This window comes from Miscanthus floridulus, chromosome 5, assembly GCF_019320115.1.
Source record: "Miscanthus floridulus cultivar M001 chromosome 5, ASM1932011v1, whole genome shotgun sequence".
Taxonomy (NCBI): Eukaryota; Viridiplantae; Streptophyta; class Magnoliopsida; order Poales; family Poaceae; genus Miscanthus; species Miscanthus floridulus.
Window position 1 is genome coordinate 82,232,802 of NC_089584.1, and position 72,089 is coordinate 82,304,890.

General features: G+C 44.2%; 2 protein-coding genes, 1 long non-coding RNA gene and 2 pseudogenes across 4 annotated transcripts; 3 read left to right on the forward strand and 2 right to left on the reverse strand.

The window, feature by feature from the left end:
- The first annotated feature begins 7,636 nt into the window (after positions 1-7,636).
- Positions 7,637-14,343, forward strand: LOC136452470 (uncharacterized). Of its 2 annotated transcripts, XM_066453086.1 has the most exons (9): positions 7,637-7,706; positions 11,804-11,998; positions 12,402-12,591; positions 12,690-13,062; positions 13,154-13,267; positions 13,350-13,622; positions 13,691-13,753; positions 13,905-13,973; positions 14,093-14,343. In XM_066453086.1, the coding sequence occupies exons 6-9, from the start codon at positions 13,368-13,370 to the stop codon at positions 14,270-14,272; spliced, it is 567 nt and encodes a 188-aa protein (XP_066309183.1). In that variant the 5' UTR covers positions 7,637-7,706; positions 11,804-11,998; positions 12,402-12,591; positions 12,690-13,062; positions 13,154-13,267; positions 13,350-13,367; the 3' UTR covers positions 14,273-14,343. The 2 variants fall into 2 exon arrangements, 1 of the variants encoding a protein (XP_066309183.1); XR_010758837.1 differs by lacking the exons at positions 13,691-13,753; positions 13,905-13,973; positions 14,093-14,343 and having other exon boundaries at positions 13,350-13,372.
- On the forward strand, positions 8,077-11,590 carry LOC136452469 (uncharacterized; annotated as a pseudogene).
- Positions 14,344-44,470: 30,127 nt separating the features above from the next.
- LOC136452471 (uncharacterized) lies at positions 44,471-47,056 on the reverse strand. The gene is made up of 2 exons (XR_010758838.1): positions 46,653-47,056; positions 44,471-44,653 (listed from the first exon to the last, which is right to left on the reverse strand). It is a non-coding gene; the product is annotated as an uncharacterized lncRNA (long non-coding RNA).
- Positions 47,057-51,470: 4,414 nt separating this feature from the next.
- Positions 51,471-53,580, forward strand: LOC136454831 (cysteine-rich receptor-like protein kinase 10). The gene is made up of 4 exons (XM_066455096.1): positions 51,471-51,556; positions 51,711-51,876; positions 51,992-52,086; positions 53,475-53,580. Exons 1-4 carry the CDS (start codon positions 51,471-51,473, stop codon positions 53,578-53,580), a joined length of 453 nt encoding a protein of 150 aa, XP_066311193.1.
- Positions 53,581-56,167: 2,587 nt separating this feature from the next.
- On the reverse strand, positions 56,168-67,800 carry LOC136452472 (wall-associated receptor kinase 3-like; annotated as a pseudogene).
- Positions 67,801-72,089: the final 4,289 nt, after the last annotated feature.

Consider the following 72,089-nt stretch of genomic DNA (forward strand, 5'->3'; position numbering starts at 1 on the left):
CCGAACCACTATGTTGTCTGTGTCTGTGGTGGGTTCCTTGAGCTCACTCGCTACCCCAAGTTCTCTAGTGTTGTTGTAGCTCACCGAAACATCATTGTTTTCAGTGCAAGAGCCCCGCCGCCATGGCTCGGCTTTACTGTGGCGTCCCGGCCCGCGCTTCCTTCGCCCAGTGTCCCGTGTTCGCACCTTGGAAGGTATCGGCTCCATAGATAGGGCAGGGAGGGCCTGGTGTGGCCGGCGTAACCGCTTAGAGCTAGCGCCGCCGCGTCGGTGCACGCGCGGGAGGCCCGAGGGTATGACCATGGTAAAGGAGAAAAGGGGGAGGGGTGGAATTGTATGTTAGCTGACTCATAGAATAATGCGCTTAGTGCTCACGCTATTATCGGGTCATCGCCTAGCTAGGCCGCGCCCCCGCGTGGGCCGTGCCATGCATCGAGTGTGCACGCGCGTTGCACCGAGCTAGGCCAGGCCGCTCGCGTTTTGGGCCGCGCGGTAGAATTAGGTTTTCCATTTTCCAGTAAGGTAATAAATGCTTAATCAATTTGGTTTTGAGCTGAACTATGATAAATTGTAGTAAATCTTATAGATGTCCAAAAATAGTGAAATAAAATTTGTTAGTTTCACAAAAATGCTATCTATCTGTTGGTGTAGTTAGTTTATAGTTAGCTATGATCATGATAGGTTCATAAATTCAATTTAGAGAGCTTAGTATTATTTAGCTTAATATTTATAGGAATTTTTGTGGCAAATGGATGATAGATTTAGTCATGAAATTTTTACAGTGGGTTCATTAGATTATTATGTACTCACTGTAGATTTTGTAGCACTATAGTAGGTTGATAAATAGAGTAGCTAGCACTCCTCGTTTTATCATATATAGAGTAAATCGGTATTAAGAGTAAGAATACCTTTAATTGCTAAGATAATATATGTCATGCTTCATACTGGTTAGTGGTAACAGTAGGTAACTTAGCACCTTAGTCTGTAGGACTAGCTTAGTAGTTTGATGGATGTATTTTGATTTTAAGAGTTGTTGTTGCCATATTACTAAGTGTTGCATCATCATTTCATGCATGTAGATCATGAGTTGGTAGAGTTCGGGTCTACGGATGAACAGGACTATGAGGAGGTCATTGAGGAGTATGAGGAGGAGATTCTCGTACAGGAGGGAGTCCTAGAGCCATTCGGTGCTGACTTTGTTGACCCACCGCCTACCCAAGGCAAGCCCTGGTGCATAACCCTTATTTTAAATGATCACTGGATATATATATGATGTGCATTTACGTTACAGGCATTTTATAGAAACTACATGCATAAATATATCTACATATGAGTCCTACTAGTATAGGTCGAGTAGCTGCTATGCTCAGGATTTTGGTAGCGTGAGTAACCTACCGTTACTCATAATAGGTGCTAATTATGATCACCCATGATAAAATAGTGGAAAGGAAAAATGGTGACCGGGCAGGGATATGGTTTGGGTATTGGTGGGTGTAAGAGGTTGTGTCCTGTGGCCAATAGGACATAGCTTGGTTACACTTTTTCCCTGTCTATGTCGGTTAAGGACCGGCCGTTGTATTAGATGCTAGGCAAGTCACAGACTTATTATCCCAAGCACATACTTGGGTATGGGCGCAGGGAAGACTTGTTGCTCTCTTGTCAGGGTTCTGGCTCTAGACCGACTGATTGGAGGCAGGGATGGTGGAGGTCCTTGCACCACACTGAGTCCGAGACTCAGGAGCTGGGGCTTGGAGTCCAAGTTTGGACAGGGACCTGGACCCTAGGACAGGAGGATGATGGGTTGGTCCTGCTTGTGCCTGGGGTATAAGCGGGGCGTGTGTTTTCGAGGTATCTAGGTGGGGGCATTGATTCACGAATTGCCAGGCAACCCGGTATGGCTTGTCTAAACCCTAGCACCATTGTAATAACTGCAAGATGGAAGGTGATGAAATGGAACTGATTGCTCAACTCTTACTTGAAAGTAGAATATGTGCTTACATAGAATGGCTAGATAATAAATTAATCAAGGCTACTAATAATAACATAAATAAGGACTCACTATTAGTATTGCTTTCTATAAAAAGGAAACTAGCAAACCATAAAGCTTATCATATTCCTTGGAGTCAGGAAATTATTCCCACTAGTCGGATAAGTCATGCGAGTACATTGTGTACTCAGGGTTTATTTACCCCTATTGCAGGTAATGCTTGAGTAGTACCATTGTGTGAAGGATTCTTCTGGTGGGTATAGACAGATCCTTGTTCTTTATCAATAGATGTTTATTATCATTCCGCTGTTTAATCTTCCGCACTCTAAATTTGGCAATGTAATAATGAATTTCTAAGAACTCTGGATGTATGAAATGGATTAAGTATTGTAACTTATTCTCATTATTGGATCCTTGGGGAAAAATATGGATCTTTCGGGCTCACCCTTGGGGTGTGCCCGACAGAACCGCTCGCTATAGCTCGCTTTTGGGGTGCTTAGTGTCTGGTGGAAGATGAGCGCCTCCATAAGTGTGTTATTTCGAGCGGTTCTGCCATAACCACACAAGCTTCATGTGGGCTTCGATGGAGACAACCACCAAGCCATCTAGGAGGTGGCAACCTCCAAGAGTAACAAGCACCACCGGCTTGCAACTCAATCACCTAGTGCCACTCGATGCAACCTCACGATGCAATCACATTAGAATCGCTCACTCACTTGGTCGGATGAACACTATCAAGCTCAAGTGAGTTAGAGGGCTCCCAAGCACTACCACATAAGCCACCAAGGCTCTAGTGTGCTTATCTCTACTAAGCTTACAGCCAAAGGCCAACCAACACTTCTATTTATAGCCCCATGGGCTAAAATAGCCGTTACCCCTTCACTGGGAGTTTTTCGGGATGACCAAACGTGCAGGTCATGTGCACCGGACACGTCCGGTGTGGTGACTAGATGTGTCCGGTCGCTGTGTCCGATCACTGCCTGACCACCATGTGTCCCTTTCAAATTGTTTAGCCATTCGCGTCCAACGGCTATCACTGTGCACAATAGTACCATGTGATCGGACGCGTCGTTAGAAAACAACCGAACATGGGAGACGCAGCATCTGGTTGAGTCCAGAGAGCTCCCAGAGCCACTCTAGGCCAACCAAACACATCCAGTCACACTGGACCAGACGCTCGTAGCATCCGATCAATTATTGCGCTGAAAACCCGACACTTGCTGGTTCACACCGGACGCATCCGGTCGAGTCCAGAGAGCTCCCAGAGCCGCTCAACTACGACCGGACATGTCCTCTCTAGATCAACACCCGTGCCCCACGTCACCTTGACCAGACGCTAAACAGTGATTTCTCAGCGTTCGGTCACTACTACGACCCAGAGTCTGGTCGCCTCATCAACTCTGTCGCGCCTGGCCAGAATACCAGACATGTCCGTTATGGATATCGGATGCGTCCGATCATGTTGGGAAGATACCGGACGCGTTCGGTCCTCACGTCGGACACGTCCGGTCACCCCATGACCAACGCATTCAACTCCTTTTCTTCACCAAGTTCTTCTCCTTTGCAAATTTGCCAACACCACCAAGTGTACACCACCTTGTGTATGTGTGTTAGCTTTTCACAAACATTTTCCAAAGGATTAGCAACTCAACTTGCCACGCCACTCGATCCTAGCGATGATGCAAAGTTAGATCACTCGAGTGGTACTAGATGACTGATATGTAGACAAGTTTGCCCCTCTTGATAGTATGGCAATCTATCCTAAACCCGGTCATCAACTTCTCTACACACCTATGACCAGTGAAATGAAATACCCTAGGTTGTACCTTTGTCTTGCGCATTCCATTCCATCTCCTCCAATGTTGTTACAACACATGCACCAACACGATCAACAATGATATGATCCACTTCATATCATCACATGATCATATTGGTTTATCGATCTTGACTTCACTTGCTTTTCACAGTTGCCTTCGTCTATTGGTGCCAAGTCTTGCTCAAGCTTCACCGCCATGAGGTCCATCACTCCAAAGCCTCCGACTTGCCCTTCACGCTTGCAACTGGTCCATCAAGCCAAGTCATGTCTTGATCTTCTCCACCTTGATCACATGACTCACACTACTAGAGACACAACCTATGCCGACAGGGAAGTATAATAGCCGACAGGCAGTTGGGGAAACCGTGAATGGCCGATAGTTAACCTGTTATCGACGGTTACAAGCTTTCCTGTCGGTCTTTGTATTGAATAGCCGACGGTACAAACTATTCCCGAGCGTTAGATGTCGACCAGTCGGGCACTGCACTAGAAGGCCGAGAGGACAAATTAATTGCCAACGATTTTAGTAACACCGTTGGTCTTTGTATTGAATAGCCGACGGTACAAACTATCCCCGAGCGTTAGATGTCGACTAGTCGGACACTGCACTAGAAGGCCGAGAGGGAAAATTAAGTGCCAACGGTCTTAGTGAAACCGTCAGTCTTTGTATTGAATAGCCAACGGTACAAACTATTTCCGAGTGTTAGATGTCAACCAGTCGGGCACTGAACTAGAAAAGGACGAGAGGGCAAATTAATTGCCAACGGTCTTAGTGAAACCGTCGGTCTTTGTATTGAATAGCCAACAGTACAAACTATTCCCGAGCGTTAGATGTTGACCAGTCAGGCACTGTACTAGTAGACCGAGAGGGCAAATTAATTGCCATCTGTCTTAGTGAAACCGGCGGCAAATTGTTGTAATCCCCAACAGTCAGGTAAGGACGCTTGGCTATTGGGTGAACTATTACCGTTTTTTGACTGCTGGCCTATGTATAGAATGACTAATAATTTAATTATTTCCCAGTATAAGCACACGGTAATTACTTGGAGGGGCTAATGTAACGCTCAAGTATTATAGGAACCGATTTGGATTTTTGTAACATGCTTTTTTTAATCTACTATTTCCTAAAAAAATCATCCACAGTGGCATAACCAATCTTCTCCGGTAAAAAAAATCATACACCGCACGCGCAACTGTACAATTGGACTGGACTCCACCGCAAAAACAGGAAAGTACCCGACCGAAGAAAACTCCGGCTAAAAAACTGCATCTCGAGGAATCCAAGCCGGACTATCCAAGGCCAAAACAAATCCTGGTAAAAAAAAGGAAAAAAAACAGCAGAGATAAAATAAATTAATCAAAATCAATATTACAATACATGAAGTATATCTCTACTTAATATTAAGAGGGAAGGGTTTCCTCCAATCCGCTTTTTTTATTCCAAAACTTTCCCACGTCCTCCAATGTTCCGTATGTGACTTAGAATCATAACCCCGTGTTATATATATATATAAAAGTTAGAATAACTTGTGGCCCTGTTCGCTATATATATATATATATATATATATATATATATATATATATATATAAAAGTTAGAATAACTTGTGGCCATGTTCGCTTGAACTACTTCAGCGGTACTTTTCAGCGAATGAATAGCGATTTATTATCACAACAAATTAGCATAAGCCAAATTTCAGCGAAACGAATAGGGCCTTGTTGCCGCGAAAAATTGATTAGGTATACAGTCCAGTTCTAAGACGCTAGTAATTTGTAAATATCAATGGCTACGACAATCCTAATAATTGTTGTAAAACATACGGACTCTATTCGAAAAGGGAGGAAAGGAAAAGGGGGAATCTTAATCCTAATCCATTTGTATGTGGGCTCTTACTAAACTCTTAGACCTTGGCAGGACTATATATATGTGAGAGCTCTATGTTGTAATCACCGAATACTCAGAGAAATAAAGAATAATCTTCCTATCATGTGTCTATTTGTTCTTCTACTTTCATATACTATATTGATCATGAGAGATGGAGAGGAAAAGGTCCTAACCGCTGGCAACATGTTTTATAACACGTTATCAGCACAACAAGCTCTACGTCGACATCGTCGTTGAAGCCACTGCCGATCTTCGACGCTAACGCTCGTACCGATGTCTCGTCGCGACTACTTCGACGACGTCGACATCCGATGTTATTAGCGGAACAGATCTGCAACCTCTACCTGCATCTAATTTTCACTGCATCAACATGCATCATCGTTGTCATCAAACATGTGGCTCTACGACCATGCTAAACGCCCAATACAGTGATAACTGCCCTACGCGGCAAGCAGAGTAGATCACACAACTACCAGATTGCGTTTGTCACTGGCATCGGACTAGACAATTGATTTTACCGTACACGTAGTACGCAAAGAGTTGTACATGGAAAAGATATACATGAAGTATATACGTGCACGAACATTATAGTAGCATCTACAACAGTTGCATCTACGAGAGTTAAATCTAGAGTCTATTTTTTTTTAAAACAAATGACGGGTACAGCCTTGTTCCTATATGCCAACGTGTCGTGCCGAAGCGGCCGACTTCAATCCCTTCGAGAAAAGTTGCTGCCTAGCTCAGCGGACCCGAGGCCCCAGGCCAACAAAGCCCAAAGCCCACACACACACTACAGCCGCCTTCCGTTTCTGCCCTCCCCTCTCGAAGCCGAGGCTCACGCGCTATCGCTCGCAGCGGCGGCGGCGGCGGCGCTCACTCTGCAATCTGGTGGAGGCTGAAGCCATGGGGAAGAAGCGCGCTAGTATGTTTGACATGGTAAGAATATATTTATTTATTTCGAATCAAATGGAATATTATCCAGAGCCCGAAATCAGGACGACGAAAAGGGGGCAGACTAGCGATATAGTTTTAGCGCGAAACGAAGCCTAATCTCCCGCGTCCGCACCTAAAAACGCCGCATATCCCGTAAATCTCTCCTCCACGTTCCCAAACGAACCGTCTCAGGTTTTATCGCCGCCCACTCCGATTGAATCGAAGGGTGATCATAGGGTGTGCAGCTAGTTGCTGAGACCCTCCTGCAGGAGGGGCGAAGCACATCTCGTTCCGCCCGCCGACACCGAGCACCCGCGGATTAAATCAATCAGCATCTGTGCCGCCACACATCTGATCTTCTTCTTAAGGTACAAAGCGAACCCCTTTGCTGTCCTCTTTTGTGCCTTATGCTCCATAGTCAAGAATCCTACCGTTGTTCTTTGGATATCAATGATAGCTCTTTTTATTAGGTTTTGTATTCAATCTGTAATCTGCATTCATCTTTGTTTGACTATTGCTGCCTTGTTATTGGGGTTCAGTTAATTAATTGTGTTCTGAGATGGGCTGGACGGTTGGTGCTACACTAATAAGATGGAAAGTGGATTACTTGTGTAGACTGAACTGAATAGGAAGGGTAGAATCCAAGTGGAAGGAGTTGTTCTAATTATGCTATCTTGTTTGTGTATATTTCATAGTTGACAAGAGCAATGTTTAGACTGCTATCTTGTTAACATTCTGCTGTGTTTAATATTTAGTGTTCTGTGTGAAGCATGTCCTAATTTTTCTGAATATTAGTATGAACTGTGGATTCTGAGTATGTGGTACTTTAGATGTACAATCTGATCATTAGCAATTAGGGAAATCTTAGGAGTTAGGTGATCATCCTTATATTGTAGTGTTTGTCTTGCATCATTGATAATTGATTTTCTATACTAGTTATTTCTCACTACATATTTTCTCTCTCGAATTAATTTTTTTGCTGCTCCAATCATCTTCTCTTTTACTGTGCTGGTGTGCTAAGGTGTGGGTGACTGGAGATTGGGTGGGTGACCAGTGTTGGCGTGAACGCAAACTCAGAGAACTTAAGGTCTCGTTCTACTATTCATCTCTCTCCCTCCATCCCTCTCTGTGCGCAGCGGATTATTTTTCTTGTGGCACTATAATTATTTATGTGTGGGTGGAAAGCTGACTGCTTTGACACTATCTGAACCATACATATATGAAAGTAACTTTATTTTTTTCCTAAAGTGTGAATTCTAATATTTAGGTAGGTACGTTCCATGGGTGAGGATCGTAGTTGTATGTACAATGAGCGGAAAGGTAGCTTGTTTAGTCCAGTTTGGAAAGCTGGTTTGGACACCTTTCTGGACCATGCCTTTTCATTACCTGAAGCTGCTAAAGATGGGAGATCTAAGTGTCCATGTACTAAGTGTGATTGTCGCCACAAGAGGAAAAGGGATGAAATGGAGATGCATTTATGCCGCAATGGTTTCCAGTTGGGGTATGAGAGATGGACTAGGCATGGGGAGTCTGATGTAAATGATCAAGCAGACAATGAATATGTAGGTAGCTCAGATAGGATGAGTGAAATGCTATTTGATGCTATTGGAGCCGAAGGTGTCCGTCAAAGTGAGGAGCCAACTCAAGCAGCAAAGGAGTTATATGAGCTGCTAGAGGAAGTAGATAAACCACTACATGACAAGACGTCTCACTCCCGCCTATCCATTGTAGCACGACTTATGACCATAAAAACACAATATAATCTTTCTGAAGCCGGTTACAATGAAATAATGAATCTTTTACATGAAGTTATTGGAGATGAGGCTGCCAAGGATGTCCCTAAAAACTTTTATAGGTCTAAGAAGTTTGTGCATAGCCTAGGAATGCCTTATGTGAAGATTGATGCATGCCCCAATGGATGCATGATATATTACAAAACTAACAAAGATAAAGAAAGTTGCTCTATCTGTGGTGAATCTCGGTATGAGGAGCCAACTAGAGGAAAGAAATCTAGGAAAGTACCAAAAAAAGTTTTGCGTTACCTTCCAATTACTCAAAGGCTACAACGCCTGTACATGTCACAGAACACGGCAAAGCACATGGGATATCATGCACAACCCCGCAACAATGATAATGTTATGGCTCACCCTTCGGATGGAGAAGCTTGGATGGAATTTAACAAGTTGTATCCAAATTTTGCCAAAGAGGTTAGGAATGTGCGTCTTGGTTTGGTAACTGATGGTTTTACACCTTTTAGTGCTCACGCTGCCCCATACTCTTGTTGGCCTGTCTTTGTTGTTCCGTATAACCTCCCTCCTGAAATGTGCACTAGAAAGAGCAACATCATCCTTGCACTCGTTATTCCTGGTCGTGAACACCCGGGGAAGAACTTCAATGTATACATGGAACCACTAGTTGATGAGCTCTTGGATTTATGGGAAAAAGGTTCTCTTACTTACGATTGTTATAGAAAGGAAAACTTCACCATGAAGGCAATTGTGTTGTGGACCATTCATGATTTTCCTGGATATGGCTTAGTAGCGTGCTGGAGCACACATGGAAAGCTAGCTTGTCCAATTTGTGGGTCTGACATTAAGACATTTAATTTGAAGCATGGGCACAAACCTTGCTGGTTTGATTGCCATAGGAGATTTCTTCCAGCTAGCCATGCATTCCGCAAAAGTGTGAAGTGTTTTCAAAAGAAAACTAGAATTACAGATCCTCCACCAAAGCACCTAACTGGTGCTGAGATATTGGAACAGTTAAATAATCTAACTCTTGATAGCAAAGGTAACAATAAATATAAAGGGTTTGGGAAGTCGCACAATTGGACAGATATTAGTTGTTTGTGGCGATTGCCATACTGGAAAAAGTTGCTTCTCCGACATAACATTGATCTCATGCACAATGAGAAAAATGTTGCAGAGGCACTATTAGGCACAACTCTAGATATCTCAGATAAAACTAAGGACAATATTAAAGCACGTCTTGACATGGCTATGCTTTGTGATCGCCCAACTTTTGATTTGATTAAGAAGCCCAATGGCACATGGACAAAACCGAGGGGAAAATATTGTGTTAGTAAGGATGATAGATTGGTTATCTTCAAGTGGTTCAAGCAACTGAAGTTCCCAGATCGCTTTGCTGCTAATTTAAGTAAATCTGTAAAGTTGGATAAGCAGAAATTTATTGGTATAAAAAGCCATGACTTACACATAATCATCGAGAGCGCCTACTGCCAGTTGCACTTAGGGGTTTCATCCCTGAGAAGGAATGGAAGGATATATCAGAACTGTGTTTTTTTTATCGACAAATATGTGCCAAAGAAATTGATCGAGAGAGAATGCGTGAACTTGAGAAGGAGATTCCAGTTCTTCTATGCAAGCTAGAGAAAATGTTCCCACCAGGGTTCTTTAATGTAATGCAACATCTAATTGTGCATCTTCCATATGAGGCAAGGGTTGGCGGACCTGTGGCATTTCGCTGGATGTACCAACATGAGAGGTAATTATTAATTTTTCTAAATAAGTTAGTTCAACTCGATTCAAATTTTTTTGTTATTATATCACTAAACATTGTAGTAATATTTTGCTAGGTACATGCATGACCTGGGGCTGAAAGTGCAGAACAAAGCTAGAGTTGAGGGTTCTATTGTAGAGGTTGAGATTGTGAAAGAGATAACTGACTTTTTTTCTGGATATTTTGCTGACCATGTTCATACTAGATGGAAAAAGGTTGATAGATACAACAGTAGGGGAACACACGTGAAGAATGATGGCTGCACTTTAGATGTTTTCCAATATCAAGGCACCCTTCATGGTAGGGGCGTGCCTCGTGACCTCTCAGAACAAGAATTGAATGCAGCGAGGCTGTATATTTTGACCAATTGCTCTACTGTTGATCGTTATCAAGAGTAAGTGATGCAAATAACAATTTTTAACTGTTCTAGCAGAGGTTCTATAACTTGTATATATTTATAGGGCATTTATGGAACAGAAGCGTGCTAATAACCCCAGGTTGTCAGTGGAGGTCCTTGACAAAATGATGATAGATGAATTTGTGGATTGGTTTAAGAAAACTGTAAGGACATATTACCTTAGCCGTATTTCATGAACACATGTATATATATTCTAACAGACTTATTTATTTTTATAGTGTAGAAAGGATACCGATGCAGATGAAGACTTGTGGAATTTAGCCAATGGATGCAAATCTAGAGTACTATCATATAGCTCGTATGATGTTAATGGCTATAGGTTTAGGTCAGAGCGATATGAAAACTCCCGTGCAAAGCTGACCACAGTGAACACAGGGGTTTGTTTGACATCATTCACCTCAGATGATCAACAACTTGACTATTATGGTGTAGTCGAGGACATTATCTAACTTTCTTTTAATGCTGGTAGAAAAATTGAAATGGTTCTCTTACAGTGCCGCTGGTTTGATCCAATTTCTTGTCTTAGATCTGAACCAAAATTAGGTTTGGTGGAAGTCAAGCCATCTTCAAGGCTGGTGAATTTTGAACCCTTTGCCATGGCTCACCAAGCCACACAAGTATACTACTTGCAGTACCCATCTCTAAGGCGTGATTTGTGTGATTGGTCTGTTGTTTACAAGATCCAACCAAGGACCTTAACCAACCTTGACACAGTAGATGCACATGAGCCACCTATTACAGATGTATTTTTCCAAGAAGATGAGCTGCAGGGAAGCTTCTCCATTGATGTTGATGGCTTGTTTGATGATGTAACTGTGTCTTCAGAGGCCTTGGATGATGTCCTTGATCCCCAAGATATTGAAACTATAGAAAAGCAAAACAGCACTGAGGATCCATTGGATGACATTTCTTATCATGGGAGTAGTAGTGACGAAGAGCAACAAATAGTTGAAGAAAATAGCGACTTGGAAGACATTGACGAGGATGAGGAAACCACGGATGATTCCTTAGAATTTGATTATGATGATTATTGAATCCTTATTTTTAATATGTACATTAGTATCTTATTATTTAGCTTTCATATTGAACTAGAAATATGTCTTCCCAATCTGAAATATGGTGCATCCTTGTTTGACTGATGATTTACTTCACTTATTTTACTTGTGTATCCCCTAATTTTATTGGTGCCTACTCGTTCTGTTTAAGAAACATTTTATGCAACATACTTATTGTCATGTATGAAGCAGGATGAGTGGCTGCTTGAAGCACAAACCTGTGTCATCATCAAGGTCAGTGCGTTCCACATCAGCTGCTGCAAGAGAAAATAATGGATTGGCTTCAGCAAGTCAGCAAGCTATTGAGAAAAAAAATACTCGATCAAGGACTGATAGCGGTGAAAGACTTCCAGAAAGAGAAAGACCCACGATCAAGGCTGTTGGAGAGTAAGTAACATTGTAGCTGCTTTAATTTGTATAATTATGTGTCCATATTATATCTATCGCTTGTGTATTAACATAGACTATTGTCTCAGTATTTTGTGTTCAAGTGTTCATTGTTCAGATTAATTTTTAGCAAGTACAGTTTGTCCATGATAGAGAACAATGTCATGTCATTAGTGCACTAGCTTGCTTGTAGATAGTTGGATGCACCAGCATATTTATTTAAAGAGCTTGCAAAGACTAAATAAAGAATGTTGTATTTTTAACTTTCCACATTTCTGTAAGGTAGGAGTTTTTAGTACTGACTGGTTCCATGATGTTTTGCTTACTTTAACATTTCACTTATGTATTTTATATCTTTTATCCCTATATGATGATGTCGTTTGATTTAATATAAAATTATCAGGCACTGGGAAGTGCATCCTTATCAAAGTTCTCGCAAACCCCCAACAGTAATTGGTGCTCTAGTTCGCGAGATGTATCCTGATTTTGTTGATACAATAAATGGGATGAAGCCAGTGCTAACATGGGAAGATTTCAAGAAGACTACCATAGCTGGGGTATCAACTGATAAGAGAGTATTGGAAGAGTTCTGGGTATGTGCCACATGTGCATAATAACTACAGCTTACTAACTAGCTTTGCTATTGTTTAAAAGTTATCTCAACTGCAACTTACTATAAATAATATGGCAGTGGCGTTTCAAGTGTCTTCCAGAAGATAGAGCTGAGGCAGATGCTGTCTTGGAGTTAAAATTTAAAAACATGGTGCCTAAGATGTTGAGTGAAGAGAAGCGGGCTATCACAAAGAAACTATATAAGGATGGTAATGTGCCCCCAGAAGATGTAGATGAATATGGAAATCATTGGCCAACAAAAGAAGCACTTATATCTGTTAAACCAAGAGACTTTACAACCAATGAAGGTTGGGCTTTGCTATGTGAGCACTGGAGTACATCAAAATTTAGAAAGTCATCCTTAAAGGCAAAGCAAAATCGCCTAGCTGGAGATAATAACGTATACCATCGCAGTGGCTCAAGAAGCTTACCAGCAACACTCCAATGGGCTGGTAAGAACCCAAACCAAAAAGTTGTGACTTCATAAACTACCGATGTACAATGTTCAATCCATGTCAAAGCATACTTACACTTTAATTGCAGGCACTAAAAACTGGCGTTGACCCTGGAATTGGTGGCGCTTGGCTGCATAATCATGAATTGAATCCAGGGACAAATGATGGCAGGTTGTGCAACCAGAATGCTGCTGATAAATGGGTAAGTGTTGGATTATTTAGCTGATAGCTCTTGTAGTTGTCTTGTTACTGATCCTCAGCTTTTCTATATTTTTTTGGAAAAGGCACAATATGAGGAAGGAATGGGAAAAAAGTATGGCACGAATTGGAAAATTGAGCATCCCGAATTAGATGCAAGTGTCATTTATGAGTGTGCAGGTAGAATGCCACATGGTAAGCTAGGAATTGGTGATGGAGCAATTAGTATTGCTGAGAAGGAAGCAATCAAGACAAGGAAAAGAAGTGCACAACCATATGTTTCTGCTAAAGAGAAGCGACTTGAAAGGGAAAATCTGTTGTTGCGAAAAGAATATAGCAACCTTGAACATGTTGTGCGGGTAATTATTGTTAGAATAAATATATGCGTACAAATAAATACCTATGGCTAACCATGAAGTTTTAACAGGCACTTGTTGCTAAACAAGGAATGGACTTTGATGCATTAGCTCAGGAAACTACAACTAACTTGGTAAGTTTACCAGCTACCTCACAGAGCACAAATTATTACAATGAACTCAAGCATCACTCTAGTTGATTCAGATTTGAATTTTATTTTTCCCACCTCAATTCATTGCAATACTAACCTTCAAAGTATAAACTAATATATGCATGACATGCAGCCTACTTCTGAATCTGAGGTTGCATTCGCTAGAGAGCATGAGAAAATTGTTCCTAATGCATCTGATCATGTAAGTATTAAGTGTGTTCCAAATGTATCCGTGTCATACCTAAAATTATTGCAAAATCTATCTTATATATATTCAAGCTGGTTCATATGCTTATAAAAATAATTTTATAACTTCTGTAGGATAACATTGGTGGAGCAGACTATAGTGGTGAGGAAAATATTGGTGGAGCAGACTATAGTGGTGAGGAAAATGAAGATGACATCTATGATTATGATGATGAAGGATACCATTCCCAAGATGATGGCCAAAATTACGAGAACAATGGTGAAGACTTTTTCGATGATGATGCTTCCTGGTGATGAGAAGAGATTATATGCAACATATGCAGTCTGGCACTTTTAAGTAGTTTTTCTTATGCCTTGTAAACAGCAGAGTAGTATCTTAGTCAAGTATTTTAATTTGAACATTAATTTATGTAATGTTGAAGAATGTTCTTAGAAACTTTCAGAATGTCTAGACCGTACCTTTCAATATTAAAGAGCTGGTTATGAAATGTCATGAATTGTGAATGTTCAACATTTGTAATTGATCTTCCTGGTTACATATATTAATTATTTACGGCTATAAAAAATATCCCAAGAAATATCGGATGATGGATTATAATAAAACAGCTTCATCTCTATATTGCCGATGGTTTAATAGTTTTAGCCGGTGGGAAAACCAAAACCTTCACATATATATTCTACCGAGAGTATTTAATTCCAGACGGTTAATAAACACCGTTGCCAATATGTTTCCCCGATGGGTTAAAAAACTGTCATGCAACAAATCCCTGACCGGATATGTTTCCCGATGGGTTTAAAAAAACTATCAAGCAACAAATCCCCGACTGGATATGTTTTCCGATGGGTTTAAAAAAACTGTCAAGCAATAAATCCCCGATCGGGAAACCCTCGGCAATTCATGTCGGACCAAAGGCCGAATGATGTGTTTACCAACTAATTGCCGAGTGTCAACCATCGGAAACATACAGTCAGCCATACAATAACTAACTACCGGTCGGTAAAAGTGGGAATGCCCGACCATTGATGCCCGACGGGAGCTTCCCGACGGCATACGCTCAGCAATTGTACTTCCTGATGGTACAAATTAATGGCCAACGGTTTAATAACCGTCGGCCATTCTTGCGCCTCTAGTAGTATCAATGTCATGTCTCATGTGCAATGATCTCCTTCATCATCACATGTGTGAGCTTTGCAACATCTCTGAGCCATTTCCACCTTCATGGCATATGTTGCTCACACACATCTACCTATGGACTAATCACCTGTGTATCTCACATAAACACAATTAGTCCACCTAGGTTATCACTCAATTACCAATACCAAACAAGGACCTTTTAGAGAGTCAGACTCAGGGGTGACTGAGTAGCAGACACAGTCAGTAGAGCATACATAGGACACCCAATAGGGAGAGTAGGTTGAGGAGATAGAGCAGGCAACATAGCCACAGCTTTGATGCTCTAGTCGCACATGCACTCAGGTGTCACCGAGGCTTGAGACATAGAGTCAGGGCTCTCGTCCACCTCCTAGACCACAGGGTCCACCTCCGGTGGTTCACCTTGACCTGAGGGCAGCCACAGCCAGACAGCTGCAGCAACTACGGTTCATTCAGTTTGAGGATTGGTGTCCACCAAAGTGGGATGAGCGTGCGTCAGAGCATTTCTACACCATACTGTAGGAGGATTTCTATAATGCATATCTCAACAGTGGTTTTTCCTTCAAATCTCAGCAGGTCTGCTCCATAGAGTCTTTAGTTGCAGCTATAGGTGAGCAGATCCATCCTCATCTCTCTTATCTGCTAGGGTTCATAGATCTTCTTGGATGGACAGGTCGCTATGTTCCATCATGGGTTCGTGAGTTCTACTCCTCTCTGTGGATTGACCCAAGACAAAGGTTTATTCATTTTGCTTTCAGAGGCCATGACTACAGGCTATAGAGCTCGAGGGTCAGAGAGATACTGAGGATTCTAGAGTCACCTATTTGCCTTCACGAGGTATGCTATGGATAGATAGAGCCTCTGAGATGCCCTCATGGTGGTGGACTTGTGCCACCTACAGATCTCATTAGACCATGCCTCACAGAGCCATTTGGTGAGGGGTTGAGTAGGACACCACATGACCTTTCACCTACAACTCAGTTTCTTGATGCTATTATGAGGAGGACTCTGCTTCTGAGGATGGGCTACCACGAGGGCCTAACTCGTATTCACCTATGGCTAGTGTATTGTAACGTCTCGCCTCTATGAGGCCGGGTCCGCTTACATCTGGCAGCTTTTCTAGGACATAGACTGCCCTCACAGACCCACACAAGTCTTTTCTGCGCACTTTGTCCTCACTCGTGTGCACCCGGGAAAGATTTCCCGATCGGTCACCCATCTTGAAATTGCTCTAGGCCAAGCACGCTTAACCTCAGAGTTCTTTAGAGATGGGCTTCCAGAAAAGAAGTTGCAACTTATTGGTATGAGTATCCTATTAATCCTGAGACAACAACTCAGCAGGATGATATCATTAGGGGCATTGCAACGATAGAGGAGGAGCAGCTTGATGCATAGCAGGAGGATGTGGTCGAGAGCGACCCAAGTGATAGCTCAGATGATGACTATCAGCCGATTCCGTAGATGGCTCCTCGACCACACGACAGAGAGGCCAGTGGCACCAGCTCAGCTCCACCACAGCCGTCGCAAACTGACCCAGCACTTCTAGCAATACTTGAGTGGATGAGATAGGACCAGGCACGCTAGGCATAGGAGACCGCAGCTGCACTTGCTCAGGTTCAAGCACGACAGGAGGAGTTTCAGCGGCAGCAGACGACCATGTGCTACTTTTTTTCATTTTTTCTTTCTTTTACGACAATTTATTTTTTTCTTTTTTCTTTTTTTAGTTTTTTGAGGTTTGAGTTTCATTTTTTCTGTTTTTCATTGTTTCTTTAAGTTTTAGTTATTTGAGTTTTTTTTCAATGTTTTTTATATTTAGTTTAAGTATTTTTAGTGTTTTTCTAATTTTCAGTCAAGTTATTTTTATGTTTATTAGTTTTAGTTTTTAGTCACCCTTTTAGGGAATGCAATCCGAAATCCTGCATATTAGCTACCTCACCTACAATGTATAAGTTGTCACAAAAGAGTACTCTTTGTACACATAAGTTGCCACAAAAGAAAAGCACATACACATACATGGCAAATTGGGATGGGATTAGGGATCGCAATAAGTATTAGGATTAAGGGTCATAGATTGGGTTGTATAATAACTTGGCCCTTGGTTGGCAGCTTATTTTATACTTATTTTAATAATTTTCTCCTTAGGTTGTACAACTATAGTATTACAAAGTAGCAACTTTAGTATTACATGGTAGTAAGTGTAACGACCCAAGTTCTGTTACACCGTAAACTCTCACCTTTTTGTCAACCAGGGTCAACCGAACGACCAACAAAGAAAGATATCACGCAAAGGGCCCAACTTCGGATGTGGTGACCGTCAAGAATAACTAAGGTGGTTATAGGCTTCAACATGCCCTAAGATTGAAGAGATCAGATTTATGGACTTAGAGCCAGTAGGACAGAGACCTACCGGACAGTCTACCGTGACTACCGGATCATCCGATAAGACTACAACGACTTCAATAAGAGTAGGAAATGAGCTGTCACCCATGAAAGCGTCTAGGCCCCTAGTTGGGTTTTGGTGATTAATGACGACACAAGATTATTATGACTAACATGTGTTTTGCAGAGGCAATTTAAGTTAGGTCATGGTAATGGAAATTGATTGGGCAATCATGGTTGTCATGCCCCTGTCAATGGAAATCATTTCAGTTTTCAAAGGATAGATGACAAGGTTAAGGATGGACTAGTTCTAAGTGTCGTTTGGTGTTGGAGAGACACTTAGAGTAGTTTAGGACTCTGTTTTTCCTTTGGCCATACTATTCAGGGGGGTATGGACTAGTAGCTTGACCTAGGTGAGTCTAGTGGGTTAGGTGTGGTGCACACTTGTCAAACCTAGCACTAGGTAGCTCAGGAATAGCCCTAAGATCAATTGAAGTCAACTTCACTCACATATGATTTCGAGTTGGAAGTGAATAGAGGGTCAAATGACTGACCGGACGCTGGATTGGCTGTGACTGGACGCTGGAGGGTGAGTCTGGTCAGTTCATTTGATCAACTACAGTCATTTGGTACTGACCGGATGCTGAGTGGAGGAGCACCGGACGCTGGGGTGCCTGCGTCTGGTCCACTCCAGAGAGGTTCTAGAGAGGCTTTTTCTTGACCAGACGCATTCGGTGTGTGATGACCGGACGCTGGTCAGAGTCCAGTCAATCAACTTTAGTCGTCTAGTACTGGACAGACGCTGAGTGGAGGAGTACTGGATGCTAGGGTGCCTGCATCGGGTCTACTCCAGAGAGGTTCCAGAGAGGTTTTTTTCTTGACCGGACGTGTCCAATGGGTGCTGATCGGACGCCGATCAGAGTTCGGTCAGAGCTTAATGGCTCTCTCTGGCACAATGGCGAGCACAACTGATCGGAGCATCAGGTCACTCTGACTGGAGCATTCGGTCAGCCCACTGAGTGATGACTCAGCCTGCAAACATTATGTTTTGAATGAGGGGGTATAAATACTTACTCCACTCGTCCATTGGTCTCTTGCCCATTTGTTTAGCTAAGAAACGCCCTTTGGAGTGCAAGGGAGAGCAAGAGCCTAGTGGGGTGATTGAGACTTGATAATCCAAGATTAAGGACCTCATTAGTGCATAGGGAGTAGCAAGTGTGCATCCACCTTACTCATTAGGCTTGTCTTGGTCAAGTGAGAGTTTGTGCTTGTTACTCTTGGTGATCGCCATCACCTAGACGGCTCGGTGGTGATTGGGAGCTTGGTGATCATCCAGCGGAGCTTGTGGATGACCCAAGTCAACTTGTGAGCAGTTGTGGGTGATTCACTGTGATGGAGTGTCAAAGAATCAGCCCGTAGAGAGCATTTGATCCTTACATGGATCAAGGGGGAGCTACACCCTTGCGTGGGTGTTCCAACGAGAACTAGTGGGGAGTGGCGACTCTCCAATACCTCGGGAAAACATCACCGTGTTCCTTTCCCTCTATTTAGTTTGAGCATTTACATTTGAGCAATTCATTTCATATCTTTACATTCCTAGAATTGCCATGCTAGAGTAGGATTGGAATCTAGGGTGCAAAACTTTTGTGCGGAAGAACAATAGAAACACATTCTAGGCACAAGGGGTGAATCCCTAAGCAACCCAATAACACGAGATATGTCTAGCACATGTAGGCAAGCCAACACCAAAGATCTAGACATGAATCCCTAAGCCTTTACCTGAGAACCCAAGACAATAGGTTCTGTAGCCTGATTGATGGAGTGTCCGTCAGTAGAACGGAGTGTCTATCAAACCTGAGATTTAGCCACCAACAGCCTAAATACCTTTCAGGGGACACAGTGGAGTATCCAAAGATCGATTGGAGTATCCGCTAAATTATAAAGACTCACAGCAAGAGAACCCAAGAGCACTTAGATCCCACCAGATTGTCCATCACACACATCGGAGTATCCGATGAATAATATGCACCTAGCAACCCAATAACATGAGAGTACCCAAAACCCATTGGAGCATCTATGAACTCTGCGAAGCATCCGCTAGAGCTAAATAGAGTCAACCCGAGACAACCCACCCTGGTATCCAGCACAGCGGAGCATCCACCAATAGGATGGAGTGTCCGACAACCACAGTGAATGTTAGAGTTGGTCAGCTAGTGCCCTCAATAGAGTCACAATAGATGTCTCTTCCTAAATCCCAAGTAGGAATCCTAGTTTCCTTATCTCTCTCGTGATCGTCTCCAATCATCGGTCTTCTTCTTTTAGGCTTGGTTGTCCCATATAGTGAGGATCGTGTGCGAGTCACCGCTAGCTTGGAGTCGTCAGGATCGGCAGCACTACCAGAAAGACACCCCACTATTATAAACCCTACTTTGGATACTTATCAAGTTGTATTATGAGTTATGCATTACATGTAGTCTTGGATAATGACCACTCTCATACTACACCTAGAGTAGCTTAATAATCCATAGAAGTCTCTCATCTAAACAATGGGAATGGAAACGCTTAATGCTTAGTTGCTTGGGCAATGGTAGAAGTCGAGCATGAGAAGGGAACTCATACTCGTGCATGTAGGATGTTACACCTAGATAATTAACCACTAAAACCAATGAGGGTGCAACTTGACTTACCTAACTAATCTGGATAAGGACTAATATTCCTAATATGATAATCTTGGTGATAACTTGGATATCTTGCTCATGTGGGGGGTAGGTCATGTGAGTGTGGGATCTTAGACGACGTATGTCGCAGAACCGACCAATTTATAAGAATACAAGTACAATGGCAATCCGCAAGCGGTCGCACTGTTATACTTGAACCCATATAAACCCGGTAGTCCGTCGAGTACCACGATGGGTCTCGATAAACGATTTACAACAACCAAGATCGTACGGGATTCAACATACATGCCACATATTACATAGAGTTCACAGATACATTTCGTCATCAGAGTACGAATAAAAGTTATTACAAACCGAGTTTGATAAATAAAGCGGAAGCAAATAAGTTCGAAGATAAAGTTTCCAACATAGTTTGATACAGTGCCAAGCCAGATCACGGTCCACAAAAGCAAAGATATGAATTATATAAAGAAGCCTGCCCAAGGCTTACTCCTCATCCACGGCGGGATAGAAGCAACTCTTGCAATAACCATGATACACAGTGCCATCTGCAACAATGGGAAAATAAACCCTGAGTACGAGAAGGTACTCAGCTAGACTTACCCGTCATGAACCGGAAATAAAATGACGCCAAGGATTATGCAAGGCTGTATAAGTGGACGTAACTTGACAACATTTTGCGAAAAAGGCAATTGACTAGTTGTACAATTATGATTCCTTTATCAAGTTAATTATAACTATCCATTTCTAGATTAGCAACTATCCTGTGCCAAACATGTGATATATCATTTAGAAGCATACAATAGTAACCATAGCAGGTATTGTAATTCCATTTTCATCCGAACCATCATGTTTCATAACACAGTTACTACGATGTTGGGACTAGCCAAGTTTCTCACTCTCCAGGAGAGACGGCGATTCGAATCAATTTCAACCAGCTGGGAATTTATTCCTAACACAAACCCAGGTCTACCAGCCACGATAGCCTTAGGTCACCTTTGGTACAACTCCGGTACACATTTTGTGGGTCCATACTGTGCCGCACAATCTGGAACACCAGATACCAGGATGCTTAGGCCAAGCCTGCCCTTGGGCTCAGTCTGATCGTTCCCCGGAAGGAGCGCACAACAGAACGATTCCTGGCCTGAGTTGAATTACTCGGCTTCGCGGTCGGAACGAGTTATCCGGCCAGCTAAGTGAGAGGCATGCGTTCAATCTTGTCAGAAGCACCAACAATGGTACGGTCCTTAATCGACACAGACGGGGATAAATCCACACCCAAGACCTCCATGTCTTGTCGCTTCTCTATCGACTTCCCGTCCGGTCTCGATTTACTTTTACCCCATGGTTCTCGTTCCATGATAGCAAATATAGCCAACCGTGCTCCGGTATCCACCTATATCTCATAGGTGACAGGACATCACCCGACTTCTACCGGTCTAAGCATGGCTAAGCATATATATTCGATCCTGGACCTATACCGGTTAAAGGTGTAATATTTGGACAAGGAATGTACATGCATCAAGTGGTTTCATTCAACTCTTATAACCTAATGCATCAATCATAAATACGTAAGTAAACATTTGTAAATTACTGGGAGACTTATAATGCTCCGGGGCTTGCCTCATAGAAAGGAAGTAGGGCGGTGGTCAGGACAGTCTGGATGCTCTTCAGGGTTCTGCTCTACACCTTCGGGAGCTGCGGCTTGCGGATCCTCCTACTGGTTCCCTTCCTCTGCTTCTTCGAATTCCAGCAACGTGATCTCTTCCTCCGATCCTAGATGCATGAGTATGGCATAAGTATTACAAATGCATATATGTTAACAAGTGCATCATGTTTATTGAGTAGGTGCATATCTCTTCTCGGTTATTTAATTATCTACTTCCATAATGCATCGATTATACCATAAAATGGCAGCTACTTGTTTCACTCATAACTGGAGTTCTACAAATCCAAATCCAGTGATCCTAGACTTTCTGGAAAGCTTATCAAATTCTCTACAACTTTGTTATTAACCATTTTTACAGTCACATCGGTTTCAACATGCAACTCATCAAACTCTAGAATCAGCCCGGAAACTATTTAATATGCAATATAAAGTAATAATACTTCTACTTCATGTAATCATTCAAAATTTGACAACATAAAATCTACCAACAGTTTAAGCATACCAAATATATTTAAGATAACATAATGGTGAAGCCCAAACTATTCATTTAATTGTCTTTATTATTTTATTTAGTTATCTAGGTTAAATAATAAACATATATCAGATATACTTCATAAATTCTCAAAAATTTATAGTGCCTTACTAATGCTATCAAAGGACTACTATAAAAATTTCATGTCATTTACTAAGTAGAACATTCTATACAAAAATGATAAGGCAGCAAGGCTTGAAATAGCATAAATGGAAAACCCTGTTGAAAAGTGTCAAGCAATAGATTTCCTATTTTTCTTAGCATCCATATGGTACTAGGATTACCTCCAACAAATTTCATGAATTTTGGACTCATAATTAATTTATGAAAATTCATGCAAGGATTAACTAGTCATAAAAGAAAAATCTATAACTATAAATCTACACATGCACTGATCCTCAAATTTTTACCAGAGTTTCTATATGACAAGAATAGCTTACCACAAAAATTTCATAATTTTTGGAGCACAGGAACTCTAGATATAAAATAAACAAATTTGAATGCATTCAAAAACACATTTCAAATCTCTATTTAAATCTGCCAAAATCTCTACTGTAAGTGCCAAGATAATATTTTTACTAAATACTACACTTCCTAGTGAACACTACAAAATTTATTTCATAAATTTAGGAGCTACCAAACTGGAGATATGAAAATCACAAAATAATGAAAAATCTGGAATCAAATGACCTATCCTATCTCTTACTGTCGCTGACAGCCGGGCCCCATTCGCCAGTTGGACCCACACGTCAGCGACGCAGAAACAGAGCAGCTACGCTGCGCGATAGTGGCACGACCAAAGCTTGCTGACGGCGAACTTGCCGGCGGTGACATCATCACGGCATGACCTAGGTGACCTGGCGCATTGATTGAGCTACGTGGGTGGCCTTCTCGTCGGAGCTAGCGACTACGGCGGCGGCTATGGTGGCACGGCGGGGCGGAATGACGGCGGCACGTCGGAGGAGGCCACGGCGAAGCAAGCTCAAGCTCGGACGAGCATATACTACCTAAGACGCACTCAATGCGCTAGCTAACGCATGGAGAGGTGGACGGTGGCGCTCCGGCCACGGTGACGGGGCTCGCGGTGAAGCTCCAGCAAGGTCGTACGCGTTGCGGTGGCTTACCAAGCACGGTCAGCGAGCACGGGAGGAGGCAGTGGGTCGCTGGGGCACTAGTGGAGGCGTTGCAGGGGTGGAGAAGCAGCGAGGGCGAGCTGGCGTTGGCTATGGCGATGGCGGAGGTGCGGGCCGAGCTCGGCTATCGCTGCGGCGAGGAAGACGGAGCAGAAAATGGGAAATGAGGCGCGGGATGGCTTGGGCGGGCGCTGGCGGTGTTAAGGCCGCGCTCGGGCATGTCGTGGCCTAGCTGGGCAGAGCAGAGGCGACGCGCGGCCGTTTCTCCTCCACGCGGCGGCCATGGCCTAAAGGCGGTCGGCCACTGAATCAGCTGATTCAGTCGGTACAGACCCGAACGGTGATGCCTGACAGCGCGTTTTCAAGTCGATATATCTGCTAATCCGTGGCTCCTTCGTGCAAACATCCTAAACAAATTTTGTAGACTCATGTACCAGCTTCAATTGTTCTTAATGGACCATGCTCTAATTCGCAACCAAAACCAAGTTATATCATCCCCAATGTCAGCCTGACAGTCGGTCAGTGAACCTAGACTTAGAAAAATTCATTAAGTGTTGAAAGCTGGATTTTGCTGGTTTTTGTGGGACCCGTTCAAGCATGTTAGAAGCTAAATCAGTCCATGACCCAAAAATAAAAGTTGTTCCTTATGTCAAACACTACAACTTTGATTTAGTGAACTCCTCCATGCAAGGTCTCTAGCACCTAGTTCAACTTTAGTCAAACATGCTACATTCAAAAGATGACTTGAACAAGAACTATGACTTAGTGATCTATTTAGCCCTCGCCATGTACACCAAAGTTGTTCATAATGTTCTTCTAAACATGTTTAAGCCATTTGCAAGGTCATTTAAACATTTCATGTAGTAGTCACTCATAGAGCTATTTAAAGTAATCACATGAAATATGCCTTTAAGACTTGACCATGGAAAATGACATTCATGATCCATGTTCCATTTGTGAACCTAAGCATTGCCAAAATATTTTGGTGACTCAAATCTACCAAGTACATGTTTACATTCATGATCATTTGCATATGTACAAAGAAACATGCAAAAACAAGCAAACGTTGCATATGTTTCAAGAAACACGAGATAACAAGTAATGTTTCATATGTTTCCATCAAATGTTTCAATTGTAAATGATGATTTATGAATGCTTGATGCCCATGTTCATGTTATGCAAGTCAAGCTATGCAAGGCTAACACCCGAGGTGTTACAACGTAGCTCGTGGAGCAGTAAGGACCGTGTATTGGGATATGTAAGTCCGAGTGACCACCCGTACAGACCACATGTCGCGGATGGGGTTGACAAGCCAAGTAACTAGTTGTGACCTGTTTATCTGTGAAATTGGCAAGGGGGTTGGCGTTGGTCGGGGATGTCTGGGACATTGATCAGGCAACCGCTCAAACCTTTCATCGGACACTCGGGCTGGATTAGGAAAAGGTTGGAGAACATGAGGCAACCCTTACTACCAGTTTAAGCCAAGAGCCAATAGTGATTTTGATCTATCACTATCGGTTCTAGCTAACAACCAATGGTGATAAGTCTATTTCATAAAAAGGCTACAACCATCCTCTGCTTCCTCCTCTCTTCCATCCCGAGAACAGAGGCGCGCGTTTGGGTCCTTCCCTCCATTGTTGTGTCTGCTCTTCACCATGAAGCTAGGACTTGGATTTTGAAGAATGACTTGATCTTTTTGCTTTAAGGTTAGTAACAAACATCCACTCCTTTGATTTTGTTGCTTAATTATCTTCGTTTTGATGGCTACATTGCTTGATTCTCATTCTAGTTCTTTCTCCATTCTAGAGAGCACTTTTCCAATTGGACATTTGTGCAGGGCTCAAATTGTGGTGAATCCATTATTCAAAAGGTTGGTGTCTATGAACACATTTAAATTTTTAGCTAATTATTCCATGGTGGTCAAGATCATCATTGTTAGTATGTGATGCTATAATTATTTCTTAGAAGTAGAGTAGAATAGATGTTCTTCATTATTGTGCAATAATTGTTTTTTACTACGATTTTCAATTTACAGGGCTGTGCTACCAATTTCAATTTTTCAATAATTAGTGTACAATAATGTTTTCCAAAAATGGTACTTGCGAGCTACAATTGTTGTTCATGAAGCTCGATTTCTTTTTAATTCTTTGTAATTACTGTCTCAATATTTTTTGTGCAGAGATGAATCGAGAGTGGATGCATCTGTCTCGAACGGACAAGCGGTACATGCATGGCGTCAGCCAGTTTATCACCAATGCCAAATCCCATGCTAGGAATGGGAACCCTGTCTTCTGCCCATACAAAGATTGCAAGTATCAAATTAACTTTCATCAAATTAAGTCTATACGATCGCACTTGATTACCAGGGGGTTCATGCCAAACTATACGATATGGACTATGCATGGTGAGGTTGGTGTGAATGTTCTGCAGGAAAACAATGATGATGTGGACATGCCTAATGTAGCCATCCACGATGCTGACGAGGAACCCGGTGTCAACACGGAACCTATGGCCACAATTAATAATGTGTTTAGGAACACGCTAGCTAACGACACCGAGGATAACAATGGCATTTCTTAGTTGCTATGTAATGTAGAGATAGGATGTCTTAGTGAAAGACAACTGACAAAGCTAGAGAAAATTAGACAAGATGGAAAAACACCATTGTATAGGAATTATCCAATGAGCAAACTAGAAGCCAACATCGTGCTGTTAGAGTTCAAATCGACAAACGGATTGAGCGATAAAGGCTTCGATCAGTTGTTAGGTATAATAAGGAGAATGCTCTCAGAAAAAATGAGTTGCCAGAAAAGATATACTTGGCCAAGCAAATGATCTGCCCCATCGGCCTCGAGGTTGAAAAAAATCCACGTGTGTTCCAATGATTGCATATTGTACCATGGAGAAAAATACAAAGACTTGAACAAGTGCCCCAAGTGTGAAGCTCCACGGTACAAGGAAGGGCCGTCAGATGAGGGTACCAAGACCAAAGGAGGTCCCATAAACATCGTTTGGTATTTCCCTATAGCTCCCTGGGTGCATAGGCTGTTTGCATGTGCAAAGTCAACCAAGTTGTTACACTGGCATGATGAAGAGCGTAAGAAAGATACAATGATGAGGCACCCCGCCGATGGGCATCACTAGAGGACTGTCAATACTATGTTCTATAAGGACATCGGTGGAGAAGTAAGGCACCTTTGGTTTGCTTTAAGCACAGATAGGATGAATCCTTTCAACCAGGTTAGAAGCAATCATAGCACCTGGCCAGTGACGCTCTGTATATACAACCTTCCACCTTGGGTCTATATGAAGCGGTCGTACATCCAGATGCCACTACTGATCCAAGGGCCAAGACAACCTAGGAATGACATCGATGTGTTTCTGGAACTAGTGATCGATGAACTAGTGGAGATGTTTGAAAAGGGTGTGCCGGATGTTTGGGATGAGTACAAAAAGGAACATGTTATGATCAAGGGAGTACTTATCGCTACAATCACTGACCTGCCAGGTCAAGGCTCGTTGTCTAGAGAGAAGACAAAAGGCTATACTAGATGTGTCGAGTGCTTGGAGGACATCGATGCGGTAAATCTACCAAATAACTCAAAGATAGTTTATATGGGACACCGTAGGTTACTATCTAAGGATCACCCTTACCGTAGGAACAGAAAAGATTTCAACGATACTATTGAGAAACGCTTAGCTCCAAAATATCGAGACGGGCTTGTGATACTTCGAGAACTCATCAAATAGGAGGTTGTCCTTGGGAAAGGGGGACAATGCAGTAGCAGCGCCTGATGGGAGCGTTTGGAAGAAAAAATCGATTTTCTAGAAACTACCTTACTGGCCATTTCTGAGTGTACGACACTGTCTTGATCCTATGCACATCATTAAAAACGTGTGCGCTAACACTCTTAATGACCAAGATGGCCAGGTAACTTTGGTATCATGTGACTATGTAGCCACACATGCTAATCAATTGAGAGGGTCATAGCTTACTTGGTGTCTCCAGTAGGAGCCTCCGTCGGCTAAGGAGGCAGAGGGTTCGGGTAGCAGGAAGGCCAGATCCAAGCAAGGCATGTCAAAGATTCTGTTGGTAGGAATGCACACTAGCACATCACTAAGTTCGATGAATTTGAGGATCCACTCTCACTGCCTATAGCTTTGACCAAATATAAGACTATCATCGGGTTACTTGTAAGGGACTTCATCCCGATTAGGTACAAGAAGTGGATTGGGAAAGATGATGACCCGTAGAGGGTTCTCGAAAGTGAGAAGGATTACATATGGGATATCAAGATCCCAGAGTATTTCACTTTCCCAATGGAGTATGACAAGGAGTTAGTCAAGAAAAAAGCAAAAGAAATCATGGGGACATGCTTCAAGAATTTCAAGGGGACATTGTACAAGAATTTTGTCCTCCAAAATAAAGAGCCATATTTCGATGGTTGACAGTTTAGTAAGCAGAAGGACTTCTAGCAGGATTTCAAGGAATACAGGTTATCCAAGGAGTACCTAGAACTGAGCAGGAAGAATGAGGAGAACTCGCAGAAAGCGACGAATCCTCATCATCTTGGCTATCGCGGCTACGCCAAAAAGATGCCAGAATTTGAAGCAGAATTTGAAAAGATGGATCGCCTTACTGAGGAAGGCATTCAGGTTGAGACCGCCAATTAGGAGTTGTGGGGGGTACGACCCTGGATACCCACGACAGACCACATGCACTACGCCCCCAGGGGCAGCCCAGCCCACAAGACGAAGCCTTATGGGGCACGACGCTGCTCGGCGCCTCCCGTAAGACACCAGGAAGATATCCTGAAGATACTACGAGATTTATTAGGATATGTATGATCCCATTATTTCTGTAATCTATTATTACTTTTTGTTTATCTCCTAGATCTAACCGACTTGTAACCCTGCCCCATAGACTATATAAGGTGGGTAGGGACCCCTCCAAAGACATGCAATATCATACGATAGCCAATACAGTCCAACAGACCATGGGAGTAGGGTATTACATCATACTGACGGCCTGAACCTATCTAACTCGTGTGTCTCGGTTGCCTTCTTGTTCTCGATTACACGTATCTTTGTTGATCAATCTACCTTCGTGGGATACCCCTAGGAGGACTGCTGACGATATTCTATTGACAGTTGGCGAGCCAGGTAGGGGTGTGCGTGCTATTTCCATATCGAACAAGATGGTACTTTTTGCAGGCTTTTCATCCCACCCACAGCCTGGCCAGATCTTCATGGTCAGATCGATCTCATGGATCATCAACGCTGAAGGAGTCGGAGAGCTCATCGAGCCGGTGTAGATCAATACTGCGTTGATCACCCCAACACCTGCGATTGTAGATCTGATCTTAGAACCGCCTCCAAGGTTGCCTTCGCCGACAATTCACCACCTGCTACCCTGCTACCAGAGGAGGCAAATCAACAATGACGATCTAATTGCATCCATCGATTAGGTTGGCCAGAAGCTCGGTGATTGACTCTCCATCGCATAATCGGCTCTGACTACTCTGGTTCAGCGCCGACCACCCTCTGATCTAGATCTATCGGAGGCTACTCGAGAAACTCTAGGTGTTATGGCCCTACCCTTCAGGCTCACTAGCATCGCCGCCATCTATCAAGATGCCCTAAGGGTCAAGATTGCCAACTAGGTTGGAGATGTCCATCCTCCCGCCGACCAGATCGCCAACCAGCTCCCACGTGGCTATCAACATGCTACACATCGGCCGATGCCCTGGAGCATCCCTCCAAACCATCCTAGAGGAGAATCTAGACTATGAGTCCTAGGGCTCTATGGAGACTATCGCCAAAACCACCATTGAGCAACCTCCCTTCCTTCCCTTCTGTGGAGGCGCAATCTTTAATGTCAGTGTCGACAGCCCTCCACGGGAAGGGGAAACCGAGGAGGACCATGCCACCCGCGTCAACAGGAACATCAACCGTGCTCAGCGCCGAGCAAACGAGGTTGCCCTTATGCTAGCTGAGGCTCAGCTCGACTCACAAGGAAGGCCACGCCAACTCCAATGCAACCACAATGACGAATTTGTCTGTGTTAACGGCCACGACGTCTACAAGACCCCAAGCGCCACTTGGTCGTGGCCACCAATGAGCTCACTCGGCTCCTATAGACACCAGAGGTCGCTAGGGTCGTTGCCATGCTTAAAGCGACGCACTGCCAGGTCAACGACATCTGCCAGGATCAGAGACCTTCATACTCCATGAGCTCGATTCGCTGATCAGCTACACCGAGATCTAATGGCCGCCCTAGCCAAAGTCGTTTCACCGACCAGCACCGCAACGATGGACAACCGCTTCAGGGGGAGCTAGGGGCAACCACATCGAACACCCTTGCCAACATGACCAGGAGGTCAACCAGGACATCTGAGTGCACCTCAACAATCTCTGAGATGCACGGCGATGTATCGACGAGCGCTGTTTCGATCGCCATGAATAAGAAGTACGCCGTCATCAAGATTACGAGCAAGAGTTCGGTGATCTGGACTCAGCCCTCCAGTCACTCAACCTTGGCAACACCATAGATCATGATGGTGACAAATCCTGAAGGGCCCCTAGCATTCATGAGGGCACTCCGAACACTTCAGTGGCTCCATGGTTTCAAAATCACTGGGGTCAAGCCCTATGAAGGACGAATGAACCCCACACAGTGGCTACAAGCTTATGCCACTACTGTGCGCGTCGCCGGGGGAGATACCAGCGTCATGGCGAACTATCTTCTCGTCATGCTCACACCAACCGCGATGAACTAGTTCACAAGCCTCGCCCCAAACTCCATCAGATCCTGGGAAGAGATAAAGAAGGTTTTCACCGACAACTACATGGCTACGTGTACTTGGCCGGGCACCAAGGATGATCTGAACCACATCTACCAGAAGCCATCCGAGCTCCTTCGTAGCTACATTAGATGCTTTTCTGAGATGACGAATTCTATTCCCAACATCACGGAAGTTGAGGTCATCACCGCCTTTGTCCGAGGACTCCATCACCATGACCTTTGCTCCAAGTTCAACCACAAGCCACCCACGAGGATTGGCAAGATGATTACGACTGCCAACTAGTACGTCTATGCCAAAGAAGCTAAAGTATGCTTCAACGAGGACGTGGGCACTCATCGCCCAACTCGCTGCAGCGATGAGCGACCCGACAACCGATGCCACAGCGACCGCCGCTATAATGACCGCAGTCACCATCGGGACAACAGCCGTGATTAGCTAGACCATGTCGTCACCACCATTCATGAATCTTATGCCAAGCGCAACTACAATGAGCAGTACAAGAAGATCTTTGAAGGCCCTCTCCACAAAAATGCCAAGCATAAGATGAAGGACTGCCTCGGCTTGGCTAAAGAGTTCTAGGCTAAAAAGCTAGATGATGACAACAATGATGGAGCCAGAGGCCGCCAACCACCTGGTGCAACAACAATGCCTTCTAGGATCATGACAAGGTGGTCACCATGATCTTTGGGGGCCTCACCTCCATCGAGAGCAAAAGAGATCGGAAGCTCACCACCCGCCGGGTACTCCTTTTTAATGCGGAGGACGCCATCGCCAACCCCAGCTATTGCCCCTGGTCCAAGGTCCCCATCACCTTCAGTAGGGCCGACTAGTGGGTGGACATCCCTTATATAGGGCATTCCCCCCTCGTCCTTGATGCAACCGTTCAAAAAGTGCTTTTTAGAAAAGTGCTCATCGATAGTGGGAGCGATCTGAATGTCCTCTTCGCTGGAGCCCTAAAGGAGCTAGGCCTCGGGATAGGAGATCTCACACCCTCTTACTCCTCCTTCTAGGGTGTGGTACCTAGTAGGGTACCCAAACCACCTAGAGAGATCACCATACTAGTACAGTTTGGCATGGCTAGCAACTACCGCGTCGAACGCATCAACTTCTATGTCGCCGACTTCAACAACGCCTACCATGCCATACTTGGTCAGCCAGCTCTAGCCAAGTTCATAGTCGTACCACACTACACCTATCTGGTGCTAAAGATGCCTTCACCTGCAAGAGTCCTAGCCCTATGGGCCAACCTCTCCATCACCTATGCCCGCGAGACAAAGAGTCTCGCCCTCACCGAAGCCACCGACCTCTCCATCTAGATGGCTAGTGTGGTCACCGACGCTAAGATGGTGCCTACCGATGACCTAGAGATCCCATCACTGGAGCCTCCTCGCGCCTCCACCAAGTCCAAGGAAACGAAAGAGGTTAGCCTCGGCCTTGATGACCCCTCCAATACCGTGAAGATTGGGGCTCACCTCGACCCCAAATAGAAAAGCGCGCTCGTCTCCTTCCTATGTGCCAATGCCGACGTGTTTGCTTGGAAACCTACAGACATGCGGGGGGTACCATAGGAGAAGATCGAGAACTCCTTGAATGTCTCGCTGACCGCCAAACCGATCAAGCAGAAACTCCAATGATTTGCACCAGACAAGAAGGAGGCTATTAGTGTAGAAATAAAACGGCTCCTAGCTACCAGATTTATAAAAGAAGTGTATCATCCTGAGTGGTTAGCAAACCCTATTCTTGTTCAAAAAAAGAATAAAGAATGGAGAATGTACGTTGATTACACTGATCTTAACAAACATTACCCTAAAGACCCCTTCGGTCTGTCTCACATAGATGAGGTTGTAGACTCTACCACCGGCTATGAACTGCTCTTCTTCCTTGACTGTTACTCTAGTTATCATTAGATGTCCCTAAAGGAACACAACCAGATCAAGACGTCATTCATCACGCCTTTCGGTGCGTACTGCTATACCACCATGTCCTTTGGACTCAAGAACGCCGGGGCAACCTACCAAAGGCCCATCTAGATGTGCCTCGATCAATAGATCGTCCGCAACATCAAAGCGTACATTGACGATGTGGTCGTCAAGTCCAAGACCGCCGATAATCTCATCGCCGACCTCGAAGAAACATTCGCCAACCTAAAAAGGTATAGATGGAAGTTGAACCCTTCAAAGTGCATCTTTAGAGTTCCATCCGGTATACTCCTAGGCTATATCGTCAGTGCCCGTGGCATCGAACCTAACCCCAACAAGGTCTCCGCCATCACCAGCATGAAATGGCCAACGTTCGTAAAGGATATACAGAAGCTTATAGGTTACATGGCGGCTCTCAGTCGCTTTATATCGCACCTTGGCAAAAAGGACTATCATTCTTCAAACTCCTTAGGGCCTCCGAGCAGTTCTCCTAGTTGGAGGGGACAGATACAGCTTTCGTGCAGCTCAAGTTGTTTTTAATGAAGCCTCCGATCATGACGGCGCCTCAACCAGCGCCACTTCTCACGTCGTTAGCACAGCTATCATCGTCGAATGCGAGGAGGTTAGGCACGCCTATAAGGTGCAACATCTAGTCTACTTCATCAGCGAGGTCCTTAATGAGCCCAAAACTCCTTATCCTCAAGTTCAGAAACTGCTATATGCTATTCTGATCACGTCACACAAGCTCCGCCATTACTTCGGATATTACAAGATCGCCGTGGTCACCGAGTTCCCTCTAGGGGAAATTCTCTGCAACAAAGAGGCCAATGGCCGCATCATCAAGTGGGCTATCGAGCTTCGCACTTACTCCATTGAATTTAGAAGTAGGCCTACCATCAAGTCACAGGCGCTTGCTGATTTCGTCGCTGAGTGGACCTAGATCTAAGAGCCCATCACCGCTACTTGCCCCGAGCACTAGGTGATGTACTTTGATGGTGCCCTCAACATCAACGGTGCTGGTGCTGGCATTCTATTCTTTACGCCAACCAAGGATAAGCTTTGATACGTTCTCCGAATACATTTTCCAGCCTCCAACAACGCAGCGGAATATGAAGCGTGTCTCCATGGACTCCGTATAGCCGTTGAGCTCGGTGTCAAACACCTCAAGGTATATGGGGACTCCACGCTGGTCATCAACCAACTCAACAAAGACTGGTCTTGCTCCAGTGAGAAGATGAACGTATATTGCGCCAAAATTAGGAAACTCAAAGGGAAGTTCTACGGTATCGAGTACCACCATGTGATATGAGATCAGAATCAGCTCGTCGACCACCTATATAAGATAGGATCTTCTCGTGCCACAATTCCAACTAGGGTCTTTGTTCAAGATATCTTTATGCCATCCATTATGGAAGAGAAGGGAGTTCAAGAAATTACCCCGCCGAGCAGTTGGTACTTACAGTACCTTCGCCGGCCGCCGTTTGGAGGGAATAGTTCACCAAGTACCTCACCAGCGCTAAAGTACTCGCCGACAAGACTAAAACCGAATGCCTAATCTATCGAAGCAAGCATACGTGCTGGTGGATGGGAAATTGATGAGGAAGAGTGCCAAGGAAGGGATACTGCAAAAATGCATCACCCAAGAAGAGGGAGTGAAACTACTTCTCAAAATTCACTCTGGTTCCTGCGGCAACCACGTGGCCTCGAGAAACCTGGTCAGCAAAGCTTTCTGAGCTAGTTTTTACTGGCCCACGGCCATCACCGACGCTGAAGACCTCGTCCGATGTTGTGAAGGATGTTAATTTTTCGCAAAGCAAATCCACATGCCGACACAAGAATCGCAGACCATCCTAGCTTCCTAGCCTTTTGCATACTAGGGACTGGACATGATTGGGACTTTCAAGCAAGCGCCAGGTGGGTTCCATTACGTGTACATCGCCATCGACAAGTTTTCCAATTGGATCGAATAAAAACCGCGTGTTTCAGCTACTACAAAGAAGGCAGTTGAGCTATTCAAAGATATCATCCACAGATTCGGTCTCCCGAATAGCATTATCACCGACCTCAGAACTACATTTACTGGTCACCATTTTTGGGACTTCTGCGAAGACCGATGCAACTCCATCAAATACGTCTCCGTTGCCCATCCTAAAGCCAACGGCCAGGTTGAATGGGCGAATGGCATGATCCTTGATGCCCTCAAAAAGTGGTTATATCAAAAATAAGAAAAGCATCTGGGTAGATGGGTCAAAGAGTTACCAGCTATGGTCTAGGGACTGAGCACTCAAGCTAGTCGCAGCACCAGTGTATCTCCATATTTCTTGGTCTATGGCTCAGAAGCCACACTACCAGTGGACATTGCCTTCCGAGCACCTAGGGTGGAACATTATGATGAAGAGCAAGCCGCAGCTGTTCGGACAGAGGATGTCGATAGGACTGAGGAAGAACGCCTGATCACTTGTATCTGCATAGCCAAATACCTAGAAGGCTTGCGAAGATACTACAACCACAACATCAAAGGTCATTCATTTGCTATCGGCGACCTCGTTCTCTATAGAAAGTAGAAAACTGAAGGGATGCACAAGGTCTCCTTCGCCTAGGAAGGGCCCTACGTGGTCAAAGAGGTTACCCGACTAGGGTCTTACCGGCTATGTGACTTGGACGGGCTCGATGTCCCCAATTCATGGCACATCAAGCACCTTATACGTTTTTATCTTTGAAACACTCCAGATATGTACTCTCCACTCCACAATGAATGAAGTTTTGGTCGCCATAATTTATCTCCATTATTTCTCCATTATGGTTTAATCTCCATTTGTGGTCGCCAGCTCTAACAAACTCCAATACGTGATCTCCATAAATGCGCCGTCACATTTCTCCATATCTCCAAGATGTTTCACCACTCGTCGAGCTGCACACGTTCCATTCTATGCTCTATGGAGAAGACCTAGTCTCTGATCTCTCCCTACACATGCTACAGGCTCCGCGCTCTGTATTATGGGTGGTCGGCTGTGGTTTCTTCTACACATGCACGGGCTCCGTGCTCGACGTTATGGACTATGGGCTAGCCAAGGCCAAGAGCCTAGTAAAAAATTAACTGCTTGGATGCTACTTATACTACGTATATCTCTAAGTTATTTCGCCAACCGCCGAGCAGCACATGTTCCGCTCTGATCTATATGGAGAAGACCCAGTCTTTGATCTCTCCCTACATGTGTTATGGGCTCCACGCTCTGCGTTATGGGTGGTCGGCTGAGATTCCTCAGTCACACTTGTTCCTCCTACATGTGCATGGGCTCTACGCTCGATGTTATGGACTATGGGCTAGCCAAGGCCAAGAGTTCAGTAATGAACTAACTATTCAGACGCTACTTATACTACGTATAATTGCGTTAGGGTTAACCCTACAATGATTTTTTTCACCAAAATACTGGCAAATTGCATAAACATGCACATGCCACTTTACGACATTTATACATATACACAAATGTTTGTCTATGCACTTGCGCATTTTAACTACCCTCTCTAGTTATTATATAATATTTTTGAGCAGATCATTAGGCTTCGCCATCGCCGTCCATCTCGCCAAACAGCTCGACATCGCCAACCAGTTTCTTTGCCGCGTCTTCCACCTCATTTTCCAGCTGCTGATGCTCCATCGCGCCTGTCCCTTTAGTGAATCCGACCCCTATCACTTGAAGGTCAATGGCAGGGTAGTAGGACCGGACCACCGCTAGGGCGTGTGTAATGGCGGTGACGGTGGCGTCATGGTTGAAGCCTTTGAAGTTCTCCCATGCCGCCTTGCACCTATCAATGATGGTGTCTCGACGTGGTGGTCTATCGTCAGGCTGAGGTGCCACCTCCAGATCAACACAGTCGAGCACCGGCTTGACTTTGGCAACTATAGATTCGAGCTTGCTCCTCTGGGTTATGGCCTCCTACTCCAGCACATCGAACTATACCTTGGTCCTTTGATGATACTCTGTAGGCATTAGAAGGATCTATCAAGTAAAGAAATTACTCTAGCAGTAAGTCCGACCACGAAGTACTCACCTTTCAGCTCCTCGGCCAGCTTCTCCGCTTGCCCAGTTGCTTTCTTCTCCTCCTCCTAGAATTGCCCGACGGTTTGGCATAGCTGGCCGAGCTCCGCATCTTTCTCTACAAGCATAACAATCGTTAGCAACAATATGACTGTTCAACAATGCAAAGCAAAAATGCCTATACGCCATACCTTTCCTCTGCATGGTGATATTTCTGAGCTGCTCGGATTTCCACTGTAGCTGCTCAGAAACACTCGTCAGTTCCTAGGAGATGGTGGCTACCTGCTTGGACCTACCTTGCAACTACTTAGACACAGTCGCTAGCTGCTTGGATAGAGCCCCCTTCTAGTATTCTAGATCCCACGCTTGAGACTTGGCAAGATCCCGCTCGCGCTGGGCCCTCTAAATGTTTTTCTCCATAAGCTTCATCGCCTCCTTCAACTTTGTGTTTTCTTCGGCGAGAGGCTCCATCCACTTGATCAGCTGGTGCCATTGTTCAGCAGTCTGAGCTATCCCCTACAAAAGCAACAAGAATATGAAGAACTCCACTCTCCAACGTTAAAGATGAACATTGATGATGCAATGCCAACCTTGATCTACTTCATCGCCATCGATAGGGTGGACTCTAGCCTCCTAAGCTCCCTAGTGGTGTCCTCCTCCTCAACAACCACCACTTCATCGCCTCACCTACGGAGGATTCAGACAGCTTGGGGTTGTGATTCCTCACGTTCGATCTCTTCCACCTCGTCGTCCTCCTCCATAGCTGGTGGCCACACTAGGGGGATCGGTGGCTGGACAGCGATTCCGACCATGCCCTACGATGCCTTAGGGAGCACCGTTAGCTCCTCTGGCACCGCAGGCTTCTTTACTATGGACTCCAGCATGGTGTCAACAACTACAGCATTCACCTCCGAAGCCCCGGCAGCTTCTATCATTGCCACGAGCATTGCCACCAACCCGTCCGCCATCGGCGCCAACCGTTCACTGCTGCCAAGTCCACCAGCAGTGGTAGTTGACTCCTCCGCAGGCCGCTGAGCGCTCGGGGACTCTAGGACAGGATCTACCAGCTTCGCCTCCATGTTGGGACCAGCCCCTAGTTGCTCGCTAGTCTAGATGGACGGACTGAACTCCTCCGTATGCCTCGCTCCGCATCAGATCAGCTCATCAATCGCCACAGCGATGAGGATCCGACAACAAAATAACTCCAAGGCAAGGATACTTACATGTTGGCCTGCCAGTACACTTTTTTCAACCAGCGCTGCCTACCTAAGCCCCTAGGCTTGGCCTTGGGGTTGACTCCCATGCCCCAGGGTGGAGGTCTCGTGGTTCTCGCCGTTGGCCTCTCCTCCGCTTGCCGCTCCAGGACTCCCCTTGCTAGCTGCTTGGGGACTCCCTTCACCTACTGCTAGGGGACTCCCTCCCCTCCCTTCAATCGCTCCTCCGCACGCGTGTTGCACAAAGGCACTTTAGTGCTTGGAGGAGGAGCTACTAGAGCCCCGTCGTAAACCAACCACTCGAACATCGCTGCATTCTGCATCCGAGTGGTCCGGTCACTGCCAAGCGATATGCCGCCCAGCTTGCGGGGAGCGGCACCCGCTATCTTCCTCTTCTTCTGGGCTGACTCATCTACCGCTGCCCTCTTCCCCTGGACTTTCTCCAAAACCGAGGGAGGACTCTCCATTCGACCAGCGTCCACGCCTTCGGACTACGACAAGGCACTGACGGCTCCTTCCTCAGGCTGAGCTGGTGGCCGAGCGTCTACCGCCTACGGCCAATCGCCCATTGGCATGCTCAAAAAGTACACCGCTCGTTCCTATGAATGGATCTTTCCATAAGTGGATCAGTTCACTGCTTGGCAACAGTATAGGATAACAAAGGATTAGGAACACACAAATGAGATATTTACCTAAGGAGGCAGGTTCATGCAGTTAAAGGGTCTCGTCTGCCCTGACACACTGAACGAGGCAAACTGAGTGAATAGCTCTATGGCCTGCTCTAGCACATCATCCCTCGACAACATCTTCGTCCTCTCCCAGGTGCCATCGGTGTCACCCTTGAAGTCAAAGCCCACATGAGCCCTCTCCTTGTAGGGCTGGACGCGGCACACTATGAAGCTCACCGCCACTAGTAAGCTGTTCGTCTTTACGCCCTTTATCAGGCTGAGGAGCTCTCTCACCTGATCCATATCGGCACTACTTGGCCTCTCTAACCAGCTTTTCTGGCTCTTCAAGATGTGGTCGGCATCGCAGCGGATGGCAGGATGGCTCTGCTTCATGTAGAACCACCTAGCATTCCACCCCTTTAGCGACATGCTCAGCGGCACAGGGAGGTACTTGCCTGCCATTCCATCGCGTAGTTGAAGATACATGCCGCCGACCACCTTGGAACCACTGCCGCCTTTCTTCTTCAGCCAGAATAGGTGACGAAAGAGGTTGAAGTGGGGAAAAATCCCGAGATACGCCTCACAGAAATGAATGAAAATCGAAATGTGCAAGATGGTGTTCGGGTGGAGGTTGCACAAACTGACTCTCCAGAACTCCAATAGATCCCTCAAGAAAGGATGAATAGGAAATCCTAACCCACACCAGAAGTAATCCTCAAATACTATAGCTTCATCAGTATGAGGCATTGGGTAGGGCTCGCCGCTAGCCGCCCGCCATTCGGCGGTGACGCGGTCAGGAAGAACACCCGCCTCCACCATCTTGTTGAGCTTCGCCTCCCCCATGCATGATGGCACCCACGCTTCATCATGGCTGACTCCGGCGCTCGCCTTCTTCAGGTTAACATCTCCCTTCTTCGGTGTCGTCGCTCAGATCTGGTTAGGGATTGGCGGCAGAAACGCGTGTGAATATGAATCTAGAAGCGCGAGGGCTAAGGAGGAAGATGAAATGGCAAAGTGGCAAAGGTGGGAGCGCGGGGTGCGGCGGCGCAGTTATAAGCACTCCCTCACTTTTCGCATTCGAGGGTTTTTGGGAAACCGCTCCATGATTTGTGCCTCTCTGCATTCTCCGAAACATCATGGTGGGTTGTTACCTAGGCTTTCGCGTAACTATAGCCCATATCGCCCATTTATCACCGCAAGTTGTTACTGCTCACCGAATATTCACCGATTTCTTCGCCATCTGTTACGGCTCAGTAATTACTGCTGTACAGCCGTTACTCTGGTTTTTTCTCTGTGATTTGTTTTCTCCAAGATTTCCACTTGTGGCTCGAGGACTGCATCATCAACATGACTTGGCTCCTCACCACACTGGGGACTTTCTTCTATTGACTGTTGTTTCTGATCCTGGCACCATGTGACCACATCACCTACTGTCAGGCTCGAGGACTAAGTGGGCACACTTCACCTTGTGGTGAATGTGCTTTTCTCATTTTGGGGTTACACCCGGGGACTAGCTGCCTGCTCAGCTGGTTTTGTGCTTTCCTTTACTTTGGACCCTGGCACCATGTGACTATATCACCTACTGTCAGGCTCGAGGACTAAGTGGGCACACTTCACCTCGCAGTGAGTGTGTTTGCTTTAATCTAGAAGACTCCGCGCCTCCCGAAGCTGAAGAAGACTGTCTCCCTTTCTCGTGGTCGGACTCTAAGTGGGCACACTTGGTCCACTATGAGGAAACTTTCAATTTTGAGCTTGAGCTCCTTACATCCTTATGGCAAGCCTAACTTGGGATACGCTGCTCGGCGACGGTTCACACTGCTCGGCGATGGTTCACATTGCTTGGCGATGGTTCACACTACTTGGCGACGGTTCACAACTGCTCGACAACTCATCACGGTGGTCGAACCATGAGTTTGACTGCTTGGCTTTGTTCGCAGCTGCTTGGACAAGCTCAAGATGGCATTGCACAACGTATACAAGGTGCTCAGGGACTAGCTGTGGGGGGTACGACCCTGAATACCCATGGCAGACCACATGGGCTGCGCCCCCAGGGGTGGCCTAGCCCACAAGATGAAGCCTTGCGGAGCACGACGCTGCTCGGTGCCTCCCACAAGACATCGGGAAGATATCCTGAAGATACTACGAGATCTGTTAGGATACGTATGATCTCATGATTCCTGTAATCTGTTATTACTTTCTAGTTATCTCCTAGATTTAACCGACTTGTAACCCTGCCCCCTGAACTATATAAGGCGGGCAAGGACCCCCTCTAAAGACATGCGATATCATATGATAGCCAATACAATCCAATAGACCACAGGAGTAGGGTATTACATCATACTGATGGCCTGAACCTGTATAACTCATGTGTCTCTGTTGCCTTCTTGTTCTCGATTACACGCATCTCTACCGATCAATTTACCTTCATGGGATACCCCTCGGAGGTCTGCCAACGATATTCTATCGATAGGAGCCTAGATCGGTAATATACTGTATGGGGAGGAATGTACGGCATGCCAAGGATGGGAGCTTTAGCTCTACAAATCTACCCATGAGCGAACTCATCCAGACAATCTCCTAGGTAACTGAGGAGGTGAGGCAAGGGACTCGCACTTCTAATAGGGAGAAAGACGTCTCACCCAAGCACTCGGAACCAAGGAGCACCCTGGTCGCACTAGAGAAATCAGTGTTGTTCCTTGAAAACTAGTATTCCCCCAAGAATCTAACACTTACCGGAGCCGCTCGAGGGGTAGAGTGGATCAGGAGGTAGAGTATTTGAGGTGACTAAAAGAGATGGAAGACAGAATGGACGCACGGATTGAGGCGACTGTTGAAGCACGAGTCCAGTAAATTTTGCTGTCGAAGGGGTCAGGAGTACCACAAAACCCTACTCCTACTACTTTTAGCCCACAGTTTAGGGGTCGCAACAGTTGCGGATCGACCCCGCTCTACGAAGAAGATGCGAATGTGCCTCATCCGGTGGACGGCATCACTGAACCCATCATTGTCAAGTTATACATCCGTCAGGAATGGAAAAAAAGGACAAGGTGGCACTTGACCAGGCCTAGCCTATGGGAGATGGAACCATTAATGGCCGCCCAATTCCATAGGGGTACACTCGCATCACCATTGATAGAATACTTGATAAGAAGTATAACAAGATACACATTGAGTACCCTATAGCGGAAGACAGGCCAAAACTTGGTCATAACAAGGGCTCTCAAGTGGCCTAGCGCAAGCGCTTCATTAAGCTTGACCACCAATTGTCCTCTGATGATGAGGACGACTGCGAGTCTTCGCCCACCCACAATAATCACTCACCATCTCCCAATAGAGATCACTCCCCTCCTCATCCCTTGCCATCACCCCTGAGAAGACAGAGGTCTCCTTCTATTCCTCCTCGTCCGACTCCATCTTCATTAGTCCTGAGAAAAGAGAAGACTCCTCCTCCTCCTCCTCCATCTTCATCAGCCCCGAGAAAACAGAATTCTCGTCGTCATCCTCCTCTACCTCAGCCCAAAACAAGTTCAAAGGCATCCTCGCAGTCACAGAAAAGGTCCTTGGATTCGATCGCTAATGCTCCCAAAGTGGACCAACAAAAAAGAAAAAGGTCGTTTAGTGGCAGGGTTACAAACTTGATGGAAGGAAAATTTAAAGAACACATCTCGATGAAAGATTGTGTTAGTTTCTTCAATCTATGTGCCTCACTGCCTCACTGCCTCCGTGTTTGTTGAAGTCCGAATTCGAAAGGCAAACACAGAATCAGTACGCTATAATAAGAGTTGATGAAATACACAATGAAGATTTAAGGAAGATACAGAAGTACGTCAAAGACAACCCTGAATTAACCATGGAAGAGGCCGCGAATATCTATTATGATGTATAAGGGACGGGAACACCGACAATGAAGTATGAAATAGGCAATCTTTTGGTTCCTGATGATGAGTATAAAAATTTGACAATATATATGCGCCAGTTGCATGAACATTACATGGCTCAAGCAACATAGACAGAGGACTTTGATTTTGAGGTTATTATCCGTTCGACACATGTTTTTTATTATCCTGAAGAAGAGAAGTTCGATGTCGAGTGAGAGTGCTTGTTCTAGGCTTCTAGCTATACCAGAAACGCTCTTTCGATTCACAAATGTTGACGCTGTGGACTATGTAAGTACCATACGTGCACGATATTATAATTAACTACTCTCTCGAGACACAAATTGTTAACTTTTGACCAATTCCCATGATTTTATATAGGTGTATAGCAAAACTTTGCATACTAAAAAGCAAATGAGATAACATAGGCTTCTTGGACCCCTTGCGAGTCAACGAGAAGACATATTTAGGTCTCCATGGATGTGATGTGGAAGACTTGAAATAGAGATTGATTGATGTTTTCGATGAATTCAAGATAAAGAACAAAACCCACATACTTCTAGCCTATAACTGCGAGTATGTGTTCTTGGCTTTTAATTTTATGCTTCTTTTTTTTGTTAAGATTATTCGATAATTAGGATTTTGTGATTGCATCAACCATTTCGTCTTCATTTATGTCAATCTTGCTAAAAATCTAATCGAGGTGTGGAACTCGAAAAAAAACTATTTCATCATCTGGATGGACTAGTGGCAGTGCTGAATTAGTAAGCGATCCTAATAACATATTATTTTCTAGTCACACATACCGCTTTCTAATGTTTCTCCTTTTAATGTTGCACAGTATCCGAAGAAGACATATAGGTGGGATGCAAGTCCCATTCAAAGTTGTCAAAATGGAGAAAAATTACATAAAACAGCCGACGAAAAACAATAAATGCGGGAAATCGGAAGAAGTAGATAAGTTGGTGTGTATAATATCCATTTCATTTATGTCAGTTAATAATTCAACAAAATGATTTACCGATTCTTCTTTGGATATCATCATTTTTGAACGACAGTGCAAGAAATATAACCACGACAGGCTGTTAGACATAGAGATCATCGCACTACAATCGGAGCTGGCAAAATTCATCTTAGCCGATGTATTAGAAAAAGATGGAGTATTTTCCATCGCACAATTCGTGAAGTTCAAGGACCAGTATAGCCCAGAGCGGCTCGCTAGATTATTGTAAGAAATCCGAGAAGCAAGCTTCATCTTATCGAATAATTTCTTTTTTATTTTGAGGGATCAAGATCTTGATAAGAACATTTGAACTGTAACCGTAATATTTGTAATGTCTAATATTGATGGACATATCGTCTACGTAGCGTATATAAAACGAAACCCGATTCCACGAAAAAAAATATAAATTAAAATAAATTATAAAACAATAAAATACGAACAGACCATTTCTGCCGGTTAGCAAAAATCGGCAGTGTTGTTGTAACCATCACTGCCGGTTAGAAACAAACCGACAGTGTTATCGTAACCTTCACTGCCGGTTAGCAACAAACCGTCAGTGATGGCCAAGATGACACTGCCGGCTTGAGCCACAAACTGGCAGCGTTAGCTTATCCATCACTGTCGGTTCTTGTCACAAACCGACAGTGCTCATTATGACAACGCTACCGGTTAAAACACAAACCGATGGTGTTGATGAAACTGAACTCTACCGAATGGTCTAATGAACCGGCAGTGTTAATGAACTTGAACTCTGCCGGTTGCGTAAAGAACTGTGAAATTAAAGAACACTGCCGACCGGTTCAAAATCCGACAATAATAGGATGTTTTAAACCGACAGTGAGGTTCCGTCGAACCTGCCGAGGAAACTCTCCCTCCGCGAGCTCCAGCTCGCCACCAGCACGTGTTCTGACGAGACAAAAGCTCGGCAGCGGCTCCTTTGGCGTCGTCTACGAGGTACAGTACGTACTCGTCTAGCTCTCAAGCTACTCGTCTTTAATTTGCCGCCATTATTGATCGAATCACATATATATCGCCCTCTGGCCACACTCGATCGATCGTGTTATTATTGCATATCCATCGATGCAAATGCATTATCCTTTCTGCATTACCAACGACGATGATGGATGTATAATATATACTAGGTGGGCAGGCGCGCTTCGCTGCGCCCGTAGTGACTCCCAAGTCTGGGCTTCAGAAACAATAATGCATTCAGTGGAACGAAGTACGTACTCCGTAGATGGCAAGCGTTCACACATTTATTAATTTGCATAGGTATAATGAAATGAAGCGGCGCTCACTCAGCTGTACATTAGTTAGATAAGGCATTGCCACACAAATGTATTCTTGTAAAGGAATAGAGCATAGTTGTAAAGATCATGGTAAGAGAGAGGTCTTTATGTCGATGACATTATGTTCATTTCACTTTGACATAGAAAAAATCAATATTATTGGTAGAGAAAATTACAACTGCGACACATTGTGTGGATTAAAGGAAAACATAAGCCGAATGACGCTGGCACTGACACCTTGACTCGTAAGTAGTGCAGCAAGAATCGAACAGCAGGTACTGCATCATTTGTATTGAGTGTTCTCCATCATCTGTAATCTTCGTTTTTCCAGCAGCATAGTAATTAATCCACACTTCATATCAGGGCATTAATCAATCATTTCTTGGACAACAAAAGTTTGGTATGTGCTGCTTAAGCTTGTTACTTTGTTAGCAATAATTGCAACATCCGTCGATAGGGAGAAAGTAAAAATCATCTTTATATTGGAGACATAAAGTTCAGGTGTCACATGAAAAGATGATCTATCATCTATGGAACATATGGGCCTGTAACCTGATTTCAATGAACTTAAGTGAAGCTACACCAATGCGGCAAATTTGTTAACCAAAACAAATTTACAGACCTTTACTGTCACATGGGAAAAAAAGGCGCAAATACCATAGACAGATTGTACATACCAATTGACTATGTTTGTCAAAATCCTAGAGTTGATAAATGACGTATTTGTGACTATTGCTGTTCCAAACAATTTGATGGTACATTAGCTATGTTTGTCAAAATCCTAGAGGGGTTTCCTTCAAATAACCAAAAGATCACAATTTGTAGGATTAGTTTTTTTTGGAAACAATAGGATTCGCTAGTCAATAACATGAATACTCACTCGGCTCGTGGCAAGGAAACTAATTTGTTTTCTGCCTGAGAATCAGAGACTATGCATATGGCTATCTGGTACGGTCAACTGCAGTGAGATGTAAAGTGCAAAAAAGAAGAAATGAAACGGAAAAATAAGATGTAAAATAATGAAAGGCACTAAGCAGCCTCCCGTTTACCCAAGAAACCAAGGACAAGAAGCAAGTATACCTAGATGATTCATATGTTTACTTCTTAGTTGTACGATTCATTCTTAACTTGGTTTCACAAAATGTTATAGAAGAATTAGCACCACAAACAGATAACAAAAAAACAGTTAGCCTCCGTTGGAGTACCTTGGTACATGCAAACTGCATTCTTCTGTAGACAAAGGAAATTTGACACATCGTTGCAACTTATAAGGACAGGTAGAGAGCAAGCAACGACATATGGACCAGATCTTTGTTAATATATCGATCAGTGCATGAAGCAGGTGAAGGCAACACCGAGGGGAATCACAAGACATCAATTTGAACCCCTCCTGCAAGCCCCAGATTTCCATAATTCTCAGTGGGCTTCGAGTCTAGAAATCCCAATATATTGTTACGTGTAACATGCGATTGACAATTTGGAGCTCCTATTACATATATGAGATATCCATTAAGAAACATAGCTCCAAGAAGACATGGATTTTCTCTGTTCATGGATAATGTAAAAAAAGCTCGTGGAACATTTTTGAAATCTGGAAATAAATATGTAGAGAGGGGACATGATGTACATGTACCTGGTTCGGGGATGTTCGATTGAGCGCATAGTCAGGAATGACATGGCCACATGAAAAAAAAATCCAAATAGCCTTTGTAATTTCAGTAATTTCAGTATAATTTTATAAATCTACAACAGGGACAAAGGGGATATGCTGGCAATTTTCACAGCTTCCTCATGTCATGAACCCTTTAATTTGAAGTCACTATTCAGATTCAAAGGGGATATGCTGACAATTTTCACAGATTCCTCAATCTTGGTGCAGGATATATGGGTAGCCTGTTTGAAAATAGAGATCTTTAGTTTCATATTAAACCTGCACTTCCAGATTTTGAAGGCACAACACAAGCGGCATGGGGGAAATTGGCTAAAGGGAGAGTGTGGCGACGTACATGTCACTGCACCAGGCTGTAGATTCCTATTTGTCAAGCACATTAAATGAAACCCCTTAGATTAGCACAAAGCGATGGCAACGCCTCATTCCAAATACACGCTGAGACCAACCTTTTGCATACTTGCATGTTAGTAGTGTGTATTCATGAGGAAGGCAATGGAGGAGCTGACAGTGCCAGATCAGCCGATACGTAGAGAAAAAAAACTGAAGCAGATGTACACGTGCTTTCTTTTGAGATCACACATGCTGCCGACCATGTTCACAACAAAATAATGACGGGGGAGGAGAAGATTCTGTGATGAACTCACCAGATCTGGGCGGCGTGGATGGAGATGAAGATCAGTAGCATCTCAGGTCCACCACCATGTCGTCGTCGCGCCGGTCGCTAGCAGGGGGCAACTGCGGCTGCGGATCGCTATGGAGCAGGTTGGGGAGGCTGATGGAGGGGAGCCTGAGGTCGACCAAGACGACGGCTATGGCTCTATGGTGGCCGCGGGGGCAGGAAGTAAGGACGCGATGACGGCGCAGAAGGCGGAGGGAGGAGGCAGCGGCTGTGCGGAAGGCAAGCGCGAGGTGCCGCGGCAACCGCATTTCACGCCGCCGCCACCGCCGTCGATGTCATCCTGGCGGCGGGGATTGATTGGAGGCGAGGAAACGGAGGAAGGGATCTGGCCCAGGAGGCCAGGACGAAACCTCCGAGGTCGAAACTCAGGCCTGGACACGCACGCGCATCGCAGCTGAGCACAGGAAGGGCGACCTCGTCAGATCCGTAAACCGTCCGCGCCGGTAGCACGGTACCGGGAGACCAGGAACAGAAACGCGGCATGGCCACGCGGTAGACGACGGCTGGGCGCCCCGTATGTGAACAGTAACCAAAGCCTCGAGAGAGCGCGGAATCTAGGAGCTCTATGGAGTTTGTATACATGTATGCAATGCAATGCAATGCAGGGTAGACTTGCGAACGGGGTCGTGCTAGCGGTGAAGAAGCTGAATCTCAGCGTCGTCTCAGGCGGCGGCTCCGACTCCGACGATGTCACCAGGTCGCAGTTCGAGAACGAGGCACGCCTTCTACAGCTGCGCCACGGCAACATCGTGCAGCTGCTGGGGTACTGCTGTCAGAGACAACACTGGCTGCTCTGCTACGAGCACATGGCCAGAGGAAGCCTCGACAGGTTTCTCTTCGGTACGTCATCTCATCGTAGCGGATATATGTGTTCGGCAGATATTAGGCGGCTCAGAACTGTTTCGAAAAATACTATAGATTCTAGCTGATAAGCCGGCTGATAAATTTAAACGAACATGAGTATGTCTTAAAAAAACACATAATTAAGAACTGTAACTACTAATGCCCATCTCAGTGAAGAGTTTCATTACGTTGTTTCCAAAACTGTCACGTCATGCAGAATGATGTGAAGTATGGATGAAACCCCCATTTTCAATAGAGAGTTTCATTCTATAGTTTCATAAACATTAAATTTCATGATTCATAGAGTTAGTATTCGTGCCAAGAGAATTTCATCCCCATAAAACTCACTTCTTCTTTCTCTTCTGAAAAGTCTGGCCACATCATCAAAAATGCTGACGTGACAGCTCACTAAATGCAAATAAAACTCTAATAAAACTCTCACTTAGACTGGCCTAATAATAAGAGCTGAAACGAAATAAATAGATGATGTATGAGCATTCAACCCGTGCGGTATCGTTTTGAATACGACGGAGTTAATTAATAACTTATTTAGTAAAACTATAGATAAACTTTAGTAATACTTTGACAAAACAAATAATTTAGATATATATAAAGCAATAGATTAATTTGGCAGTGTGTCATAAAACAATACATTTAGTATTACAAGACTATAGAGTTAGTATGTAAGGTATCAAGTATCAATATTGCAAATGTAGAATGCCCACTAATAATAGCCAAACTGCAGCCATTTGCTGGGTGAAATACGTAGTTTTGCAATGTTCTTTTTGTGATAAATGAATCATCTCAAAATGTACTACTATTGCAATAATGTAAATTCCTATATATGTAGTTTTGTGATAGTTATTTGCCAACTTATTACTTGCAATTTCACAAATTTAATCTGACCTACAAAGAATGAATTTGAATAAAGTGTACTAGTCACAAACGCCTCTTACATAATGTAAAAACATTTGAGTTCTACATATGGACAAAGGTTAATATGCACATTCATCTGTTCATCCAAACCTCTGCGGCTGTTATCATTATAATGAACTTATGAAGTGTGCGTGTAGTTCATTACACAAACCCTTGCAAGATAAGTATGCTGTTACATCCTCGAGTTTCGCAAGCAATAAAAAATAATCGAAATATCATATCCGACTGTTCATCACTACCACAACAATCTTAACCGAGGCGGGCAAGAAACATTAACCGAGGCGGTTTTTTCAACCGCCTCTATCGAAAGGTCATGGTTAATCGGGCCTTTAACGAAGGCGGTTGGACGTCCGCCTCGGTTAATCAAATAAAAAAACAAAAAAAATAAGAAAGACCATGGACAAGCCTAGCGAGCCCATCCACGGACCGCCGCTCTGCTCGCCGGAGCGCCCGTGGGAGGGTCCGCTCACCGGATCCGCTGCCGCGGCATGAGCACCGCCGGATCTGCGTGGAGGAGCTGCTCATGCCGGATCTGGAGGAGGCGCTGGATCCACGGTGGTTGAGGTGGTGGCGACGGATCCGCCACCGGGGAAGGCCGCCGCGTGCTCGCGACCCGGGATCCGCCGCGTGCTCACCACCCGCGAGCCGTCGCCGTGGAAGGACGCCGCGAGCCACCCCAACCGCCATGCCCCCGCCACATTTGGATCCCGCCACCGCAACCGCCATGCCCCCACCGCATCTGGATCCCGCCACTGCAACCGCCATGCCCACCGCCGCATCTGGATCCCGCCACCGCAACCGCCATGCCCCCACGCTGCCGTCAGCGCGGCCCCACGCTCACCGCCCCGCGCGCGCGTGGAGGAGAGGGAAGGGAGGGAGGAGAGCGCTAGCCACCCTGCGGTCGCGTGGAGGAGATGGTCGGGGCTATGGCTGAGGGGGTGAGGGAGAGACTGAGGGAGTGACTTTAGGGTTTGTGAATTCGTTTATATATTGGAGATGATAGTGGGCTAGTGTGGCCTTGTGGGCTGGGCCTGATTTACTGAGGCGGCTGAGTTAGAATGCCCGCCTCGGTTAATGATTTACCGATGCAGTTGAGTTAGAATACCCACCTCAGTTAATATATATTATCCAAGGTGGGCCTGTTAGGCTGCCCGCCTCGGTTAGGCATTAACCGAAGCGGTTGCTGGCCCGGCTGCCCTGCCTCAAATAACCGAGGTGGGCAACCAGGCCAACTGCCTCGAAGCCCCAAAAGTGAAATGCTGTGCAAAAGATTTTCTGTAGTAGTGCGTTATGTTGAACATATTATGCAATGTTGTTTTTGAATCTACTTAATTTGAATAGCTATCAGTACTACAAAAGACAATTTGAGGACAACCCCTAGAATTTATAGAGACGGTCAAAAGGTGTCCATATCTCCAAATATACACAGTAACTTTTTAGAGGCGACCGGCTTATTTAAAGAGACACCCAATAAACTACTACATAGAAATATTTTAACAAAAAAGTGCCTTTTAAAGTGATCCACCTCTGAATGTATGAGTGTAAGAAACCCTAGCCACTCCTCTCCCTCCCCCCTCCCTCCTTGTTGCACACGCTTCCCTTCCTCCCCATCTCATTAGTTCTGCCTCCACTCTGGTCGGTAACGCCCATTCTCTCCATCATTGTCCTCTTATCCAATACAAATCCACTATTTACACTGCTAGTGTAAATTGGATCTATATTGGCAGTCGGCTTAAGGGATTACCAGTGTAAATATTGGATTTATACTCATGGTGGCCTTAAAAAACCGTCGATATAGATATATTTACACGGACAATTATCTTAACTTGCTGCAAGTACATATAATTTTAGAATTTTTCAAATGACCTCTGATGGAGAAACGGCCTAAACCAAAGTTGTAGTACTAAAAAAGATCTACAACTTTCTAGTTGACTACTTTTTCATTTGAAACCATTTAGGACCCAAATTTTAAGGTTAATGATTTTGAAATTAATATATATTTCTTTCTAATTTTTCCATCGACCTCGGATAGAGAAATGACCTAAATCAAAGTTGTAGTGCTGGAAGGGATCTAAATTTTTCTAGTACAAACTTTTCATTTGATGAATTCGTTTAGAGTTTAAAATTTGCATTATAATATTAACTAAAGTGAATAGAAAAGGAATATATCAGCTACTTAATAACTAGCACTCCATCCGTCTATAAAAGAATGCAATTCTTGATTTGCGAGTAACTCTTTTGTTGACGGAGAGAGTAACTCTAAAGAATAGTGGTAAGGAAGTAATTTTTTTCTGGTTTGTGTAAACACGCCACTAGTGTAAATCAATTTACCCTGGAGACATCCTTAAACCAATCGTCAGTGTAAACATTTATACTTGCGGTTCTTAAGTGATTCCAGTGAAACATTACCATTTTAGTAGGAGTCCAAAAAATGCCGCCATTACAAACGTTCTTTGTACTTGTATATTTTGGGGAGAATAGGCTCGAGAAATGTGTCAACACCAACTTATTAAATCTATATATCTTACAAACGCAAACATCACTAACTTTCAATTTCTACGTACAAGCTATCCACATGTTATTACCTCACTAAGTGTGGCATCATCCTCACTAAGTGTCACATTATCTTTCGCTAAGTGTATAATTAATGTTTTTAGTGTATTAACATACATGGCATGCATGACCCTGATGCAATGATTTTATTGCTAAGAGAGTACCGCTATATGTATGGGTATTTTTTTCTATTTATAATATAACGAATCCATAAAGCTTACGTTTCATTTCCTTTCTATATGGAACGCGCCAACTACTCGATGATTTATTAAAAAAAAAAAGAATAAAGTGTTTTCCTGGTGGTACAGGCAAGTGTTCCATTCTTGACTGGGCAGCCCGGTACAAGATAATCAAAGGAATATGTTGTGGGTTGCGTTACCTACACGAAGAATGTGAAAAGCAAACGCTTCATCTCGACATAAAGCCTAGCAACATATTGCTTGACAACGCCATGAACCCAAAAATTTCAGACTTCGGCATGTCAAGGCTCTTTGACAGGGGTAGCACTCAGAATATGAGCAAATTCTACGCGCCGGTGTATGTTCCTGATCACCTTCTCTTTAATATTCATAGACATCAAACTTTTTTTTTCCCGATTACATAGGCATCAATCTTGAATGAGCCGATCATACCATATCTTCAATTAGGGCTACTGAGTTTACTGTTCTCTTGCGTACGAATTACGATGCAGGGGATATAGCCCACCGGAGTATGCCTATGGTGGGAAAGTTTCAGCAAAGACGGATATCTTCAGCTTTGGCATTCTGTTATTGGAGATAGCCACAGACAAATCCAACGTGTCATTTAGTCGGACGCCTCAGATGGATGAGTTTATTGACTATGTCACTCAGTACACGGTAATATATATTACACGAGACCACGTATTCTTTACCGTGTTCTGAATTTCTGAGCTGTAGCTTCTTCTCAATTATTATTTAATTGATGTTTCTCGTCATCTTTTTTTTTATTCAGGCAAATAAGCTAAATCCTTCCAGGTTGCCACCTCCGGATTATGTTAAAGATGATTGCTTCTCCCAGTTCAGAAGCTGCATTAAAACTGGTCTGAAGTGTGTGTCAACGGATGAAAACAAAAGGCCAAGCGCAGGGGACGTAATGGATATACTCAATAGACACTAAGGATATTGTTATAAATAAATAGTTGTCCTAACTATGGTAGTTCACATTTCAACTTATATCTTACAATGAAGTTATTTCTCCTATGTGGGTTATATATATAAACTGGCCCCTTACAAATTATATATACTTGGATATATGTACGAGGAACATGGTGTTAAGAGAAATTTCAATATTTGACCCTCAGTTCGCACGTCATAAGATTTGACACTCAATTCACATGCCTTTCAAAATATAACCCTGTGCATGCGAATTCTTTCAATTTGTGGGATTTCTCTCTTTTCCTATTTCCAATATACTCTGTTCACTGTTGATGCCATGGAAAAAGACCATATTGCCCCTCCCTCTAATTTGGAGACCTGGACGGACGCTCGCGCTTGGTCGCGGTTCGCTGGCGTCATGCCTGGTGGCGGCGGTCGGTCGAGAGCGCAAGCCACCGACGCCCCTGCAGCCGCGGCGCAAACCCTAGTGAGGGCCTGGGCACGCGCAGACTGGTCTGCCTGGCCGTGCTCGGCCTTGGTGCCACGCGGCGGGTGGGGCCATGCAAAGGGCTGCTGAAGTGGCAGATGGGGATCGGCGGTTGTCGGCTGGCCGGCGACGGAGTGGAGGGACCCGGCCGGCGGCGGCCAAGCGGCTCATGCTCCAGTCGCGAGCCCCCCGCGCGGAGACTGTTTGCGAGTCCAAGCAAACGAAGCGTTGAATTCCTTCTTTCCCAGACAAGGGCAGTAGGGTATTTTCCCGTGGCATCAACAGTGAGCATGATATATTGGAAATAAGAAAGGCGAGAAAAAGAGAGGAATGTTGAAAGAATTTACGTGCACATGGTTATATTTGAAAGGCGTGCGAATTGAGTGTTAAATCTTGAGGGATATGTGAAATGAGGGTTAAATATTGAAATTTCTTTTTTAAGTTCAGATGCGGAATATATAGTCCATCTCAGGAGCGAGCCTAGGTAAGGAGAAAGCGAACGTCCATCGATCTCGATCTGCCTTCCCGGCCCGCTCACGCGTTGCGGGCTCGTTTCTGGGCCTTACGTGCTTATTGGATGGTTGATGCGTGAAGTGCGTCCGGATGGCCGATCCACGTTCAGCTCGTTGCGTGCACAACCCCAGAATTCTCTCTATGTTTTTTTGGCAATATATAGAATCCTATCTCTCTATACCTTGTTAGATATACTTAGGGTTAAACACAGGATCTGAACGCCTAGCTCCACAGTAGAACACCTAGGTCTTAGGAGATTAGGTTTTTTTCTGATCTTAGTTCGTTGGATGGGTGATGCCCATTGGGGCTGCTGAAGTTCCATGCCTGCTTGGGGTAGCAGGCGGTGCCGATCTCCTCCAGTGGGCGTCGGCGACGAGGACGCCGGCACAGAGCGTGGTCTTCAGGGGATCACCGAGATTACCTTGACTGATAGGCTCTTAGAGTGACTAATCACAGTATCAACTCTAATTAATTAGGTACCGTGAGTCCTGTCTTGTAGCTTGGGAACCCTAGGACCAGGCCAGTGAACGTTAGGTGTGCGTGTGTGGTCCAACAGTCATGGACCTGTTAGTGGGCCCTTAAGCCCGTAGAGGCTCGGTAGTCATTTGACTATGCCGACGTCACTCCAACAATCTCGCCCTTGATAGTAATTTTATTATTAGAGAGAACTTATAGGGAGACAATACTGTTTATCTTAAACCACTCTTTCAATAGAACAATAAACCAAGATGAAGCGGTTGCAATAATTAATTAAGTACTGATGAACCCAATCACTATAGCACACCGTTCATATCTCAGAATAATTCATTCTTAGTCTTATGATGGCCTCTTTATGGTCCTGTTGTGCAGTTTGTTTTCACTTATACTTTTATGCACATACAAAGAATTATTTATGCTTCTAGAATCACAATTTTGAGATCTCAATCTTATCCTATATGGTAGGCTACCAATGAACTTAATGTCGGAAACTTAAGGTAGACCTATGGTGAGAAGACTTAAATTGAATATGGTGCTCAACCACTTATAACTTAAACACTTAAAGCTTTAAACTTACTTAGTGAGCACCAACATCTTAAACTTACATGACTAACTTTGATTCTAGATTGGTCTTTCACACTATCTTTGGTTTGGCAAAACCATTTGACATGTTACTCGAACCAAAAGAAAACCGCACTTCTTATATATAACATATTCCAGGATGAATATCTTATGCTAAAAGTAATTTATAATAGTAATAACTTTATTCTTAATAAATTAAGATAAACTTAACTTATATTAATTAAACATGATATAGCTTAGTTTCATATTAGAAGCTATACTTTAAAGATAGGTTGAAACCATTCCACAGCATGGCTCCCCCTGACAAGAGTGTTGATAAATACTTATGCGGATTTCTTAATATCAACACATCTTGTATAAGAAGATTAATGTCATAGCAACCTATAACTTAGTGGTTACTAAACTTCTTATTCATGAGCATGTAATACTTAATATGCATAAAGCAAGTACTTTTAGATCTTTCCAAGGGTCCATTCCTAGACTATGTTTGCTAAAAATCCCAGTCATAAGCTTTAAGGGCGTGTAATAACTTAGTCATAAAACTTATAGCTTACTTATAATACTTATGACTTAATTGTAATACTTAAACATAATACTTGTATGTAATGCTTATGTCAGTGTATTTGTAATGAGAAAAGCTTATCACCTTTAGATTGGAGTATGACTAATCTTTCAATTTATAAAATAATTTTCAAATACTCGTTTTATGGACCCATCTTGGTGAATCTTAGTATTTAAATAAGCATAAGAAACACCACCAAGATAAACTTATGTAATATCTCTATTGCTTTACTTATAGTCAACAAAATAAAATAAAGTAATTAAGTTTGTACCTCTGCTTATCTTATTGTGATCATGAGATCAATGGTAAACAATAACTACTTATGATTTTCTTAGTTTATTATGGAGAACTTATTATCATTCCCCTTTAGAGTCACATTTAGGTTACGTGGACCCATATTATTATCTTCAAAATAATGGATGCTAAAAGAGAATAACTTATCACTAACTTATTGGCTTAATTTTGTAATTTTATCACATAAAACTTAGTAAATCACTTAATGAAGTGGGTTAATGAAAAACTCTACATCTCTCCCCCTCGAAATGTGAACCAAACATCCGTGTCACATTTCGAAGTCAATATAAATCCACTTCATGAGATTACTTTTAGAGATCATAGCAACTAGATTTGGTAGGTGGCTTGCGTAGCACTTTTGTAGAGCTAGAGCAAAATCGCTTATCGCCTTATTTGTGTCTAACACTTTGCTCTAGTACTTTGTAGAATTTTTAATTAGGCTATTCTCCCCTCTCTAGCCATTTAGGACCTTTCACCTGTACCTAACAACTGGGGTGTTACAATCATCCGTCGAATAAATATTGTGGCAAACAAAATAAATTCACATTATCTCATCAAACTAATCAAAAAGGCAATTTGGAGGGTCATATCCCATGCAATATAGTTAAAAATGATTCTCCTCCTAAAGTTCATTCAACCAAAATATTACGATATTGTTCAGAAGTTCTTTTGTAGCACTAAAGTTTTACTAGTGATACGCAAACTGAAACACGCTCCCAAATTAGACTAGCACTTTGCTAGGCTCAAAGAACCCCCTCCTATGCGCTAGAACACACAACTCAAACCAACCCATGTATTTCATAAGACGTCCACATATACTAATAAATGTGTAGACAAAAGTTTTATTAACATTTTTTTTATCTTTGTTACAAAATTATGGATCAATGACCTAACTAAAATTATATAAGTAATTGGGAGATGAAAGTTAGATAAGATTAAGAGGTGCAAACCTTATTTTATGTTTTCCAAACAAATATACCACATACATATAAATGTGCACCAAATACATTCAATATACTATGTTTGATATTATCTAATAAAATAATCCGAATCACAATAACCTTTTGAATTATGTACTATAACATAATCTTTTTTATATTGGACTTTGTCAGAAGCTATCAACGGGGATACCTTGCTGATAACAAGAACTCTTCTTTCAAGACTACAGTGTCTACCTGACTCTTTTGTGCTTCTACCCTCAACTATTGGAAATATCGCATTTTCCTTAGATTTACCTGGACCAACACTATGTAGCTTTACCTGTTGTAGTGATTCTTGGATGCTTTCAAGTGTCAACTCCAGTTGTCTCATGGTTGGCCGCTCCTCTGCTTTCAGCTTCACACATATAGCTGCCAATGCAGCTACTTCGTTGACTTCTTTGCCTCCCTCCTCCATTACTTGAGGATCGAGTCCACAAGACAAGTTACCACGTATAAGTAAGGAAGTGAACTGTGCAATTAAGCTATCATTCTCAGGTGATCTATATGAAAATGGTTTCTTTCTAGTGAGCAACTCTATCAGAACAATACCAAAACTGTAAACGCAGCTCTTCTCAGTGAGTCTACCCGTGTAGTAATACATAGGGTCTAGATAGCCAAGTGTTCCTTGGATGGCGGTTGTAACCCCTGTGTTGATCAGGTGGAATGCACCTTGAGGTTCCAAAGTCAGACACTTTTGCCATTAACGAACCATCCAATAGAATGTTATGTGACTTTACATCCCTACGAACTATAGGTAAGGACACGACTATGCGAAGGTAGGCAAGAGCTCTGGAAGTTTCCATTGCAATTCTCAGTCTATGATCCCATCCCAATGGTGTTGGTCCTTCAACATGAAGATGATCATAAAGTGTCCCATTTGAAATGAATTCATAAACCAATAGTGGCACTTCGGTCTCCAGGCAACACCCAAAAAGCCTCACTACATTCCGATGGTTGACTCGTGAGAGAATAGTTACCTCATTTTTGAACTCATCAATCTCTCTCTGGATTGCCACTTTTGTTTTTTCAATCGCGACAACGTGCAAGTCCGATAAGAGCCCCTTGTACACGGTGCCGTGTCCTCCTTAAGGATGAAAACGGAACGGAAATATCCCGAACCGAACCGCATCGTTTTCTATATTTAATCCGATCGAATCCGTATTTTCTTGTCCGACTTTACCGTTTTCGCTTTCGCATTTCAGATGTTTCGTATTTCAAATGTAAAAGTAGAAAACGGTTTACACATTTTTCGACCGTTTTCTACTTTTCTACTTTTAATTTGAAATATTCCGAATTGAAAATTCGGTTTAAACCGAATTTGGCCAACTACACAGGTCATACAGCCCAATTACAGGTTGTTCACCACGTAGCTGCGTTCTTTCTACTGGTGGCCAGCTGTCCTCTCTTATAGACGGCGCCCAGCCTCATCTCTCTTCACCTCACGAGATGGTGCTAAATGTCAAGAAACCAGCAGCATCTACACGAAAGCCCACCTGGGCCATAGCCCATCAAGCTCATCGGTTTAACCCCCGCCTGCAAAGTCAATCATTTGATAGTTTTTGCATCAGCCGAATAAATCTTTGTTACTCAAAAGAAAAATCTAAATAAATCTATAAAATAAAATACTACATTTATTCTAAAAAGATTAATAAAATTATTCTGACTCAGTTCGAGTTCATGTTTCTATAATATGCACTTATTAATTATTATATGCAGTTGAACTTGATCATGTATGCACTTAGTCATGCACTTGGTTTACGGGTCGGTATTCCGTATTGAGTTTTCGTATATCGACCGTATTCGACATAAATCCGCTCGAATTGGTTCGTTTTCGAAATTCTCAATAATTCGTAAGTTCGCGTTCGTTTTCGTGTCCGATTTTACCGTTTTCGCTTTCGTTTTCGTATTTCAAATGTAAAAGTAGAAAATAATTTAGGAGTTTTTCGACCGTTTCCGACCGTTTTCATCCTTAGTCCTCCTCCACCAAGCTTGGGAGCATTATCGAAGTTGTTTGTGGCTTTCTCAAGTTCTACCAAGGGGATGATCATCCTCTCAGCGATGTCTGTGTTTTGGGACACCAATTGTTGTAACAAATGTCCACGATTCTGCTTGAAGTACTTCTGCTGCAACATTCTTGTCCTCCGGCTCTTGATCCCACGAGTCACAAAGGTTGAACCAACAGCCAGGACCTGCTCCACTGCCCACTCCGAGTCCAACACTTAACCCTGAGAAAGTAAGCATTTTTCATCCGAATAAGACTAGTGCCATAGCCCTGTTCGGCTTACCCCATATCCGACTTGTTCGACTTCTTTTTTCAGTCAGAACAGTATTTTTCTCTCACAACATTTTAGCTGGAACAATGTTTTTCAACCAATTTCAGTACTGTAAATCAATAAAACAGAGTAATATGTCAGAGAGGCAATCAAGTGGTTCTCTGCTCACCAAGAGAAAGTTTTGACACAGCCATCTGCCATGTAGGGGTTGCCACGGGCACCGCGCGGGCATCGACACTCGCACCCACCGTCCCCGTTTGGCAGGGCTTCTCTAGCGGTTTCAGGAGCCGCTTGGAGTCATTTTCTGCCAAACGGGGTAAAATAAAACGGCTCCACCGATAAAGCCCCTAAAAACGTGCTCTCACAGAGCTTTGGGGTGAAAAGGAGCAAAAAAAAAATAGTGGCTTCTCTCAGCTTCACCCCATTCTACATGGCGTTCTCTGAGAGCATATTTTAAGAAAAACTATATGTGAAGCTGTTTTGCCAAACGATTTATCAAAACGGCTACAGCACCCATAGAGCTGTTCATGGAGCTAAAGCCCTCAAAAAGAACTTCATGGATAAAGTGAAGCCGTGCCAAACGGGCCTAACAAAAAGACATGTCGCTATGTTAGGACGAAGCCAACAACATGCAGAGGCGAAGGTACATTGTGTACAAGGGGGTGCAAATGCAACCCCCAACCCCAGAAGAAAACAAAAACAATAAGCTTGATTAAAAATCTTAACATAATTGTACCCTCTATGAAAATGTGTATGCACCTATGAGGTGAGTACATCTCCTCTAAATTTGCTCTAGCTAAGTACTGCTGCGCCTGCACGTAATAGTGTGTCTGTGCATATATACCTTGGCATTCGCCATCACCGGCAAGGTAGGCGTTGCCGTCGTACCCATACCGGCACCGGCACACGTAGCCGGCTCGGTAGTATTTTAAGGGCAGGCGATCTTGTCACAGCGGCTCCTCTTGAGCATGTATAAAATCTTATAATATATAGATACTAATTTTATTTGTAAAACGAAAACAAATTTAATAACATATTTTTAATTTAATATGTCTGATAATTATCGAGGAATAATATATATTAAACAATATATTTGTAGATGTATGATAATTATCGAGGAACAATGTAGATTAAAAAAAAACAATATATTCATTTTTTCTCACCTATGACAAATGTTTCTTAGATAACATTCTAAAATTATAACACCTAAATTAGAAGAAAAATATGACTATATGGGTACAAAGTATTAGAAGTCTAAAATAATATACAAATAATTATTTTGAATTAAAACTAAAAAGAAAAAAAATACATTGGGCCTAAACAACTGATCGGTGATCGCAATTCGTAAGAAGCCAAGAATCAAGATGTCGTCGACGTGGAGCCCTGCCTGGTCGCCATCCTCGTGCGCTGTGTCCGTGTCTCCGGTAGTCTAGCTCTTCGCGGCGGCGCGGCTCGCCAGCTCCGCATGTGTAAGGCGCACGTCGCGAACTTACGATCAGAGTGTGCTATGTGGATTTTTTTTAATTTTAACACTTTTTCGAACTTAATTTTAAATCTAACACTCTCGGTTTTTTTTAAACTAACACTTTTGACCGCGCCTATTGCCCTGGCGTGGCCAAATACCTATGCCGTGCCATGCATGGCGGCGCGGCAGAGGGCTGACGTGGCGGTGACCGGAAGCGCTGGCCACTGACGTGGCAGGGCTCTGCCGCGCCACCGATCTTTGGCGCGGCAGTGCTACGTCCTGATCCATGGCGCGGCAGAGCCGGATATAACCTCCACCGCGGCCCTCTGCCCGAGCAGTCTCCATTCTCTGAGTGCACGTTGCCCGCCTTCGCCCGCGCCTGCCCGCCGCCGTGCACGCCGTCTGTCGCGGCCGCGGCCACCCACGCCAGCTAGCCCGCCCGCGCCAGCCAGGCAGCCAGGCCGCCGGGTGCGGCCGCTGCGCCCGCACGCCAGCGCGCCTCCCCCTCCGGCCAGAACCTCCGGTCACGCACAGCGGCTGCCCTACGCCCGCGCCTCCCGGCCCAGTCTTACGCGTTGCAACGAGGTACTCCACTAATATAGTTAGCACAGTTAATAAAGTTAGTAAAATTATTAAAGTATAGTTAGTAAAGTTAGATAGTTTAGTTAGTATACGTAATATAATAAGTTAGTATAGGTAGTAAAGTTAGGTAGTTTAGTTAGTACAATTATACTATGCCTTGTATAGATGTTAATATTTGATTAGTTAGTATAGTTATAGTTAGAAAATATATTAATGTTAGTATGGACATTACGTACGATGATTTCGACGACTTAATAAAGTTTCTTGAAATACTTCTGCAGATGGATTGTTGTGTTAGAGTTTTGTACGGAGGAAGTGTTAGGAGAGAGGATGGTATGTTTGAGGATATGGAAGAAGAATTGGAAAGGTTTGATGAACCTCCTAGCTTCAACGACCTTTGTGTCCATTTGAATATAAAGTTTGGCGGTGATTTCACACTAAAGGGGAGGTTTGATACTGGGAAAACTAGGGCACACTATGTCCTCATGCCCTTACGTGACCCTGCTCACTGGTCCCGCTACACTAGGATTCTCCATGGTTCCAATGTGCCCATGGCTGAGGTGGTGGTGGAGAATGGGTACAGGATACATGGTGTTCAGGGCGGCCCGTCCATTGATGGTTTTGGAGGCAATGAAAAAAAATTAGGGGTCGAAGGGTAAGCCACTTAGGATAATATGGATTTGGATGGTTAGTTGACGCAGGAGCAGTTTCATTCAACTGCAGTAGGTTGTATAAGCAATGACTTTGATGTGAATGAGTTCGAACAGGAAGAGGAGCAGGAGGAGGAGGACAGAATCGGTGATGTAGTTAGCAGTGATTTAGACGATTCTGATGATGACCAAGGAGGTACAGATGCTACACCAACAACGGCTGATGCCATGCCAGTACCAGTTCATACTATGCCATTACCAGTACCAATTGAGGTTTTGCATGGTGTCCAGGCTCAGGGTAGACTAGTCACAGATTTGGCTGCGGATGATATCCCCTATGATTCATAGGCCAGAATTAGCGAAGCGCAGCAGTATGTTCTACCACCACCTTACACAACGACTGAGCTTGAGCAACTAAGGTCCAAGAACGTACCTTTTAGGGGCGTTCCGAACTATAGGGATGTCAGCATGACGGATATGACAGTTTGTGATACCGGTCTCCAGATGTGTAGGAATTCATTGTATAACCATGAGACAGAAACCCTTAGGAAGGGGATGATATTCAACACAATGTCAGAGATGAAACTCTTCCTTTAGGACTATGCGGTGTACCACCATAGACCGTACACCATCACTCATTTGGACCAGGAGTTGAGGTACCACTTGATATGCAAAAACGGTTGTCTGTGGAGGTTAAATGCACAAAGGAGACAGAGTGATGGCAAGTGGAGGATAACTAAAGTTGTTGAACCCCACACTTGCCTAGACAATAGGGGGAAGGAAAATCATCAGCAACTCACTACACGTTACCTTGCCCGTCGTATATTGGGGCTCGTTGATGACAACAATGACATCTCGGTGTCTTCTTTACAACAGTCCATATCTGGATTCGTTAGGTACAATGTGACGTACGGAAAGGCTTGGCGTGCTAAGTAAATTGCTCTGGCGATTCGATGGGGTACTTGGGAGGAAGCGTACAACAGGGTGCCCCGCATCTTATGTGCAATGTATTATTACAACCCTAGCTTGAAATGGTTTGTGGACACCGGAGGGATGTTTTTTTGGGACCCATTGAGGCATGTCCTCTATCGTGTGTTCTAGTCATTTGCACAAATGGAACATGTATTCCAGTTTTGTCGGCCAGTCGTACTTGTTGATGGCACTTTCCTGACAGGAAAGTATAGGGGCACCTTGATGATGGCTGCCGCTGTTGATCCTGAGGACCAGATAGTACCCGTGGCATTTGCTTTGGCAGAGGGAGAGAACAATGAATTGTGGTCATGGTTCATGCAGCTTCTACGTGTGCAAGTGCTTGGCCCAACTCGCACTATATGTTTGATCTCCGACCATCACGCAGGGCTTCTTAATGCAGCAGCTGAGCATATAGATGGGTTCCCGCCTCTAGTACATAGATGGTGCATGAGACACTTTGCCGCTAATTTCTGGCGGTGTCAGTAGAAGCAGGAGGTATGTGACAAGGTAAAGGCTCTATGTTGTGTACGTGCAGAGCACCAGTTCAAGGAGACAAAGAGAGAACTAGACAAGATGGTAAATGCAGTGGGAAAGGCCTGGTTAGAGGCACAGATGGAACATAAGGCTCAGTGGGCGTTAGCATATGACGAGGGGGGTTTTAGGTATGGCATCATGACCACTAACTCCTCGGAGTCCTTCAACTGTGTATTCACCAAAGTTCGATCGTTGCCTATGTCTGGAATTGTTGAGTTCTCCTTTCATAAGTGCAACGAATATTTTGTGAAGAGGTAGGAGCTTGCGCATAGGAATATAGCTGAGCAAGGGCGTTTTGGCAAGGCCGGAGCTGAACATTGGAAGGAGGCCAAGGAATTGGCCAAGCAACACACCGCCGAGCCGTATGGACCCCGCCGCCATATCTTTAGTGTACGGGGCAAGGGTGGCACAAGCCTAGGCGGCGAACGTTATGGTGGACGAAACTACCGAGTTGATCTTGAAAAGGTAGAGTGCAGTTGCAATGTCCCTCAGATCATGCATGCCCCTTGCTCTCATATGATCACGGCCTGCAGGGTTCGTGGGTACAACTATGAGGATCTACCTATATGTCACCCTTGTATCTCCGTTCGAACACCGTTAGTATTTGGGAGATGAGCTTCGAGCCATACCTTGACCCAACACAGTGGCCACCTTATAATGGTTATGACTATGTGCCGCATCCGGATCTAATGAAGGTAGGGAAGGGTAGGAGGAAGAAGAAACAACTGAAGGGGGACATGGATGCTATGAGAGGGTACGGCAAAGACATGTACGGCGGGGGAGACTTCAACGAGACCCGTGGTAGGAATCTTTGCTCCGTTTGCAAACAATCTGGCCACAAGGCTAGCCGGCATAGAAGACAGCAGGTGATTTCATATTGTGTTCCTATTGCATAACAAGTAGTTCAAATTTTGCAATGCTACATAATGTTACTCTGAAAATTATTAATTTGAATACTCCAACCCTTTGTTTATCATTTTGTAACAGGATGGCCCCTCCCACGCCGCACCAGCTGGTCCCCCTTCTTAATGTGGAGTACGACGACCCCCTTCTTGTACTGGACGACGAGGTTCATTACGTCGTGGGACTTAGTTCATTACGTCCAACTTATGTCGAACGAATATTATCGTCGAAAACTTGTAGACTCATAAACCAATGAAAATATTGTATGGCAACTTATCGTCCATTTATTTGCTTCATGTTTGTTTTGTACAACACTTGTAGTTTTGTACAGCACCTCCGCCTATAAGCCCACCTCCGCTTGTAGTTCTGTAGTTTTGTACAGCACAGACGCGCCGTGGGCTATGGCGCGACAAATGATTACGTTAGTTTTAGAATTTTTAACGCATGATACAAACAGATGTGATCACTTAAGATCGATCATGGATAATCCGAGTACATCATACATGGGTACAATACATCATTAGTTCAAATGGAATATAAGACAAACACAATAGAATTTCTACTACATGGCTACATTGATCATTAATAAAGCATGGAACTAACAGACGGCGCAATAAAAAACCCTCAGTCAGAAACATACTGAGTAAGCAACTCATCGTCCGAGTACCAATCCTCAACCACAATCCTGTTGCTGTGGCTAGGCTCACCTGCATTGCTCTGACCTGCCTGTCGCCTATAGTAAGCGGCATCCGCTTCATCTGCGACCGCTGCGGCCTGAGTGAAGAACGTGTCGTCATCCTCCTCCGCCTGTAACCCCTCTCTACTAGAGCGATGAGCTCGCTCAGTCTGCCAGTGTCGTCCTCATCCTCCTTCGCCTGCAAGCCCGCCTCTGCTAGAGCGATGAGCTCGCTCAGTCTACCAGTGTCGTACTCATCCTCCACCGCCTGCAAGCCCACCTCTGCTAGAGCAATTAACTCACTAAGTCTGCCAGTGTCGTCCTCATCCTCGTCCCCCTCATCAGACAACACAATCAGAGATTGAACGGTGCGACCAGCTCGCGATCTATGCTCATCTAACTTCTTCTCCTCATACCTTGCACGAGCCACCTCTATGGCATAATCCTCGCTACAACCAGTCCCTTCATGTATAAAATGCAATCAGTTAGCAACGTGATTATATTACATTTAAAATCAGACAACGAAAATAGGCGTTCAAGCACTCACTGGCACATAATGCAGCAACATGCTCGTTCAAGACCTGCATCTGTACTCTTGTCTCCTCCCTTGCCTCCTTCCTTCCCTCTCCTCTAACGTCATCCGCCTCTCTAATCCCTATTTGTTAAGCCCAACATCGATCGGGTTACAAATACCGTGATGTCTAGCAAACTCACGCATCTTTTCTTTGTGATGTTTAACGAATAGGTTGACGTAGTCAGGTCCATATCCTCTCTTCCTTGCAAGTAGTTGCCTCTTCTTTAGTTCATCCAAGAACTTAGCTTGACCATCGTAACGTTCCCACCTGCATTTCCTAGTGCTCTGTTCAAAAGAAATATTATATCATATATGTTTTACCAAAAGAAACAAAATACGATTTCATGTTTACCACAAAAATAACGAACCTCTTCGTACTCAACCATATGACCACAATAATGGCCTATTCCAAGCTCTGAAGGGACTAGGCCATAGTTAGAATTAACACCACATTCGCACTTGACTGGTGGTGCTTTGTAAATTAACATTTCTTTCTTCTTTTGTTTTGCTTTTAGAGGTTCTTCGGGCCATTTGTTCTTAGGACCATACAACCACTCCTTGAAACGACACTTCGCCATTGAATACACCTAAATAACGTGACATTAGTACATGACACATATAACTCAACATTTCAACACATACACTTTGCACTTACTTCATGCTTGTTTGGACACACAAACTCCAACGTATTGTCAGGGTTTATCATGGCTCGGTCTCTGCAATGGCACAGAGGAGGTTCCTCAAGTCGTCTAACTGTGGCTAAGTGCTTCTTCTTAGCCGTCATTGGAGGGGGGGTTAGGGAGAGGTGGAACCCACCGCTCGAAGTGCTCTCGTGGATGTCGCACTCTCCACCAATCGTCGAAAAGGAGGTACCTGGGTCAAACTTGTCTGCACTGTCGATCCACTGAAAGAAAAAACACCTCTCATGGGCCTACACAATAAAAATTCAACAAAATATTAGTAACCTAGTAATACAAATAAAGAAGAAAAATATACGGAAACAATAACTTACATTAAAACGACTGCACGCGTAGAAGCAACGAGCCGCTGTGTCCGGATGTCTCGATTGAAACACGTCGGCCGGACGACCACAGTCACAATTAGGGACATGGAGTTCAGGAGGGACGGGGGCATCTTTGCTACACTCGTCGGGATACATTTCTGTAGGACGACCCCGTTTTCGCCATAACTGCTCCCGAAACATGTCTTCCATCTAATAAAACGGTTCAAATTAAACACCAATCAAAACAACGCAAATTAATACAAAATATAATCATTTGCAATGCAACTAAAATATTATAAACAATAATTATAGCAACAAAAATATACATGGCAAACATACTTCTAACTAAATAATTAACCTTAACATTGACAAACTCATACTAATATCTTCACCATAGTTCCCAAATATAATTTTCCTACTAACCTTAACTCCCATTCATAATATCCTATCCACCATTCAAACAAAAATAAAATGTGCGTCATTACCTTGAACTAGGACGAGGAGGGAGGGAGGCGGCCGGGGAATGGAAGGGAAGGGAGGGAGGCGGCAATGGAGGGCCGGGCTGTCGCCGTTCGTGGCGCGACGTGCTTGGATGAGCGGAGGCCATTTCGCTGCTCGGGCAACGGGACTGGCCGCGGCGGAGGTTATACCCGGCTCTGCCGCGCCATGGATCAGGGCGCGGCACTGCCACGCCAAGATCGGTGGCGCGGCAGAGCCCTGCCACGTCAGCGGCCAGCGCTTCCGGTCGCCGCCACGTCAGGCATTTGGTCGTGCCAGGGCAATAGGCGCGGCAAAAAATGTTAGTTTAAAAAAAACCGAGAGTGTTAGATTTAAAATTAAGTTAAAAAAGTGTTAAAATTAAAAAAAATTCGCTATGTGCAGCGTGACTCCTCGCCTCCTCTCTACCCGAGGACCGTGGGGAAAGAAAACTAGAAAAGAAATGTCGATGTTGTTTTTTTAAGCCGCCTTATCAGTTCTATGTCTCTCTTTTCATTAGTTTACTAATGCCTAATAAACTATAGGACATGGGAGTTTGTATACCTAGGCTTGGGCTCCTCCGCTTGAGCCCCGGCCGTCGCACCTCATGTTTACCCCTAGGACCGGCACTGCTCGGTAGTTGCCGGTGACGTTGTGGCAGGTGCTGTGGCTGCTTCTGCGCGCACTCCTCGCCGCGTCCACGGGGCAGGACCAGTTGCCGGCGGCGTCCGCCAGAGTCCTCGTCTATCCCAGGGATACTGTCGAGGTGGACGCTACCACCCACTCCAGCACAACCGGACAGCTGGGTGTCATTCACCGCTGATTCGTTCACCATCTGGGCGGCCACGCTGTCGAACCAACCGCGCTCGGCGATGCGCACCGTCTTAGGCAGCCTGTTATAGTACTCGAACCAGGGGTCCAGGGACTTGAACTGGACGGTGTAGTTAGGGCGGCCGATGGGATGGGCGTCTCTGGCAACAGCCGACACCGGAGCAGGCCACCGCTCGTGCTCACCACGGGGTTTATCCAGATGTCCCTGATGGAGCAGAAGATGACGTTGCCGCTGTCCCCGAGCAGCATCCCCTGGACGTTGCACCCGGTGACAACGAACTGGTTGTGCTCCTCTGAGAGGACGTACGTGTTGCCGCTGCCGGAGCCAAGGCCGCTCCAGGTGCCGTTGCCCTCACCGAGCTAGAATAAGTTAGAGGAGGTGCATTTGTCGCATAATTATTATAGAAGGTGCATATGAAATTTTAGCTAAAATCACTGTTTTTTTTCATTTTTGAGGGTGTGCAAAACTATAAATATACCTTTGCCCCTGATCCCGTAGATCGTAGTAGGTGATGTTCACGGCACCGGCGGTGTCCTTGGCGCGGACCATGGAGTTGGCCAGCGAGATCTCCACGACCTGGAGGGTGCCGCCGTCGCCGTGCAGCAGCCTCGGCGGATGCCGCGTTTGGTCGCAGGTGAGGTTGAACCCAGGAAAGGGAGGGAGCAGCCGTCGCGGATGCCGAAAGGGTACGGCACGCTAACGTTGCCGCAGGTGGTTGGGCAGCTCGCCGGCGGTCGTTCCGATCCTGCTGCGCCTCCAGCCTGGGACGATGACCCGGAGGAGAGCTGCAATACCATTACCAGCAGCAGTGCCGCTGCCGGAAGCATCATCGCCGGGGAAAAAAAAGTGTCCTACACTAGCTAAGGGCTAATCAAAGAGTAACACGCAGCTAGTGTCGAACTATCGATCCATCAGCACCTGGATAAATATAATATATGGGGATCGCGCTTGCCTCCCTCACCGATTTTAACAAATATACGTGGACGGACTTGAGCCAAGCTTTATCTTAGGCGGATTCTGCGTTGTGTTCTGCTTGTCTGACCGTTTCTGACTGGAGCCTAGCTTTGTCTTTCAACGCTTCCTGCTATGGCTGTTGAATTTCATTGCAGCTTACTCCCTTCGTAAAAAAAGAGTTATTCTCGCTTCTAAAAAATCAACATCCTTTAACTTTGACTAAATATATTTAATAAAATATTAATATTTATGGTACATAATTAATATCATTAGGTATAATTAATATCATTAGGCAGATAGTTGAATATACTACCATAATAAAATTATTGAGAGATATAAATGTTGCACGTATTTTCTCTAAACATAGTTAAAGTTGAGAAAGTTTGACCAACACGATTCCGTAGACTCTTTTTTAGAAGGGAGGGTGTACTCGTCTATCTTCATTTTGCGACAAACTTTCTCGTTTCACATACCTCCTATTCCACCAAAGGCTCTTATTTCTGGACTCCGAGTATAACAACAACTAGCTTTGACTGGCACATATGCTTCAGTTGTACTCCTTCAGGTCAGAGAAACAATAGGGACCCATGAGTCTTAGATATTTTATTCTGAAATTTGGACGAATAGCCTTGAAAAGTTTTTAAAGGGACTTGCTAAATTTTAGGTGTCTGTTTTCTTTCAGGCGATAGTTATTACATAAATTTTATATTAAAATTACAGTTTTAGTTCGTTGCAATTTATGTATACATAATATGCAATTTTTTATTCTAAGAATAAAAACCAGTTAGACAAACCATAAACCTGACAAAATATGATATGTGTTGGCATAAAAACAATTTAACAATTTAAAGTTGGCAAGAGGTGTCATCTAAGTCCAAATGGGTCCAAACCTGCTCTAGATGCTGACGTGGCTCCTACATGTGGGGCCCACATGTCAGTTGGTGATATTTCTGTTTATTTTTATTTTTTACTGATGTGGCACGTTGACTTTTTCAAAAAATAATTTATAACTTTCTCATATGAGCTTGGATTAAGACAAACCTTATATCAAAATTGTAGCCCTCGATAAGATCTACAACATTGTAGTTGAAAAGTTTTTGAATTGAAACTGTTTAGAGTCCCAAAATATTGTTGTAAGTGCGTAGATTTTGAAATTTGAAATTCAAAATTATCCAACAATCTTGTACGTTGACATGATCTATATGAAAGTTATAGTTCTCAGTGCGATCTAAAAATTTGTAGTTGAAATATTTTATATTTGAAGTTGCTTAGTATCCCAAATATGTGTTCTAGGTTTATAGATTTTGAAATAAAAAACTTAGAACACATATTTGGGATACTAAACGAGTTCAAATTTAAAAACTTTTCAACTACAAAGGTGTAGATTATATTGAGAATTATAACTTTCATATATACCATGTGTCGGATATCTATACCCGGGTATCCGAGTCAAAGGATTAATGAGCATCACGTCGCCTCATCCGATGGTTAAGGACGCAACTGCGGCCTCGTCCGACCCCAAGGGGCCGGGTCACGCCTCGTCCGACCCCCTAGGGTCGGATTCCGTCTCGCCCGGTCCCTAGTGCGAGATTCCCCCTCGCGCGTTCCCTAGGGGTCGAATTTGCTATTGGACAAAAGCAGTGACCCCAGGGTGGGACCCGAACCGCTTCAACCACTACGGCGTGGAGGCGCACGCCCGGGAGCACGTCTCGGCCTTATCCTGATGCGACTGGCGGTCGCATCAGGCCATGCTAGGAGATTCACGTTACCCACCGGGTCAACAGGCCAGCACTGTGCTGCCAACTCCCTGCTTGACTACCGTCCAACGTAAGTCGACCAGCATCAGTTGACTGGCATTGTACCGCCAGCCCCCGTATGGCCTCTGTCAGGGGACCCTTTGACCATTTCGTTCGCTTGGATGAGATGAAAGACAAGAACGGCGCACGACGTTTGCATGTATGCTACAATGGCCAACAGGACCCCGGTGCGACGCCGCTACCACCACGATCTACAGGGTCAGCGGGACCCACGCGAAGAGGAGGATAGCACACCCCTAGGAGCCTTATTTCTTTTTCTTTTTTCCCTCTTCCCTTCTCTCAGTCTCTGGTATCATGTTCTCTCCCCTTGGTCTATAAAAGGGAAGGCAGGGCATCGTTTAGAAGGGAGATCGATCGATCGATCGATAGATCGAGCAGTAGAAGCATCGAGCAATCAAACCACCGAGACTTGTGAGCTCCTTCCTCTCTCGCCCGTTTGTAACCCCTACTATGAACTTTTTAGTGCTAGTAACACGAGCAGCAGCAATGAACTGGACGTAGGGACATTCTGCCCGAACCAGTATAAACCTCGTGTCCTCTCAGCACACCATCCGAGCCAGACACGCAATAATACAAATTTACTCGTTGGTGTTTACTCGAAACACCAACACCATGTCAACAACCGAGATTTTTTGATAATTTCAAATTTTCAAACCTATAAATTTACAACAATATTTTAGGACCCTAAACCGTTTCAATTCAAAAACTTTTTAACTGTAAAGATGTAGATCCTGTCGAGGGCTACAATTTGATATAAAGTTTGTCTTTGTCCAAGCTTATATGAAAAAAATATGAATTATTTTTTGAAAAAAAACAATGTGCCACAACAGCAGAATAATAAAATAAATAGAAATATAACCAACTGACATGTGGGCCCCACATGTAGGAGCCATGCCAGCACGCCACGTCAGCATCCAAAGCGGGTTTGGACCCGTTTGGACCTAGATAACACCACTACTACAATAAGCATTTGTATGGGCGGCTGGCGATGGTTTGTAGAGGCGGCTCGGCTAGCCGCCTCTACCATACCGTCTCTATAAATCATGTATTTGTAGGGGCGGTTCCCAGACCGCCCCTACAAATGAATTTGTAGAGGCACAGCCACCCCTATAAATCTATTTGTAGGGACGGTCGTAGTACCGGCCGCCCCTAAAATACCTGTTTGTAGGGGCGGTTCAGTCTAGAACCGCCCTTACAGTACATTTATATGCATATATAATTCAAATATGACCAGAACATATATAATTCAAATCTGACCACAGGCACAAGAGCATTATATAAACTACCATTACAAGTCTAATTCATAAGAATATATACAATCCATCATTAAATAGATATAATTCACAAGTCTAATTCGTTCCATAAGTCCAAACCGTCCCACAAGGTAAGATCAATGTAAAATTCCATACACATTGTTATCAATGGCCTAGAGCTAGCCTTTCTGTCTCACGAAGGTGTTGGTACTGAGGATTTCTACCTAAGTCAGAATCTCGGTCATGGTAGGTGACTTTGACGTGTACAATCTGGTCCAATATGAAGTTGCAAAGGTCACCGATGAGCTCTAAGAGTTGGTCATCCTCGTATGGGTCTTTTTTCATTTCTTTCATTTCTTTCCACTACAAGAGAATAAGTTTTGGTTTAGTATTTCATATCATGTGTGAAGTTTTTATACTACGGGTGAAGAGGTTCAAACTTACCCTTAAGGGGTGTCTCCTGTAGGCACCGGTGTTACTCATCATAGAACATACATAGTATCCGCAATGTACACTCCCAGACTTCTGCTTGGGGCACTGTGTGTTTTGCATATAGAAATGTTAAGTAATGCTTTGGACAACCATGTAATGGAGTACTAAAGTAAGTTACACTTACCGCACATAGTATTTTTATAGCCAGCCTTTCCTTCCTTACTGGATCATGCCTTCCGTGATGTTGATTGACATAGAACCTAAATGCCCTGTTTGAATTATTTTAGCAAATACAACTTGTTAGTATCCAAAAGTGAACGTTACAAGTATGTATACAAACATATAAGCTAATGAGGATTGTCGATATGTATACGTCTTGAGAATCGATATGAAGTCTTTGTATATCACCGGGTCCCTATCTATTGAATCAAAGACCCATACCATGCTCCTCCCAACATCAACGCCTATACAAATCTAGTGGTTGCTGCATGGATTTAATCATAGAACTAGATAAGCTCTTTTACATCGAATAAAATATATCGAACAAAGCTTTAAGTATAGAGTTGAACTTACTCGAAGTTGTATGGTAGCCATATAGTAGAGTGTTGTTGGAGATTTTTAAAAGCCAGGGCAATGTATGCCGAAACCTTAAGGGACTCTTGC

Coding starts and splice junctions, on each gene's coding strand:
- LOC136454831 (XM_066455096.1), top strand. CDS start 51,471: ATGAACCCAAAAATTTCAGACTTCGGCATGTCAAGGCTCTTTGACAGG. Junction 51,557..51,710: donor AGCAAATTCTACGCGCCGGT/GTATGTTCCTGA, acceptor ATTACGATGCAG/GGGATATAGCCCACCGGAGT. Junction 52,087..53,474: donor TGCATTAAAACTGGTCTGAA/GTGTGTGTCAAC, acceptor TTGGGGTAGCAG/GCGGTGCCGATCTCCTCCAG.
- LOC136452470 (XM_066453086.1), top strand. CDS start 13,368: ATGGGAAAAAAGTATGGCACGAATTGGAAAATTGAGCATCCCGAATTA. Junction 13,623..13,690: donor ACCTTGAACATGTTGTGCGG/GTAATTATTGTT, acceptor AAGTTTTAACAG/GCACTTGTTGCTAAACAAGG. Junction 13,974..14,092: donor TTCCTAATGCATCTGATCAT/GTAAGTATTAAG, acceptor TAACTTCTGTAG/GATAACATTGGTGGAGCAGA.